Genomic DNA, 72,089 nt, shown 5'->3' with positions numbered 1-72,089 from the left:
GATTTTAAACTTGGAATTTTTCATATTTTAAGTAAGGTAATCCAATGTGTGTACCAAACATTTTATGATGTCCTTAGTAGCGTGTGGGGCAGTGCTTCATAATCAGACTCAGTAATATTTCTGCAGCAAAATGTATAAATATATTCACTCTAAGAATGATAAATGTAGACTATAAATAACCTCATAATTGTTCGTGTCAGATTTTGATGGCAAATGAATTATAAATATCTCTCCATTTCAGTGCCCTTTGTATTTTGAAATTGCATATAAAGGATCATGGACTTGTACTTTATAGCACTCTATTTAGATAATTTCTAAACATTTACTTCATGCTAGGTATCGTGGGAGTTTATCGTGAAGAGATTTGTGCTCTTCATACTGGTAGAGGCATATCTAAGGGATTGGGGTCCTATGCCTTCAAAAGGTTACAAGGAAAGATTACAAGGAAGTGTGATACATAGGATTTGTCTGTATCTACCCTGGTTGTCAGGCCTTTTATACCTTTGGTTTCAGTTTTGCCCATGGATGTTAACTCTCACATTCATCCACTTGGATCTATCATTCCCTGCTGGGATTGCCCTATGTTTGATCCTAACTCTGCTCCCAATTTTCTTTGACTCAAAGGCCAGATTGTGGCAGTCTGCCCATGTTCTCCAGGCAAACAAATCCCAGGCTATCCCTGGTTTGCTTTTGCAAATCTATTTTGGCACTGACATTTCACAGTGACCCTGTCCTGTTCTACGTGGTCAAGTTAAGACAAGCATGACCTGAAAAATGGTATAGAAAAAGTAAAGGTGAAGGTTAAGTGCATATAGCATTCATTCAAATCGAAGAGATTGCTTGAAAGGCAACTGTCAGAAATTAAGCAAGTAATAACAGAACACTGTGTCATTGGTTTGTAACTTGAGGGCTACCTGTCTGTGCCTCTTACTGTGTGCTCTAAGATTTCAAAATTCTACCAGATAATGAGTATTTTGCAGAAGCAAATGTCAGAGTTCTTTCTTTCATGCAAATGAAGACAGGAAATTTGGTGAAATGATATCTAATAAATTAAAAAATATTGAAAGCCTGCAATTACCTGTGATAAACAATGTTATGCTTTCTTCTCTCTGTTCTGAATCTGCCACTGTATTTTTTCTTGTCTAATGCAGTATTTCAAGCCAGTATTGCTTTTCAATTATGTGTCTCAAGCTACAGTTCCTGCTGACAGTGAGAATGAAAGCACATTTTGGTTATTATGTTTTTTCTTCCCTTCCTCATGGACTCCATGTGCCTATATGCTAATATAAGCTCCAATGACAGGAAGTCCAAATGGAAATCTTATTAGAAAGCTGTGGGTATGTAGTTAATGAAATATGTATGATTACAATATTGCAGGACATGTGTAATATTGATGGGAACTCAGCTGATCTCAATTTTTAATAAAGGTTTAATTTAAAATATGGATATTTGGGGGAATGGGTTGTTTTATCCTTTTTGCAAATGTGGCATATGTTAATTTCTTGCTGAAAATTTGTCTGGTGGATTCAATTTCCTTCTGTAATTTCTCATTTTGAATTTCCCTTTTTTGAACTCATACTTCTTTATACTGGTCTGGACTCCGGTATTTCAGAATGCCTGCAGGCTAGAGAAAAACAAATAATATGTTTGGAGGTATTCTGGAGAAGCTAAATGGCCCATTAATAATTCTCCATGGTCTATTTTAAAGATCTTTAAAAATTTATTCATTTGAGAGAGAGAGAAAGAGAGAGAAAGAGAATGAGCAGGGGAGAGAGGCAGCGGGAGAGTGAGCCAGGAGCCCGACGCAGGGCTTGATCCCAGGACCTGGAGATCATGACCCAAACTGAAGGCAGGTGCTTAACCATCGGAACCACCCAGGAACCCCTCACCCCATGGTCTATTTTAATTAAAAATTGAACCCACTGTCTGGCAATATGGTCCGATAGCTTTAGACACTGTTCTTAAAGAACCTGAGCATTTAGTTTAGATATTGGTTAAAATGGTGGATACTAGGAATTGAATTTATGAGGACTGAAATTGTTGTATTTACTAGAGACTGTGCTTACAGATTGGTTGAGTTCTGGCCATTGCTGAATGCCAAGAAAATGACAGTCTATACAGATAATTAATACTGAACAGTGGAGGTTCATAGATAGACACCTGGAAATTGTAATCCATCAAAAATCCTGTCTCTGGGACGCCTGGGTGGCTCAGCGGTTGAGTGCCTGCTTTTGGCCCAGGATGTGATCCAGGAGTCCTGGGATTGAGTCCCACATCAGGCTCCCTGCATGGAGCCTGCTTCTCCCTCTGTCTGTGTCTCTGCCTCTCTCTCTCTCTCTCTCTCTGTCTCTCTCTGTGTCTCTCATGAATAAATAAATACAATCTTTTTAAAAAATCCTGTCACCTTGGATTTATAAGATTATTTTATTTTCACTTTTGATTTCAGCTATTTGTCCTTCTGAGAGTTTATGCAATTTAAAGCAAAATGATATTATTTTGTATCTTCTTTGCCAAATGTTTTCACACATATGCTCATTTTCTCCCCACTAACTCCATTGTAAGGATAGATCTGTGTACTCATTTTAGAGTTGCGAAATTTAAATCAAAGAAAGGTTAAGTAACTTGCCTTAGATTGAACATGGAGCTAGGAAGTGGCAGAGGTGGGATTGTAAATTAGGTCTATCTGTTCAAAAACAGAAAACAAAAAATTGTTGGGTCATCAGGTGTGTGATAAAACATGATACAAAGCAGGGGAAATAGAAGAAACAGTTTTGAAAAAGTGGTTAAGATTTATGTGGAAGGTTTATTTACCCTAATGGCTTATTTCCTTGTGAAACTGAACGTTGGGCCAGAGTAGAGAATATGGATGATTTGGTAAGAGTCATCTCTATGTTGGAGAACCAACTTAAAATGAATGTCCTATTAATAGCTAGTCATGGGGATCGTATCCAGATGTGGAATAGAACAGTTTTGTCTTATGAACCAGACTAAGTACCTTGAACTAGTAGTGCTGGGACAATTATTTTGCTACCAACTCATGTGCTTAGAGTGAAAGAGCATAGGTTTCCAATCAAGCAGCATACTTACCTGCCCATGGAGAGAGTGGGCTGAATAGACAAGTTCATGAACAGGCACATTTTTGTTTAGCCTATTTTCTATGTTGTATGAGAATTGCTCAGAAAGGTAGGCTGTGATGGAGTACCACTCTGGTGGACCCTGGGAAGCTAGAGGTGGGATCCAAGCATTAAGTATGCACAGAAAACATTCAAAATAAGAGCTTTATTTCTGATATCAGACTTCCTAGGTTGGAATACTCTCTCTGCCACTCACTATGTAGACTTTCTGAGTCTTATTTGGCTCAACTGAAAAATAGAGATACTAAGTGCTTGACTAATAGGAATTTTGGGAGGATTGGGTATGTGTTTACAAGTAAATACTTAGAGTTGTATCTGACTCAGAGTAAGCCCAAGTAAGTGTTGGCTATTATTCCTATTATTTCTTTTTTAAAAGATTTTATTTATTTATTTGAGAGAGAGAGAGAGAGAGAGAGAGAGAGAATGAGAATGAGCAGGGGGAAGGATCAGAGGGAGAGGGAGAAGCAGATTCCCTGCCAAGCAGAGAGCCTAATGTGGGACATGATCCCAGGACCCTGAGATCATGACCTAAGCCAAAGGCAGGCGCTTAACTGACTGAGCCACCCCGGCACCCGATTCTTATTATTTCAAGAGCTAGCCCAAAGTGGAATATATATTTCTGTAAAAAAGCATTTTGGGAAGTGTTTGCCTATCTCCATGAATCTAACCAATGAGATGACATTTCCCGTGACATTCCAATTGAGTTGCTATATTTATCCCATTTAAAATATATTTTTTAAAAAGACAAACATCCCAATTCTTTTTTTTAATGTAGTGATTCAACAATTCCATACATCACCTGGTGTTCATCACATGTGCACTCCTTAGTCCCCATCACTTTTTTTTTGAGTCTTTTTTTTTGGTATAATTTTATTGGAGTTCGATTTGCCAACATAGAGCATAACATCCAGTGCTCATCCCATCAAGTGCCCCCTCAGTGCTTGTCACCCAGTCACCCCAAACCCCTGCCCACCTCTCCTTCCACTACCCCTTGTTCGTTTCCCAGAGTTAGGAGTCTCCCATCATCTATTTAATACACTCCCTTACCCCCCTTCCCTCTGGCAACCATCAGTTTATTCTCAATAATTGTTTCTTGATTTGTATCTTTTTCCCCTCTTTGCTTATTTTTTTTCTTAAATTCTACATATGTGTGAAATCATATGGTATTTATCTTTGTCTGACTGGCTTATTTCACTTAGCATTATACTCTCTAGCTCCATCCAGGCCATTGCAAATGGCAAGATTTCATTCTTTTTTATAGCTGAATAATATTCCATTATATATATACCACATCTTTTTTATATATCCCTCTATCAGTGGACACTTGGCTGCTTCCATATCTTGGCTATTGTAAATAATACTGCAATAAACATATGGGTGCATGTATTCCTTTGGATTAGTGTTTTTATATTCTGTGGGTAAATACCCAATAGTGTGATTGCTGGATCATAGGAGAGCTCTATTTCTTTTAACTTTTTGAGGGACCTCCACATTGTTTTTCAGAGTGGCTGCATTCCTGCTAAACAGTGCATGAGGTAACTACATACCTTCTTTTTTTCCATATCCTCACCGACACCTGTTGTTTCTTGTGTTTTTGATTTTAGCCATTCTGGGCAGATGTCAGGTGGTATCTAATTGTAGTTTGGATTTGCATGTCCCTGATGATAAATAATGTTGAGCATCTTTTCATTTGTCTGTTGTCCATCTAGATGTCTTATTTGGAGAAATATCTGTTCATATTTTCTACCCATTTTAATTGGATTGTTTTGGGGGTACTGGGTTAAATAAGTTCTTTCTATATTTTGGATACTAACTCTATTGGATATGTCATTTGCAAATATCTTCTCCTACTGCATAGATTGCTTTTTAGTTTCATTGTTTTCTTTGCTGTGCAGGAACTTTTTACTTTGATGTAGTCCCAATAGTTTATTTTTGCTTTTGTTTCCCTTGCCTCTGGAAACATATCTAGAAAAGAGTTGCTATGGCTGATGTCAAAGAAGTTACTGCCTGTGTTCTCTTCTAGGATTTTTATGGTTTCAGGTCTCATACTTAGGTTTTTCATTCATTTTGAATTTATTTTTGTATGTGGTGTTAGACAGTGGTCCAGTTTCTTTCTTTTGCATGTAGTTGTCCAGTTTTCCCAGCACCATTTGTTGAAGAGACTCTCTCTCTCTCTCTCTCTCTTTTTTTTTTTTTTTTGCATTGTATAGTCTTTCCTGCTTTGTTGAAGATTAATTGACCATATAGCTGTGGGTTTATTTCTGGGTTTTCTATTCTGTTCCATTGATGTATGAGTCTATTTTTGTGCCAGTACCATGCTGTTATGATTACTCCAGCTTTGTAATATAACTTAATGTCTGGAATTGTGATGCCTTCAGCTTTGCTTTTCTTTTTCAAGTTTGCTTTGAAAACTTGCCTTATTCAGGGTCTTTTGTGGCTCTATATCAATTTTTAAATTGTTCTAATTCTGTAAAAAAATGCTGTTGGTATTTTGATAGGGAATGCATTAACTGTATTTATTGCTTTGGGTGGTATAGACATTTTAACAATATTCTTCCAACCCATGAGCACGGAATGTCTTTCCATTTCCTTGTGTCATGTTCAATTCTTTCATCAGTGTTTTGTAGTTTTCAGAGTACAGATCTTTACCTCTTTGGTTAGGTTTATTCCTAGGTATCTTATTATTTTTGGTGCAATTGTAATTGGGATTGTTTTCTTAATTTCTCTTTGTGCTGCTTCATTATAGAAATATGTTGAATACACTGATTTTGTATCATACAACTTTACTGACTTCATTTATCAGTTGTAGCAGTTTTTTGGTGGGGTCTTTCAGGTTTTCTATATATAGTATCATGTCATCTACAAATACTTTTACTTCTTCCTTACCTGTTTAGATATCTTTTATTTCTTTTTTTTTTTGTATGATTGCTGTGGCCATGACTTCTTTTTTTTTCTTACAGATTTTACTTATTTATTCATAAGAGACACACAGAGAGAGATATAGATATATAGGCAGGGGGGTAAGTAGGCTCCACGCAGGTAGCCCGATGTGGGACTTGATCCCCAGATTCCAGGATCACACCCTGAGTGGAAGGTGGGCACTAAACCACTGAGCCACCCAGGCATCCCCAGGACTTCTATTTATCCCATTTTTAATGTTTCTTTCTGTGAGTTTGTATGTGGTACTAAGACTCCTATTTTAAAATGTGTCATTTCTGTCGTGGAACTGATGAACATGTTCACTAAATTTGCCCAAGTATAAGCAGATTTTCTAGAAGTGCAGTAGCACACATTGAGAAGGAAATTGATTAACCAGAGCAGACTTTGACTTGTCCATGTGAGTTTGTCATTTTAATTATTAGGTTTTTAATACCATCAAATCAGTTAATGGCACCAAGAAAACAACTGCTCTTGTCAGAGAGTAAATAATGTATAGTCATTCTAGTGTGAAGGTTGTTTTTGTATCACATTTCATTGTGCTATCCTGTCTGATTTATGGCTGTAACTAACTGACCCTGGCTCGGGCCCCTATCTGCTCACACAGTAATTTTAAGCCTGTCCCTCTCAAAAAGACACTGCCAAAGTATTTATGGGAGTCCCCAGGGGTTACCATACATGAGCTCTGAATTAGCCAGACCACCATCACTGCTGCTGCTACTGTGCCTCATTCTGTCAGTGATACTGCTGCTGCTGCCTTGCCAGTCTGCTATATCCTGTTGATTATTCTGGTTATTGATGCTCTCAATCCTCATAGAACAATGGACCTTGACAATCAACTGCAAAGTCAGAAGGGGCAAAGATTTCTCCTTCCTGCATTATGTTCCCTTAGGGGAATCTCATAACACAGTTATTCGGGTCCTGTGATATTACAAAGTTTAGTCAGCTCATTTGCTTTTTGCTCATAGTCCTAATACCCCAGAGCACATATTTGCCCAGTCAGAGAAGTTGGGTTGAGATGGATTTAGGCAACAACAGCTATCCTATAACTGTAAACTCTGCCTGCCCCTCATTCTCAGCCCCTCTTGCTAAATCGGATTCGCCAGACTTCTTTTTGCTCATTGGTGGATTCTTTCCCAGGGGCCCTAAAATCTGTTCAGAAACATGTCTTCAGCTGGAGAACTCCCAGGGGCCCTAAAATCTGTTCAGAAACATATCTTCAGCTGGGTTCTCCATACATTCAACAGAAATCCAAGAAGAGATATGGCTGATGTCCTTTGTCAGAAGATTTTGTACTAGTACAAGTCAATCAATGTAATTGGCTTGTGGGTGGAGAGTGGTAAAGAAAGTGGTAACTTAACTCCATCTGCCAGATGTAATTGAATCCTAGATACGGCCCAATTGGGACCATGCTGTTAAAGTATGTTTACATCTCTCAGCTATATGCCTGTGAAATTGTCATGGCCTGGAATGTCTTGTCCCTCCTCTCCAAATCCGTATCTGCCCATTTTCAAAACCTTTATAAAAGTTTACCTTTTTAAAGAAGACTTCCTCAGTTAACCACATCTGATAAAAAAATAATTTCTGTGCTGCACATTCCATGCTTCAATTTTATGTTGATGTAATATATACTTTAAATATATTTTAAATGTTCCTTGTTCCCTCACTGAATAGATATTTATGAACACTTACTACATGCTGGGGATATTGCAGTAAACAAAACAGACATGATTCCCTGCCTTCATGAACCTGACATCCTAGTGGGAGAGATGACAAAGAGGTAAACAATCAAGCAAGTTAATTTCAGATAGTGATAAAGGATATGAAGAAAAGCAAGACAAGAGGATAGAGAGTGAAGGGGAGGCAGGCTAACTACATAGGGTGGCCTGAGAAGGCTTCTCTGAGTAGGTGACATTTAATTCAGCCCTAAAAGGTAAGGAAGCACTCATGCAAACAGTGTTCCAGGAAGAGATAACAGCAAGTACAGAGTTCCCGTACAGAAATGATTTTAGTGTGCTGGAAGAACTGAAAGATGTTCTCAGGTTTGTTGGAGCACCATGAGTATGAGGTTCACTTATCATCTTCTCGGATTCTGGGTTATAGTCTCAATTAGACTGTGCAATATTGAGGACTAGGATGCAGAGGCCAGGTTTTTCTTTCTCTATCATCTGTTCTGTCTTTTAATTGGTATGTTTAGATGATTTATATTTAATGTAATTGTTGGTATATTTGGATTTACATCTGCCATGTTTGTTTTGTTTCTTCTGTGTTTTATTCCTTTATTTCTCTCATCCAGCCTTATTTTGGAGTAAACATTTTTAGTATTCTATTTTAACCTACTGTTGTGAACAATATTTTTAGTGATTTTTCTATGTGTTACAAAATCCATCTTTAAATTTTAACATTTCTGGTAATTAGTTAACTTTTTAAAGAACAGTTTCACATTCACAGGAAAATCAAACAAACAGTACAGAGTGTTCTCTGTTACCAAGCTCTACTCCCATACAGTTATCCCTATTATTAACATCTTTTCTTGTGCCACATTTGTTATAATTAACAAACCAATATTGATACATTATTATTAACTAAAGTCTACTTTACATTAAGGTTTATTCTTTGTGTTGCATAGTTCTGTGGGTTTTGACAAATGCATAATGTCACTATTATGCATACTGTATTTACCATTACAGTATCACACAGAATAGTTTCACCACCCTAAAAAGTTCTTATGATCCATCCAGTCATCCCTCTATATCCCCAAACCTCCGACCACCACTGACCTTTTTACTATCTCTATAGTTTTGCCTTTTCCATAATATCATATAGTTGGAATCTTATATGGCCTTTCAGACTAGATTCTTTCACTTACCAATATGTATTTAAAGTTCTTCCATGTCTTTTTGTGGCTTGATAGCTCATTTATTTTCATTGCTTGAGTAACATTCCATTGTATGGCTGTACCAAAGTTGTTTGTTTATCCATTTACCTATTGAAGGACATCTTGGTTCCTTCCACCTTTTGGTGATCAAGAGTAAAGCTGCTATAGACATTTGTGTACTGTTTTTTTTTCAGACATAGCTTATAGCTAACGTGGGTAAATACCAATGAGCACAGTTGCCAGATCATATGGTAAAAGTATGTTTAACTGTGTAAGAAGCTGTTAAACTGTTCCCCAAAGTGGATGTGCCATTTTCCATTGCCATTAGCAATGAATGAGAGTTCCTCTTGTCCTGCACACTTGCCAGCATATAATATTATTGGGTTTTTGGATTTTAGATATTCTAAGAAGCATGTAGTGGTGTTTCATTGTTGTAATTTGTAATTCCCTTATGATATATGTTGAGCATCTTTTCATATGCTTATTTGCCACCTGTATATCTTTTTTGGTGAGGTATCTCTTTAAATCTTTTGCCCATTTAAAAAATTGGTTTGTTTTCTTATTGTTGAGTTTTAAAAGTTTAAAAAAAATTTTTTTGGATATGAATATCTTTACCAGATATGTATTTTGTGAATATTTTATCCCACTCTGTGGATTGTCTTTTCATTATCTTAGCAGTGCCTTTTGCAAAGAACACATTTTTAATTTTAATAAAGCTCAATTTATCAATTTTTTCATATATGGTTGCTTTTTGTGCTGTATCTAAAAAATCATAATCAAACTCAAGGTCACCTAGATCTTTCTCTATAATAGCTGTATGAAGTCTTTATCAGATAATCCCAACATCTGTGTCATTTCTTGATTATCTTTTTCTGTATCAACCAAGATTTTTGTGGTTGTTCATATGTCTAGCAATTTTGGATTGTATCATGGACATTTTTAATATTACATTTTTTTTATTTTAGAGAGAGAGAGGGCGTGTGCACATGCAAGTGGGGAGAGGAATAGAAGGGGAGGGAGAGAGAGAGAATCTCAAGCAGTTTCCTCACTGAATGTGAAGTCCAATGCAGGGCTCAGTCTTGTGACCCTGAGATCAAGAACTGAGGTGAAAACAAGAGTTGGATGCTTAACCTACTAAGCCACCCAGGTGCCCCTGAATATTATACTTTGAGACCCTAGGGTTTGTTTAAATTCTGTTGAGCATGTTGATATTTTTATTTTTAATCAGGTTATCAGGCTATTCATCTGGTTTAGTTCAGACCACAAGTTCCAACACTTCTTCTGTGGCCTGAACTTCCTATGTCAGTTTAGTTTCTAAAACTTTTGCAGTACTATATGAATCTGTCCTGCCTATGTGCCATCCAGTGGCCAGACTGGAATCTGAGTAATGGCCTGTTTTTTGATTCAGTTCTTGAAACTGAATTTGGTATGCTGATTCAGACCAGATCCACACATACATGCCTGGGGAGTGAGAGTAGGAGTTCATAAGCAGCTTTATAGGGTTACATTTATGAGCTCCTCCCTCTCTTCAATATCCTCAATATTTTATGGTTCCCTGGGGGCTTTCTTTTTTGATATTTTGATGAGAAACCACCTACTTTCATGATTGTCCTATTGCCAGGGCCAGGCATCAAGAGGACAAAGAGAGAATAAAAAAGTAATGAGCTTAGCCATCTTGGAACTATACCTCAACCAGAGGGAAAGAAAAGTCCTCTCCAGAGTTTTGGCTTCTGAAGTTTTCCAGTGTCTGCTGCTTCCATTGCTATAGCTGTAGAATCACCTAGAGATTGAGATACTGTGAAAATGAGAAAGAAGGAAAAGAAATTAGGGTTTTCTTTTACTTTATGATCATAAATAATTCCTTTTCCTGTTCCTCCATTCACAACTAGAGAGCTTTTTGGGGAGCTTTCTCTATCTGTACCATAGTGTACACTTTTGGGTTTCTGACACTTTGATTACTGGCCAGGTGATTTAGGAGGGAAGAATATGGTAAACTCACTGCTGGGTTTGTGATGCCTCAAATTCTGGTGTTCTTTCTATCCCTGATATTTACCTTTCAAATAGATGCTCCATGTATATTCTGTCTGGGTTTTGTGATTAATTTCAATGAGAGAAAACTTACCTGGGGTCAAATCTCAAATCCATTTCTTTAGGATAATTTGGGTTTGTTGCAGGAAATGTTTCATTTTCTTTTGCAATCAAAGCAAAGTGAAAAAAAAAACCCCAAACAATTAAGACTTAATTAACTGGAACGCTTTTAAAATTTTTTTTAAATTTTATTTTTAACTAATCTCTACACCCAGTATGGAGCTCAAACTTAAAACCCTGAGATCAAGAGTTGCATGCTTCACTGACTGACAGCCAGGCACCCCTTGATTTACTGGAACTCTTGAGTACAAGACATATTTCTTGTTGGTTACAGCAATTTTAAGATTTCTTTGGGGTGATATCTTAAGTGCAACAAACATTCTGCTCATTTTGATGACCTCCTCTTCCGTTATGCCCCACATTGGCACATACAAGATGGTGATCATGTGTAAAAAGCTACCATACTATGTGGCAAAGTGAGATTTCAACTCAAGCATGTTTAATAGCATAGCCTAAGCTCTTCACCCCTAAACTGTGCTGCCTTTTAAATTTAAACAAATACTGCCCCACATCTAGAATTTTTACTGACTGTGTTACGTTTATTGTTCACTTCCTTCTCAAACCCTGTAGGAGGAGTATACTTCTCTATCATTTTAATATTGATGTTGGCCATGTAATTTGCTTTGGCCTAGTGGTGGTTGGACTATGGTCCCCCACTCCTTGACTTTGGGCTTAGCCATCTGACTGAGGAGACATGGCAGGAGCAGAGCCGTGGAATGTGTTTTATGATTAGGCTTATCTTTTGCCTTTCTGCCACTACCATGAAAAGAACATGTCCCAATGATCCTGCTATTCCAGGGAAAATGAGAGACATATGGAGCATACCTGTACACATCCCAAGCTTGGTGCCAAGCCCACATAGGCCTAACCTAGGTGAGTGACATGTGAGTAAAAATAAATGATTATTGTTTCATGATTCTGAGTTTAGGGATGGTTTGCTACATAGAATCTTCGTGGCAAATGACAGATTAATTATGGCCATATAAATATTTGGTTGAGGACATCTTATGTTTCCACATGAAATTTAAATGAACATATGATTTTTATTTAAATTTTAAAGACTAGGGATATTGTAATCTTTAGTTTCTTCACTGCTTACTATTTCCAGGCCTGTTTTCCTCCTAGAAGAGTTCTTACTAAGGAATGAGATTTCTTCTTTTTATCACCAGCTCTGCTAGTTCTGCCAAATTCTGCTAGTTTTATTTGGGGTTTCAGAGCATTGTGGAGACATATAGTGTGAGTCATCAAAGTACCTACTTCCTTAAACTGGATTTGTTATTCTTGGTCCCCATTGTAATTGCAGCATCATCATCCCTATAGGTCTCTCTGCATGGTTTCTGCTGACAAAAAGCCACAGATAATAGAGTTGTATACTGGTGCATTCTTCATGACTCTGTTTCTTCCCATGTGGTGACCTCTAGAATGGGATCTAAACAGACTTAGGCTTGAATAATACTTCTATCCTTTAATGTCTGCAGGACTGTAGATAAACTACATATTGTCTCTGAGCTTCAGATTCTGCATACGTGAAGTGGGATTATAATATCTGTCCAGCCTCCCTCACGGCATTGTTCTGAGCTGCAGGAACTCAGTAAAGGTTAGAGATCTTATGGTTCTTGTTATTTACTTGAGTATGTTCAGCAAGCTAGGAGCTAGTAGTAGTCACCACCAGTTCTTTTCTTTATATTTCTTAGGAGAGGGATATTTTGGGAAGCTGGGGCATGGTAACTCCATTTCACTACCTCTGGCTCCTGACACAGCCTGGGCTGAGCAATCTCACTCTGCCCTCTCTACCTTTTTTCCTCCACCTGGGAAGGAGCCTCCTAACCACACTCACCATCTGTCTAGGACTCAGAGAATCCTATTTCCTTGACAACAGAAATGTAGGTATCCAAGTGACTTAGCTTTGAGGCACTGAAACAGTAGCAGTCCGCTCTTGGTATTACATTGCTCTAGGCTTCTTAGAGTTGTCTCCAATAGTTTATCAAATGCAGAGTATGTGTCCTAGAGACTAAAGAAAAGATGTCTAGCCTAGTTGCTTTCTATCAGATGCATGGGCCCTAAAGTTGTTTTGCAAAATAAGGCAGCTTTTCTATCTCATTCTTAGTGGTCTTTTAGAACCATACAACTTGTAGAGCCTGGAAAAGGTTAATACTTATGATTGCATCTGCCCTTTGGTTCGTAAGCTTAATTGGTAGGACTTCACACTGGAAGAGAATCCTATTATTATTTACCATATGTCAAGTGGTTTACATTTTTTATATCATTCATTCAGATTTAGTTATGACATCAGCCCTTTTATTCTCATTTTACAGATCAGGAAACCTAGGCTTAGAGTAAATAAATTAACAGAGTCAGTAGTTATACCCACATCTGTCTGAATCCAAAGCTTATGTATTCCATGACATCACACAGCTACTGTTTTTTTTTAAAAGATTTTATTTATCCATTCATGACAGACACAGAGAGAGAGAGGCAGAGCCACAGACAGAGGGAGAAGCAGGCTCCATGCAGGGAGCCTAATGTGGGACTCTCTCCCAGGACTCCAGGATCACACCCTGGGCCAAAGGCAGATGCTAAAGCGCTGAACCACCCAGGGATCCCCTACACAGCTACTGTTTGCATTTTGCTTGTGCTTTGTCATTCTGAGGGTATGGTAATATGTGTTCTACCATCATTTTGATCAATAATGGCTAGAGCCAGGATATGGAGTCAGACAACCCTGGCTTTGAATTCTATCATTTATCTACTGTGTGATCTTAGAAAATTCATTTAATCTCTCTGAGTCTCAGTTTCCTTATGGGACTAATATAGCGTTTCACTCATAGAGTTTTGGAGAGATTAAATGAGATGATACATGTGAAGGGCCTTGTGTGGTGTCTAGCATAGTCCTAGTATAGATTAAGCATTCAGTAAATATTGACTGAAAAAATAATCTGTCTCAAAGTAGAAGTATCATTGGAGCCCAGATCTGTTTGCTTTAATAGGACATCAGCAAGTTCTTGAGAATTTAGTTATAGGATGTTAAAGCTAGACAAGATCTTAAGCTTGGTTCATACAAACTCTTCATTTTGTATATGGTGAAACTGAGGTTCAAAGAAGGGTAAGGACTTGAATTTGTGTTATACTCTACTGCTTCAATTGCACTTCCTGATAAACTCAGTTACCTTGCTCAAATTCATGTTTCTTTGTCTTACTTTATCTATTTGAAACTGGCAAAAATCTCTACTCTACCCTTCTATTTACTGGGCCTAAGATTTATAAGGAGAAAATGGAGATTTTATTTGTGATGAGAAAAGTGTGTATTTCCTCTAGTATGCCCCTCTTTCTTTCTTTCTTTTTTTTTTAAAGATTTTATTTATCCATTCATGAGACACACACACACACACACACACACACACACACACACACACACAGAGGCAGAGCCACAGGCAGAGGGAGAAGCAGGCTCCATGCAGGGAGCCCAACATGGGACTTGATCCTGGGACTCCAGGATCATGCCCTGGGCCAAAGGCGGCGCTAAACTACTGGGCCACCCGGGCTGCCCTAGTATGCCCCTCTTTCCCATACTCCACATCACTCTCATGGTTTTGAGGTGTTTTGCAATTCAAGGAGTCTCCTCTATCTCTGGATATCTCTTTACCTTCTGCATAATTGTCAAAAATTCCTTGTTTTGTGTCCCATTCCCTTTGGGACCTGTTGTATGTCAAATTTACCTGATAAACTATAGGTTAATATGTTAATGCTCTAATGTATTACCTTTCTCATATATCATCTGCATATTAGCAGGATGCTTCCCTCAAAGAAATGATGTACAGTGGAATTTCATGCATGAAGGCATTAGGTTATGGAGGAGAGAAGTTTGAGTAGGTAGCTTTTTCATACCACCTCAAAGGCCACTAGAAAATATCTATCCTTTGGAGCCTTCTTAGAGAAAGGCAATCTTCTTAGGGTTATATGAGGCATAGCCTTTGCTTGTTAGCCTTTTGCAGCAGTGGGTGGGCAGGAGTAGTAGTTGCCACAGCTCTTGGTGATGGGGCCTGGACTGCTTGGGTTCTGGGGTTGGAAGTTGGCATTTGAGACCTTTTGTAGAGTATTTAATGGATAAGGATTGAGATGGGTTTGAATCTGGATAAAATCAGCAAGAAGAATCCTGTTAGAATCAAGGCCAGGGGCAACTCCTGCCATTTCTTTGAAGGCAGTAGGACTCCAGACATCACAAAATAGCTGATACTCATCTTCATCATCCTTTCCATCCTCATCAGGAGAGTCAGAAGCATACTGTACTGGCTGAACATAAAGGCTGGACCAGCCCTGGTAATTGGCATGAGGACTAATCCTTCCCCATCAGTATTCATAGTGAGGCACTGGAACAGCGACTCTTCTTGCATTACCATAGTGCTATGTCCCCTTTTACTATTAGTCTCTGCATGTAAGAGGAAGGGTTTGTAGGCATTGTCTAGTTTATCTCTGGTGGGAGTAAACTTGCCTAAGACTACAGAGAAAATTCATGGCTTAGTGAGGGCTATAGCTTAGATCTCCTGATGTCCTACTTTGTGCTTTTTCTTGTATACCACAGTGTGCCTGTTGTGTGAGCTCAGACAGCACACATGGGTGGCATGGTTTACAGAAGACTTCTGGTTTTTATGTACATGGTTACATATGTGCACACATGACGTGTATGTGTGTGTGGTGCATAGAAGAGGGCCTGTCAGATACCTCATGCATTTTAACAATCATTATTACATATAATAGCTATTATATCTTAACTATCGTTATCATAATTGATAATATTTTATATATACATAAGTTCATATGAGGGCCTTGAGACTCAGTAGCCCACTCTTCTTAGTTCACTGATCAAAGTTTATAGAATTCTTTCATGTCCCTCAAATCCTTATAACAATCTCATAGGGATCAACATTGTTGTTAATGTTGTTATTATTATTATCCCAACCCATAGATAAAATAATAGGTTTAGAAAAGTTGAACGGGTGGACCAAGACAGAGGTAAATCAGTGATGGAGCTGAGCTGACCAAGTCCAGTGCCCATACTTCTACACCAGAGCCTCCTTCCCAAGACCTGCAGAAAAGATATTAAAGGGGGCATAATTCCTAGGTAAGCATTAGACCTGTAAGATCAGATTCAGGGAAAAAGGGGAGCTTGTGTGCAAGCAGCACATGCTTGGTAGTATGAGCTGAGGACAATGGCATCTAAGACTTTACTTGTTGACCAGTTCTGTTAGGACCAGCCATGCTCACGAGAGTGCCTCTTTTCTTTTTCTTTCTTTTTAAAAAAGATTTTATTTATTCATTCATCAGAGATACAGAGAGAGAGGCAGAGAGAGAAGCAGGCTCCATGCAGGGAGCCCGATGTGGGACTCGATCCCCGGTCTCCAGGATCAGGCCCTGGGATGAAGGCAGTGCTAAACCGCTGAGCCAACCTGGGCTGCCCAAGAGTGCCTCTATTTATCTCAGTTCCTTTCCATGTATGTTCAAGAATTCCATCTAAATAAAATTAACAAAAATAATGAATTCAGATCAACATGAGAGGCCCAGCTTTGCTATGAGGACATAATATAGGAATGTATTTGAGAAACTGAAGGTGGAGGAGAGGAGAGAGGGAACATGAGAAAGGGAGGGAGAGAGACATGAAAGTATTTGACAGGTAAGATCTGAACATATAAAATATAGAGGTAAAAAGCAAGCAGCTGTGTGAGAACAAAGGAATATTCTGCTGTTCCTTATTCTGCTTGCTGCCCAGACTCTTCAATTGCAGCTTCTACTAAATAATAATGTGGGCTCTCTCTTTGCTCCCAGCTCAAAGAGAATGATAAAGCAGCAAAACACTCAAAGGTACAGTACAGCCACAGATAAAAAAAAAAATTGATGACACGGAAATCAGCACCATCCCATAACACACACACTTCGGCAACCCCTCCTGGAGAAGTGAATGATAGTGAATATAATGAACAAAGAAGAAAAGGACCTTTGAGCTAAGATGAGGAGAGGAGCCTTTATTTGGTTCCCTAATGGGGTGTTTTGATGCTTGCTAATGTCTATAGTGCTCAATTTTACAGCAGAAAGTTGGAGTGGAAGTAGAGGCTAGTTACTTCAGTGTTTCAGTTCTCAATAAGACACAGATATCTTAGGTGTGAAAGTCATACATCAGATACAGTCAGACATTAATTTCTAGGTTTTTCTGCAGATAATAAAAGTTGAAGAAGTTGGACCCTGGGTTCTACCCATTTTGGGGAAGACATGAAATGGCCAAATTAAATTCTAGCTTTTAGAAAGGAAGAAATTATGGATTCATTGTATGAAACACAGAATGGCAAACTTGATGTCAGTCTTAGACAATGATTCTAGAAATGCTATTAAAGGATAGTTTAAAATCGCAAGAAGACTTAGGTCTGATCATTAGGAGGCAACACGGGTTTGCTGAGAAGTCATGTAATGCAAATTTCATTCATTTAATTAGTTGAGTGATGGCTCTGGGGAATGTACCATACAATATATATGTGTGGCTGTCATCTAGGGCTTTAGCATGATTTCCCATTATATATTTGTGGAAAGTGTGACGATCTGTTGTCTCACTCATATAGTTATGTCAATTAGCAGTTTGTTGAAGTGATATAACAAAAATGTATCCATACAGATTTGGACACTATTAATATAATGATTTCTAGTAACAAGCTATAGGGTTCTATCCTCAACCTTGTTCTGTTAAACATTTTTATTCATGACTTGGTTGAAGTAATAAAAAACAGGCCCATAAGATTTATAAAGGGATAGTATAATGGAAGCCAGAATTATGATTCTGCAAATTTTACCAGATTTGGTAGATGGGCAGAATCTGCAAGGTCAAATTTTATAAATGTAGCATGAAAGACTGGGAAGATTGCTAGAACTCATACAGCAATTTGGCAATGTGGCAGGATACAAAATCAATGCCCAGAAGTCAGTGGCATTTCTATACACTAACAATGAGACTGAAGAAAGAGAAACTAAGGAGTCAGTCCCATTGACAATTGCACCCAAAAGCATAAGATACCTAGGAATAAACCTAACCAAAGAGGTAAAGGATCTATACCCTAAAAACTACATAACACTTCTTAAAGAAATTGAGGAAGACATAAAGAGATGGAAAAATATTCCATGCTCATGGATTGGAAGAATTAATTAATTAATTAATTATTATTGTGAAAATGTCTATGCTACCCAGGGCATTGTACACATTTAATGCAATACCTATCAAAATACCATGGACTTTCTTCAGAGAGTTGGAGCAAATCATCTTAAGATTTGTGTGGAATCAGAAAAGACCCCGAATAGCGAGAGGAATATTGAAAAAGAAAACCAGAACTGGGAGCATCACAATGCTGGATTTCAAGTTGTATACCACAAAGCTAAGATCATCAAGACAGTGTGGTACTGGCACAAAAACAGACACATAGATCAATGGAACAAATAGGGAACCCAGAAATGGGCCCTAAACTCTATGGTCAACTAATATTTGACAAAGCAGGAAAGACTATCCACTGGAAAAAGGATAGTCTCTTCAATAAATGGTGCTGGGAAAAGTGGACAGCCATGTGCAGAAGAAGGAAACTAGACCATTCTCTTACACCACACACAAACATAAACTCAAAATCGTTGAAAGCTCTAAATGTGAATCTAGAATCCATCAAAATCCTAGAGGAGAACACAGGCAACACCCTTTTTGAACTTGGCCACAGCAACTTCTTGTAAGATTCATCTATGAAGGCAAGGGAAACAAAAGCAAAAATGAACTATTGGGACTTCATTAAGATAAGAAGCTTCTGCACAGCAGAAGAAATAGTCAACAAAACTAAAAGCCAACCTACAGAATGGGAGAAGATATTTGCAAATGACCTATCAGATAAAGGGCTAGTTTCCAAAATCTATAAAGAACTTATTAAACTCAACAGCAAAGAAACAAACAATCCAATCATGAAATGGGCTAAAGATAGGAACAGAAATTTCACAGAGGAAGACATGGACATGGCCAACATGCACATGAGAAAATGCTCTGCATCCCTTGCCATCAGGGAAATACAAATGAAAACCACAATGAGATACCACCTCACACCTTGAGAATGGTGAAAATTAACAAGACAGAAAACAACAAATGTTGGAGAGGATGTGGAGAAGGGGGAACTCTCTTTCACTGTTGGTGGGAATGTGAACTGGTGCAGCCACTCTGGAAAACTGTGTGGAGGTTCCTCAAAGAGTTAAAAATAGAACTGCTCTACGACCCAGCAATTGCACTGCTGGGGATTTACCCCAAAGATACAGATGCAGTGAAATGGCAGGACACCTGCACCCCAATGTTTCTAGCAGCAATGTCCACAATAGCCAAACTGTGGAAGGAGCCTTGGTGTCCATCGAAAGATGAATGGATAAAGAAGATGTATGTCTTCTATATACACACACACACACACACACACACACACACACACAATGGAATATTAGCCATTAGAAAGGATGAATACCCATCATTTGCTTCGATGTGGATGGAACTAGAGGGCATTATGCTGAGTGAAGTAAGTCAATCGGAGAAGGACAGTCATTATATGGTTTCACTCATATGGGGAATATAAGAAATAGTGAAAGGGATTAAAGGGGAAAGGAGAGAAAATGAATGGGAAAAATCAGAGAGGGTGACAGAACACGAGAAACTCCTAACTATGGGAAATGAACAAGGGGTAGTGGAAGGGGAAGTGGGCGGGGGGATGGGGTGACTGGGTGACAGGCACTGAGGGAGTCACTTGACGGGATGAGCACTGGGTGTTACACTATATTTTGGCAAATTGAACTTCAATTATATATATGATTGTGGGGAAAGTCCAAGAAACTGATTGCCCAGATATGGAGTATGGTATAGCAGAGCTCATATAAAGAAGGCTTAGGGGCTTTAATGTTCAATGAGCTCAAAGATAAATTAGCTATGAGACGTGTCTATGTTTTGTTTTAAATATCTTTTTTTTTAAATTAAAGTAGACATGCAATGTTATATTACTTTCAAGTGTACTACATAGTGATTCAACAATTCTACATATAGAATATTATACTAATATTAATATATTAATGCTAGTACATTCTATAACTAATATATATAGAATTAGAATTCTATAAATTACTCATTGTTAACCATAAGTGTAGTTACCCTCTGTCACCATATAAAGTTAATACAATATTTTTTACTCTATTCCTTATGTTGTACTTTTCATCCCTGTAACTTATTTATTTTATAACTAGAAGTGTTTACCTTTTAACCCCTTCACATATTTTTGCCTGTGAGTGTGTATTTTTTGTGACACATTAATATGGTGGTTCACACACTTGGCTTCCCAGGCTGCAACCCAGATCAACTGCATAGGAATCTGTGGGGGTAGGGCCTAGAAATAGGTATATTTAAATCTCCCCAGGTGATTCCAATGGGAAACCAAAGTTGAGAACCATTGCGATAATAGAATGTGAGACAAGTGATAATCCAATTGTAATGTGTATTGTTCTAACTAGAATGTTTCACTTAGTCTTGGACAATACCTTTTACAAACTGGAACCCATTGGGAGCAGTGTTACTCAGACTGTAAGGAGGCCTGCAGTCATACAAACTATGCCATCAGGAACTGCTGAAGGAACTGAGTGTGAGCAATCTCAGGGAAGACATAGAAGTTGTCCTCAAATGAGTGTGCCAGAGAGATCACCCTTATTATATTTGGCTCCAGAGATGAGAACTAGAACCAAGAAGATGAAGTAAAATGGAGGCAAATTTTAATTCAGTGAAAGGAATAATATTCTATGAGGGCTATCTAAAGATGTAATAGGCTCCCTCAGAAAGAAATGATTGCCCTATAATTTGGGAACTCCAAATCCTATGGCTGCTTAACCAGTTGGTGAGAGTATGGAGAAGTCTTGTGTTATTCAAGATTCTTTTTGTGGCACATAACAGAAGCCCAATTCAAAAAACTCAAAAATAGAGTCAGTTGTATCATATAACAGGGAACTGACTTTAGTGAGGGCTGATTTAAGGGATCAGTTGATATCATCAGGCTCTTTTTTGCCATTTATTTTGGGCCCTGTTTGTCTTTGCTTTCCTTTATTCTACATTTAGGCTCCTGCCATATGGTGTCCTGGCAACCCCAGTAGAGAGAAAAAATATTTTCTGATACTTCTTAAAAGAGAAACACTGATTCTAAATGGACCCATGTTGTCAGAAAGAGGGTCTTTGTGTGTGTGTGTGTGTGTGTGTGTGTGTGTGTGTGTGTGTGTAGGACAGGAGAACTGGTGCATGAATCAGAGTCTTGGCACTGGATAGAGTTGAATAAGTGAAGATCCCTCTTAGTTCTGGGTTTTTAATATTTTTGACACCATGGCCAGAATGCAGCAATAAGTATAGACTACTGAGCTCATCAAATATAATCTTTTCTGTAGTCAGGCCCATCTGTTTCTCATGTTCTTCCCCATTCACAGCTTTGCTTGTGTTGCTTAATCTTTCTAAAAAGACCTCCACTTACTACTCTTTAACCCACAGTTCAAGACTCATCTCAAGTTTTGCGTCTTCCTCTGTTGTAGCTGTTCCAGACCACTCTGATCTGCACCCCTTTGAACTATTACAGTACTCTTCACAATTACATATTTCCTGATGTCATGCCTTGAATTTTTTCTGTTTTTCAATGAGTTAGTCATACAAATTGTGTATTATAACTAAATTGAGAAGTAGGGTCAATGCCTTTTCCTTGTTTATTCTTCCTGTGCTTAACGTAGAGTTGAGAATATTATATGGGCTTGTTCATTCAAATTACTGATTGATGGTCATTTTTAAAATATAGCCATCCCTTTACTACTATGTGTGAAATCTCTGTCTTGCAACTAGTAATGGATTAAATGGCAAAGATGGGAGCATTGCCATCAGAGGCCTTCTGGAGAAATAAGTTTACACTACTGAAGAGGGCACTGTTACTCTTTCCTACTGGCACAAGCTCTGCTCCATGCTCATGCTGCCAAGCTGGTTTCCTTGCTTTTGGACTCTAGGAATGGGTAGGTTTCCTGATTAGGACCTTATTTTTTAAGATTTTATTTATTTATTCATGAGAGACACAGAAAGAGAGGTAGAGAGACACAGGCAGAGGGAGAATCAGGCTCCATGCAAGGAGCCCAATGTGGGACTCAATCCCAGTACTCTAGGATCACACTTTGAGCTGAAGGCAGACACGCTTAACCGCTGAGCCAACCAGGCATCCCTGGTTAGGAGCTTCAATCACTCACTCATTACAGAATAATTTATTAGTCACCAATGTTATTCTAAGATCTGTTCTAGTTATGGGGGATATATAGAATCTCAGTTCTAAGGAGCTTGCAGGGAGAAACAGAAAAACAAAATTAGATAATTATAATATAGCATAATGGGGTTCCAATTCTGGATTAGATGAAATAAGCATACTCTACCCTCCAGTTTTGTATATAGCTATAAAGCCTGAACAGAATGAATAGAACATCGAATAGTCTGAAAAGTAAATAGTAGCAGATTGGGAGGAAAAAACAGAAATCACACTATCGCTGAACTGGTGAGCATGCCACTTAAAAATTTTGCTATACTCTGGCCCGAACTCAGCATATCAGAATCCAGTTAAGTGGCCATCAGTGAGCAGACAGAGCTCTAGGAGAAGTGATCTAATTCTGGCTTAAGAATGGAAAAGGGCGGGTGGGGGGCAGCCCGGGTGGTTTAGCATCACCTTCATTCAGCCCAGGGCCTGATCCTGGAGTCTCCGGATTGAGTCCCACATCGGGCTCCCTGCATGGAGGCTGCTTCTCCCTCTGCCTGTGTCTCTGCCTCTTTCTCTTGTCTCTCATGAATAAATAAATAAAATCTTTAAAAAAAGAATGGGAAAGGGAACTACTAACACTTAGTGTGGAAATCTTCCACTTTTTTAAAAACTCTTTTCTGTTTTCTTGTGCTCTGACTCCCAATAAATTCTGTGGAAATAGTGGGCAGCAGTTGATAATTGAAGGCTTCAGGGGCTAAGTCTTTGAGGACAGGGGATTCTCTTTTCTTTTGGTGGATCTGTGGTTCTAAGAGGGTTGGGCCAATTTCCATTGCTTTTTTCCTCTTTCTGTACGCTATTGCTTGGACCTAAACAAGGGCACATTGCAAAAGTGAATAGCAGAGTAGGATAACTAACTAAACCTCAGCTTTCAGGCCAGAGGACTGAACAAAAAGAGCCTCAGGGAACCAGAAAGTTCTGAGGAGATCACAGAAAGGGAGAAGCTTGGGAAAGTGACCTTATAAAGTTGTTTATGAACTCTAGAGCTCAACCCTGAGTGAACGTGTCTGGGTTAGACCCTATTTAGCAGACTAAAGTCTTCAAGAACTAAACAGACCACAGCCTAGATCCCAGACTATTCACTAAAAGGCGGACATGTGAAACATACCTGGATAGTGCTGTAAAGGCTTTGAAAATGGAATGGACTTTGGAACCACAACCCACAGAAGTTGGATCAGAACGTTGACTGCCTGCTAAAACAAAACCATCAGTATCAGCATTCTTCATAGGGTTTAAACAATTTTCAAGATCTGATAAGGCAGCATCTAAATTTTCCAGGATATAATCCAAAATTATTAAGCATATAAAGAATTAGAAATGTCTTAACTCACATGAGAAAAGACAATCAACAGATATCATCCTAGATGACAGATGTTGGAATTATATGAAAAAATTTTAAAGCAACTATTATAAAAATACACCAATAAGCAAGGGCAAAATCCTTGAGAGAAATGGAAAAATAGAAAGCCCCAGCAAAGAAATAAAAATATATAAACAATCACCGAATGAAAGCTAGGAAAACTTAAAGCATGGCAGCTGGCTTCTGTCATGGCAAATGATCCCAATGGGAGACACAGAAAACCAAGATGGAAGCCACAGTCTTTTTTATAACTTAATGGAAGTGATATACCATCACTTCTATCCTATTTGTTAGAAGTGAGTCATTTAAGTCCAGGCCATACTCAAAGGGAAGCGAATTAAACTTCACTTCTTGAAGTGGGAAAGTATCAAAAAATTTGTGGACATGTTTTTAAAACCACCACAAGGGGCGGCCGGAACCGGGGCTGCGGGGCCCTGGGAGCCGCGAGCCCGCTGGGCGGAGACCCGGAGCGCGGAGGGCGGGGCTTCGGGCGCCGGGGGCCGGCCCCTGGGGCGCGGGTCGTCGTGGGGCGGCCCGGGCGCCTGCGCACCTCCGCGGCGGGCCGGCGGGCCGGCGGGCCGGCGGGCCGTCGGGCGGGGGCGGGACCCGAACCCGCGGCTCCCCGAGGACGCAGCTTCGGCTGGAGACCCCCGGGTCCCGAGGCGGCCGCCGCCCGTGCTGCGCTGCACCGGCCGCCCCCGCCGTCTGGGCCGCGGGAGCCCCGGACAGCCCCCCTCCCCCGGGAGCAGCGCCGGGCCAGGAAGCCCGTCCCCTGGCCTTCCGGGGTCAGCGTGCGCACGGAGCCTCGCACCACGGCCGCAGAGGGGCTCGAGCTGGCCTGGCCGCCCCTGCGCGTGCAGGAGCCTCGTGGACGGGGGGGGGGGGGGGGGGGGTGCAGGCGGTGCCGCAGGAGGTGCTGCAGGTGGTGCCGCAGGTGCGCCCAACTGCAGAAGCCCCAGCGAGCTCGGGTATCCAGGTGCTGCAGGCGGTGCTGCAGGTGATGGTGCAGGTGCGCCCGACTGCAGAAGCCCCAGCGAGCCCGGGTATCCAGGTGCTGCAGGTGATGGTGCAGGTGCGCCCGACTGCAGAAGCCCCAGCGAGCCCGGGTATCCAGGTGCTGCAGGTGGTGCTGCAGGTGCGCCCCGACTACAGAAGCCCCCAGCGAGCCCGGGTATCCAGGGGGTGCAGGCCCAGCCGGCAGATCGTGCCTCCTACATCAGTGCCAACCCCGGTGCCGCAGCACCAGCCTGACCGGCTTCCCTCTCCACCCGTGGCTCCAAGGCCAGAGTCAGGCAGCCACAAACCACTTCCGCTGGTTGCTGATGTCCAAGCTCACGTAGACCCTTGAGCTGCTCCAGCTTGTCCCTCCCGGTCACCGGTGACTCCAGCATCCACACCCGTCCAGTGCAGGTCTCGCGGCCCTGCCCCTGGCCCAGGAGCACCCTTGCATCTGGCTGGCAGTCCCCTTTCTGCTCTGCTGCATGGGCAGTTGCAGGTCAGGCCCGGTGTTCAGCACAGTCCACCTGGAGCCGTGCAGGTAGGCTCTGCACAGCCCCACGGAGGCCTCCTAGGTGGGCACAAGGACGTCCTGTTGGTGAAGGAAATTGCAGTGTTCTGGTGTCTGTGCTTGGAGACCGGGGACCCAGAAAGGGTTGTAAGGTGCTAATAGTTGAAGCTGGCTGCTGGGCACCCAGGGCCCATTAGGGGCCCCCTACTCTTAAACGTTTGAGATTGTCCATTAAAAAAAAAAAAAAAGACACTAGAGCCCTTTGTTGCCTGTCCCTCATGTGTCATCCCTTCCGCCTCACAGGACTGTCAGCAAAGTCCTCACTGGGTTAGTCGGCTGCCCTACCAAGACAGCACGGCCCAGGGGCTCCCAGCAGCTGCAGTCTTCCCACCCTGCGGGATGGGGACAGGTCTGATGTCTCTTCCTCTTCGTTAACCTCCGCAAATGCAGTCACGTTGGGGGTCCAGGTTCAGCCTATGAATTTGGGGGGATATTCAGTACACAACCCTCACCCACGTCCAGAAGGGTCTGCTGGGCAAGGGCGCCCCACTATGTCTCCCAGTCCCACTTCTGTGGCCGTGTGGCTGAGCACCAAGTGTGAGTAGATGTGGGGTGTGCTGCTTTAGACAGAAAAAAAAATAAAATAAAACCACCACAAGGGGAAGAAATATTATTCTAGGAGGGGAGAATTAGATATGCGAAAGCAACAAAATGAGGCAAAGAATTAAAAGAAAAGCAAAGAATTAAAAATGAACACTGGGGCTGTTTCTGTCTCTATTTACTTCAGTTGGACTTATTAAGTATTGGTTGGTGTAAAGATTCTCTGAATGTCAGATAATCCCCCAGACTTCTATGTACCTGTCTTGTCTATTTGGGGAAGGCAGCAGGTCCAAGTCAGTGCCTTCACAGTAGGAGATAAATAGAACCTGCAGCCCCCGTAGTATTTTGTTTTAGGATCTTTGAATAAAAGGGAGAATATAAAAAGATACTTTCTTTTAGTTGTAGGTATATGCCTTTACAGTAGCATGGAAAGGTAGCCTGGAATTTTAATTGGAGGCTTATTGTCCTTGATACTACTCCATTCTGCCACTGTTTTCCATCTTCTTAGTACCTAAATCATTGTAAGTCAGTTCTGCTATAATCTCTGTTTTGAAAACTTGAGTTTGTTCCAATGTGATTGATATATTAGGGAACAATTTGAGCATGACATGAATTTTGTGTTTGCTTTAGCATGATTCCGTCAACAAGAAATATTAGGTAAATGCAGAAAACTACACCCAGCTGAACTGAGTGGTTTGGTAATACACAAAATACACCCTTAAACATCTATTAGCCATAGCCATTCACATTTAGTGTTACAACTTTCCATCTGACTTCAGATATGATTCCTTCCGCCACTTCACAATAACTCATAACCTGCTATGCCTACATCTATAAGCAAACTTTAGGTGTTTTCAAGGTGAAGTTCCATATTTATTGTAGTATTTATGTATTTCTTAACCATTAACATGTGTAAAACTGTGCTGCCTTTCCTATCTGGTTTTTAAAATGCTACTGATACTTTTTATTGTTGTTCTTCTAACCCCATTTTTCCCATAAGCCCTGTGGTTTTCATTGTGCAATTTTGCATAGTGCGGTAATTTTAAAAAGGATATGCCATATTATAGTAGAAATGACTGAATATATATTTATTTATTATATATATATTATATATTAAATTACGTAGGACAGTGTATTTGGGTGGACTTAGCAAACAATGAAAATCAAGTCAGTGAAGATTCTGTGCTGCAGAGGCAAAAAGAAAAAGAAGAGAAACACTGAAGTACAGGGGAGATGCTTAACTTTGGTGGTGGACCATTCAGAGCCTCTGTCTAAAGACTCCTCTGATGGATTTCCACACTAACAGTTATTTGGTGTTCTGGCTTCAGGATCTTCTGTTTTTCTGACCTTGAGCTTCCTCTTCCACAGCAAGCAATTCAGTTTCTTTGGAATATGTTGCAGTGAATAGGGTAGTGAGACATTGTCAAAATATTTGGACTTTATGCTCTTGCTTCTCTGACCTTGAGCAAGGCTAGTAGTTCCTGCCAATTTCATATGCCCTCTCAGGACACATCTTTAAGACCTGCTAGGAACTCTTGACTTTGGATCTGTGGCACGTGATGCTGAGGTGGTCATAATCAAGTTCCAAAGTGGTCCAGGGCATTTGTAAGATAAAACCTCCTTCTCTTGGTACTTGGACTACATTCAAATCCATGGGAGGAGGCAGGGGTAAGTTTAATTCTTTACTCCTCTTTCTCTTCCTTTTCCTCATTATTCTTTCTCTTCTTCATCTTTATTGAGGCAGTGCCATGTAGTAGTTGAGGATTTGGGCTCTGGGCCTACCCTGTAATGGTTGTATGACCTTAGGTCACATATTTAACTTTTCTGCACTTCTATTCCTTCATCTTTAAATTGAGATGATAACAAAACCTACCTTATAGGCTTATTGTGATGAATGAATGAGATAATCCATGACAAGCACCGAGAACTGGGTTAGTAGATTTACACACATGTTCTTAATTGATATCTAAAGTCTAAGGAGATTATATCCATTTAGAATCAAGTGGAGATTTAAAAAAGTGGTTCTGAGCTATTAAATTCTGTCAGTGGGGAAGTGTAGTTCCATTTATCCACAATTCTTCAGGAATCAGCTATTGAATAAAAAGGGCACAGATGTGATTACAGTTTCTATTAATGAAGCTTATAAACATTCTTTCATTAACTACTGCTCATACTCTTAGGGCCAAGGCTGCCGATATGAAGATGCTTCTATATAACTTTGGGTAAAGAGTGAATATTGAGGTTACATAACTGTAACAACAGAAACATATTTTAGGCTGGCCCACTAGTATATTATTTTTTTAAATTTTTATTTATTTATGATAGTCACAGAGAGAGAGAGAGAGAGGCAGAGACACAGGCAGAGGGAGAAGCAGGCTCCATGCACCAAGAGCCCGACGTGGGATTCGATCCCGGGTCTCCAGGATCATGCCCTGGGCCAAAGGCAAGCGCTAAACCGCTGCGCCACCCAGGGATCCCTAGTATATTAAATCAAATGTTAAATGAGACTGTAATCTAACCTAGGGCAGAAATTTTGTTTTTTTGTCTTATATCTCATCAACATCTACTATAGTGGTTTTCATACATAGGTGATTTTGTCCCCCCAGGGGACATTTGGCGATGTCTAGAGTCATTTTTGTTTGTCACAACTGGGGAGGAGGCAGCTGCTACTGGAATCTAATGGTTAGAGGGCAGGAATGCTGCTAAACATCTTACAGCGCACTGGACAGTCCCCCATAACATTTATCTTGCCTGAAATGTCAGTAGTTCTGGGGTCAAACCCTGCTCTAATGCAATGCAAGGGACAGTGTAGCCTCCTGATAAATGTGTATTGAATTAATGATTGAAGTTTGGGGAACAAAAATGTGATTTGGTAGCAGACACATGTTTAGCAGACAATCTTATAAAGGAGTGGTGAGAAAAACTGACACTTAGCTAATTGGTGTCAGCATGATACAAAAACTAGTGTTTGCCCTGTTCAGGCATCCAGTAAGATTGGTCTGTGCCTGGTTCATATGGTTGCTAAATATTTTGAATAACATCCATGGAAGGTGGTATATTTTTTAGAAGTTATAGATAATTGCTTCTGGAGATAAGTTGTCTTAGAAACCACAGAAAGAGTGAACAGACTGAGTTTGCCTTTGGGAAGTAAACAGGAGGTGGAACAGAGTAGCTGTGAATAAATCACACTGTTATGGTAAGGATAGAAAAAGTTTACCAGTGCTCGCTTCGGCAGCACATATACTAAAATTGGAACGATACAGAGAAGATTAGCATGGCCCCTGCACAGGGATGACACACAAATTCGTGAAGCGTTCCATATTTTTTTTTTAATTTTTATTTATTTATGATAGTCACACACAGACAGAGAGAGAGGCAGAGACATAGGCAGAGGGAGAAGCAGGCTCCATGCACTGGGACCCCGACGTGGGATTCGATCCCGGGTCTCCAGGATCGCGCCCTGGGCCAAAGGCAGGCGCTAAACCGCTGCGCCACCCAGGGATCCCAATGTTCCATATTTTAAAAAAAGAAAAGAAAAGAAAAAGTTTACCATCCTGGTGAAAGAGAGAAAATCAGAGCAATTTATTCCATAGTCCTCCATCTAAATCAAGGCAACAGTTTCCCAAATAGAGAGTTAGTGGGGGAAAAGTGAAAAGTGGAATAAAACAAAGTGGTTACATGATAAAGGAAAACATGTTATGTTCTGTAATGGGACATTGTCTTAGTCTATCCAGGCTGCTATAAAAGAATACCATAGACTGGATGGCGTATAAACAACAGAGATTTGTTTCTTACAGTTCTGAAGGCTGGGATGTCAAGGTCAAGCACTGGCAGATTCAGTGTCTATGAGGGTGTACTTTCTGGTTCATAAATAGCTATCTTCTCACTGTGTCTTCATGTGGTAGAAGGGGCAAGGGAATTCTCTGGTGTCTTTTTAACAAGAGTATTAATCCCATTCACATGGGCTCCACCCTCATGTCCTAATCACCTTGCAAAGGCTCCACCTGCTTATACCATCACATTGGAGGTTACGGTTTCAACATATGAATTGCGAGGGGGGGGCATAAACATTTGGTCTAGCAGGCATCTCTGAGAAATTTTAAGAGTAGCCCAAGTAAAGAGAACATGGGAGACCCCTCAAAGGTAACTGATTAAATAAACAAAGGTATAGCCTTATTATGGAATACTATGTAACAGTTAAAAAGAGTAAGATAACTGTGTATTTACTAACATGGAAAATCTCTAAGGCATATTGTCAAGAAGAAAAAGCAAGCAAAAATTACACTATAACAGTTTGAGACTATTTCTTTAAAAGAAAAATCTGTCAAAACAGCTTTGTGAACTCAGATATATAAAGGAACCAAGATGAATAGGAAAAGGCTTTGAGGGATATAGACCAAATTGATCATAGTGGTTCTCTCTAGGTGGGGGAATAGAATAGGGAGTCAGTGGTCAAGGGGCCCTTTTATTTTATGTGTTCCAATTGCATTTTTACAAGAATGTATCCATGTAGTACTTGTATAATTAAAAATATACACAGTGAGAAAACAGAAAATCAATAGACATAGTGCAGATATGCAGAAGAATTTTGGGGTCACTTTTGCTTCAAAGAAGGATTTACTACTAGATTGCTGTAAACAGCAACCTTGACTCACAAGCATTTGTTGCCTGCTGCTTTAGGGTAGGGAATGAGGTCTAGCAGCCAGCTAGGCCCAATGCTCAATAAGAATAGAGAGGAGTAATTAGGACGTATGACATGACCCTTAGAGGTTTTTTTTTTAAACCAGGTTTGTTAGTGCTGGTTGCCTGTCCAGCCTTTTATTTTAGCCCCAGAGCCCTCAGACAGTTAGTCCCTGTAGCCTGTATCTTGCAGCATTTACAGACCCTGAAAACCTAGAGTCTTTAGGAAATGTCCTCATTTTGCCTTATCATTCTGCTCCTTAGTTAAGTCCTATGCAAAGGAACTTGAGTGAGAAGGCTGGGACATGTGCAGGAGGGGCCATCCTGTGACCTGGGCCAGAGTGTACTAGGCTCCTGTTGGACTGGCTCAGTGGTTTGTGTTCTTGCTTACCTCATAGAAAACAAAAAAGCCTTGAAATTCAGAAGTTAGCTTAGTAATTAACTAAAAAATATTGAGGATTTTCTTCACCTCAGTGTACATAAATAAAAAGAATCTACTATCCATGTCTTAATAAGTTACTCATATGTTTTAAAATAATCTCCTAAAGAGCTCCCTCAGCAGTTACCTATTAGACCATGTCACATTTATTGTGTTAGCAAAATAAGTCCTTTTCTCACAATGTTGGGTTGAAGTCCTTTAATGTTTCAGCTGGGGACATAAGTACAATTAATTTTATGTGCCTGGGCCTTACCCAGGAAGGATGGGACTGTCTCATTGGGCAGACTGGTTGGTATGGCTTGGGACTGGGAGATACCGTCAGGTGATTGGCCCTGAGCTCTCGGGACTCCTTAATAAACCGCTCAACTTCGGGAAACTTGACACTCATGTGAGAAACTAGGGCTTCATTTCCCTCTCACTTGTCTCTTTTACCTGTACCTGGCCTCACAGTCTTCCTGATCAACTTTCACTTATCTTTGATTTGTCTAGGGAAATAGGATTTAGGAGACAAAGATGGGAGGGAGTGGGCTTAGATCTGTTTATAGAGGGTATGGATTTTCATCTGCTTTGCTCATTGATGTATTTTAAATACCTACAGCAGTTCCTGTTACATAGCAGTTGTCCAACAAATATTTGTTGAATGAACAAGTGAAATTATAAACTATATATACTATAATGTCCAGTGTGTTTTAGTAACAGCAAAGAGGTCAATGTGAATACAGTTTAGTTGAACAGGGAAAAGAATGAAAGAAAGTGAAATCAGGGAAGTATGTAAAGGTCAGTTCATGTAGGATCTTTTAAGCTGTGGTACAGACTTCGGATTTTTATTCTAAGCATGATGGGAATCCTTTGGAGGGTTTTGAGCAGTTACGTGACATAACAATAGCTAAAATTTATGGTTCCAGGTACTAGGCTAAGTGTGTTGGGTGTATCAACTAATGTAATCTTCAAGCATATCTATAATATAGCTACTAATACTATCTTTGTTGTAAGGATGAGAGAAAGTTACATAGAGATTAAATTTCTTAGCTGAGGTCATACAGCTAGAAAGTGATGGATCTAGAATTTTAACTATAGCAGTCTAGCTCCAGACTTGTACTCCTACTCTGCATTATACTGCCTTTTTCTATATCATGTCAATGATCTGATTTATATTTTAAATGGCTCCCTCTGGTTGCTTTGCTTAGAGCAGACCATAGGAAGACAGAAGTAGAGGTAAGGTAGTTAGGAAGCTGTTGGAGTAGACATGGCAACAAATAATGTTGGCTTGGTAGAAGAGATGAAGAGGAGGCAGATTTTGAATTTATTTCAAAGGCAGCGGAGATGAAGAGGAGATAGAATCTGCATTTATTTTGAAGGCAGTTTACTGACAGACTGGATGTGGGGTATAAGAGAAAGAAGAAAGTCAAGGATGATACGAAGATTTGAAGGTAATATATAAATGACTTTTAAAAAGATTTAGTTGTTTTGTTTTTTAAAGATTTTTTGATTTATTTATTCATAAGAGACAAACAGAGAGAGGCAGAGACAGAGGCAGAGGGAAAATCAGGGTCCTCGAGGGGAGCCAGATGCGGGACTCAATCCCCAGACCCAAGATCATGCCCTGAGCCAGAGACAGACACTCAACCACTGAGCCACCCAGGCGTCCTAAGATTTAGTTATTGTTGACATAGAAATCTCCTGGTGTGTTTGGAAGCACTTTATTTTTTAAAGGTTTTATTTATTTGAGAAAGAGAGCACAAGTAAGAATAAGGGTAGAAGGAGAGAGGGAATGGGAGGGATAAACAGACTCCCTGCTGAGCAGGGAGACCCACGCAGGGCTTGATCCTAGGCCCCTGAGATCATGACCTGAACCTAAGGCAGCTGCTTAAACAATTGAGTCACCCAGGCATCCTACTTACTTTCTTTAAAGTGAACACCAGTGGAGACAAGAATTAGCTAGTTCTTAATGACAATGGAAACCCCATGGGTGACTGAGCTTAGTGTTTGTTTCATGCTTAATCGTCCATATGTAAATTGACTATTTTGGAAGTGGTACATTCCTCTCTTTTCCAGTGGTCTTCTGAGCCTTGAATATTTCTCACATTGGATGGTAGTATTTTTTAAAGATTTATTTATATATTTATTCATGAGAGAGGCAGAGACACAAGGCAGAGGGAGAAGCAGGCTCCCTGCAGGGAGCCTGATGAAGGACTTGATTCTGGAACTCTGGGATCACATCCTGAGCTGAAGGCAGACGCTCAACCACTGAGCCACCCAGGCATCCATGGATGGTAGTATTCTTAAGGAATTCTCAATAGCTTCTCCTGTCACTGTCTCCCCTTACCTGGTTCAGAATTTTTGAGAAAGGTTACGTTAGCTTCATTAGCGGTATAGTGTTTGGAGTGCTGTGTCCTGTGAGTCAATGATGGTTCAGGACTACTGTTCCTACTACCCCAACTTTGTCACACTACGGTTAGGCCCACATTTCAAGCCTTCTTTGCTCTCTGGGTTGACTATATTCTTTGTTTCCTCCAGTTTTGGGGTCTCTTCAGTCCAACTTTGGCATCTGGGTTTAACTGCATCCAACAGAATCCACTTTACTCCCAAACTTTAAACTTCTCTTCTCCCTTAACTTGGTCTTAGAACCTTGTCTAATGATGTATACCTTTAATAAACTATTACGGAAGCTACATTCACAATGATGTGCAACCATCACCAACTATCCATTTCCAGAATGGCTTCGTCTTCCCAGATCAAAATTCTGTGCCAATTAAACATTATTCCCCATTCCACTTTCCCACAAGTCTCTGGCAACTACTATTCTACTTTCTGTGTTTATGAATTTGACTATAATAGTTATCTCATAGAATTAAAATCATACAATATTTGTCCTTTTGTGTCTTATTTTATTTAGTATAATGCCTTCAAATTTCATCCATGTTGTAACCTGTGTCAGAATTTCCTTCATTTTAAAGGCTGGGTAATATTCCATTGTATGGATATATTACATTTTATTTATCCATTTATCATTGGCTATTATTAATAACATTGCTATGAATATAGGTGTACAAATATCTGTTTGAGCCTCTGCTTCCAATTCTTGTGGGTATATATCCAGGAGTAGAATTGCTGAATCATATGGTAATTCTATTTTTATTTTTTTTAGGAGTAACCGTATCATTTTAACAGCAGTTATACTATTTATATTTCCACCAGTAATACACAAGTGTTCCAATTTCTCCACATCCTCACCAATACTTGTTATTTTCTACTTTTTTAATTTACAGGCATCCTGATAGGTGGGATGTAGTATCTCACTGTGGTTTTGACTTGCATTTCCCTAATAATTAGTAGTGCTGAGCATCCTTTCATGTGCTTATTGGCCATCTGTATGTCTTCTTTAGAGAAAGGTTCAAGTCCTTTTACCATTTTTTAATTGAGTTTATATTTTTGCTGTTAGATTTTCAAACTTTAAAAAATTTTTGGACTCTGTGTTCAAATGAAATATTTCAGGAAAGCTCAATATATAAAACAGATTAAAACAAAAATGCCCCAGGTATAGTTGGGTAAGAGATGGAACCTACCTCTTCACTCTTCATTTCCATGGCCACCCCTGAGAGGGCTCCTTGTCACCCCTAATGCTATGTCTTAGCTCTTTTGGAAAACTACTGCCCCTTGGCATTTAGAAAGGAATCCACGCTTCAGAATATCTGAGGAAATATAGATATGCACAAAGAAAGAGTCACCTCTATGTTTTACCAACTTCAAATATTGACCATGACAAGAGAAATGCGGTGCTTTTTACTGGAGCATGTTAGTGTTATTTTGTCACTTAGTTCCCAAAGATGCACATAGCTATTGATCTTTCTACATATCAACGGAAGCTCATAAATTATTGGGGAAATGTCAACAAAAATGAAGAAAATGACAGAAACTCTTCCAGACCCAGAGAAAGACATTATTTGCAAATTCATGTCCCCCAGTATCAGGAAAATCCCCAGAGGCAATAGGAATTTGTGAGAGCAAATAAGCCACTGATCATATTGCTATTTATCACAGTTGCTCAATTCTACTTCATCCTTCAGACCTTGTTGAATCAGGAGAATTTTTTAAAATGAGCATTTGTAGAGTCTAAAGGGATCTTTGAGTTCAAAAGTAAAGTTCTGAGAATAGTTCTGTTATTCCCAGCTGGCCCTCAGCCAAGTGATTAAGACTCATTTCCCTTTTCAGGGTCCTACTTCCTGCTTTGGGTGACAACCTTTCAAGATTTTCGTGTTGTATATTCAGGGTCCCCCCACTCATTATCCATAGGAATTCTCTTTCATGTCATCTTGAGAAGCAAATTTCCCTTCATAAACAGACCACATGTGTTTGTGAGCAAGTGGGAGAGCAATCAATAGCATGGTATTTTACTTACCTTGAGTTCTGAACAATTGAGAAATTCAAAGGAATCTAAAGATAATCTAAAATATCACCTTTAATATGGATAAGGTCTGGGGTGAAGGACACCCTATATAGATCAATGAGCAAGTGGGCTTTCTAATACTGTGCCCCTGTGTTAGAGAGACTTATCCCCTCGGTCACAGCCTGTGCCATACCATTGCAGGGCCTTCACAGGGTCAGGCCCCTCTCACTGTTTGGCAGAAATTAGAGCAGAACACAGCTCCTTTGTAGTCTGTCATATTCCAGGAAGGAGATGTATGAACAGAACTGTGCATGCACATTTCCTTGTCCCAAGTTTGACAACCAGTTAAATTATTTCTCAGTCCCCTCCTCCCTATAGGTATATCACAACACATGGAAAGAAACATCTGGAGTGGGAAGAAGAGACTCCCCTAATATTCCCCAGTTTATTCCAGTTTATTTTTCTCTTAAATCACTAAGTTTAACTGTTGAACAATTTCCATAGAGCAGGAGGTCAGCAGTTTATGATAGTCCTGCTCCCGCCTTGATGAAGCTACTTCCCCAATAGCAATCACTGAGAGTGCTGATGGACAATGTAGGTGCTAATGCACCCAGAAGGCTCTGAAATGTGTCTCAAGACTATATTGATTAAATTAACATCAGGATCATGCCATACCTAATGTTGAAAATTCATTCTCTATTTTTTAAAAAGATTTTATTCATTTATTTAAGAGAGAGAGAGAGAATGAACCGGGAGGAGAGGGAGAAGCAGTGATTGCAACCTTGGAAAATACTTTACCTTTGACATAGAAGGTCCAGCTAAGCTGCACCTGATTCCTGACCTACAGAGATTGTGAGATAATTAATGTTTTTTGTTTTAAGCCACCAAATTTTGGGATAATTTGTTATGCAATAACAGGCAGCTAATATAGTGGCCAATACCCAAAGAAGTTGTTCTGGACAAAATTATGTTGTCTATGTCTAGTACTCAGAATTGCTAAAGATTGTGGTGGAAACTCAATATTATCTGAAGAAAAAAATAATAGATAGAAGATATCTTGGTTTTATCCTTGCTAGGGATGCCAGTCTACTCATATATCTGGATTCCATGATCTGTGAACTTCAATCAAATTTGGAGAAATTTCTCACTAGTTAATTTTGGCCTTGTGTATTCAAAATCCAATTGCATAACTATAAGAACTAGGCTCTTGGCCTAATGTAAGCATCTACAGACTGCCAAGTTTAAAGTATCTTATCTATATACTGAAGTCCAAGGCCTATAACCATGTGACCTGGATCCACCCAGACATCCTCCTCATGTTATTTTAGTCTGCTAATTCTAGTCCTAGTCTGTTCCTCCATGTTCTTGGTCCAGTGCATGAGGTGTTTGGATTGAAGGAAGTCCAATGAATAACACTTTGAATTCTGAATAAATAGATATTTAAGAAAAAAGAGAACAGAGGATGGGAAATGAAAATAACTCCTTTCTCAATTAAGCTGTTATTTTAAAACGTAGCTTATATCTATGGATAAGTGAGCTTCTTAATACTGTATCCCAGACTTATTTACCCAAAGGTAGCACTAGACCATCACATAGCCCTTCCCCTCCCCATGGATATTTATGTTCCTATAACACTTTCTACATGGAGGAGCAGAACAGAATACACATTCCGTGTTGACAGCTTTACTCCCAAGACTAAGAGTTGATAAAGGGGCTAGGACAAATGCAACAGGCTTTTTCTGACCACTTAGGCGAGTTCCGTCTTCCTGGGAAGAAGTGAGGGGAGTCATGGAAAGCAATACCAGAAGTGAGTAAATGTTCTCTGCTTTTCATATCAGATAAGGCTGATTAAAACCCTACCAAGGTGATAATGCATGGTTATCATTCAGAGTCCTCCAGGGGCTAATGTAAAGTAAGAAGATGCTTAGAGATGGGGATGGCCAAAAGGTCTGACTCTTGGCAAAATTGTTTAATTGATGATGTAATTTTATGTTCTACTGCAAGTCTTTTCAGCACGTGTTCCACTTCCCCTGTCCCTTAACTCCAGAAGCCAGGATCTCTGTCAGATGTACATCAATTAGTAATATTCAAATGCTCTGGCTCTATCAAGATCAGTCCCTTTCCTGATAAACCAATATATACATACTCCTCTTTTGGGGCAATATGTTTTAACCAGCATTTTTGTGTTTTACTCCAAAAGTATGAATTTTAATACTATATGACAAGTTGATGGGGAATTATAAACATAGACAGCCACTCCTAGTGAGGCTGGCTCTGGTTTGTACTTTTTTTTTTTTTTGTACTTTTCTGAATTAATTGTCCTATTGCCTGATATAGTACCTTTGATTTCAAAGGCAGACTTAAGCCAGAATCCATGGAAAATTCCATTTTCTTGGATAAAACCATTTCTTGTTTAGAAGACTTACACTCTCCCATAGTCAAGAGCCTTCAGATTTGGGTTTATTGGAAAGCTAGCAAGGATGACAACCCTCCTGAAAGAGATTATAAATTGAGGAATAGGGTTGAATTCTGTATTGTTAATTTTACTTAGATGAATATATGATACAGCCCTTTTATCTTATACAAAAAAGCTTTGCCAGTATCTAAAATGTGAAAATCCACAGCAGCCAGATACCCTAGGCAGGATATTCTGCTCCTCTGGAAAAGACCAACTTATATCTAAAAGATTTATCACGCCTTGTGCACCATAAGGGTGTTCAGAAATAACTATGGAAAGTCACATATTCTTAGAAAAAGATGGGGTTTGACTGATTTTGTTCTGTGTTCAGCCTTTTTGTGTTTATCAATTCTGAGAAGCATAGAGGTATTTTGCGCATTGCTGATAACACCTGCATTCCCCTTCTATGCATTATTTCTTATCAAATGCATTTGACTACAGTACAGCACAACATTTACCCTTGGCCTCACTGTGACAGAACATTATGATCTTTTATGCAGCTTATGTGGGTCCATATATTTGTTCTGTGTGTGTGTGTGTGTGTGTGTGTGCATGCATGTTCCTGTTGGAGGGTAAAGGAAGGGGATGCAGGGAGGCAGGAAGCTAGGGAGGTTGGAATGACAAAGGCTTATTTGATTTTATTCTACTGTTTGTTTTTTTTTTCAAAATAACATTTTCAAATATCTTGACCTGGAAGTCAATTTCTGGAATACCTGGCAGAACCCATTCTTCCTTGTCTTTCTTTTACATGTGGAGCCAAACACAACCAGTCAGGCCTGGATCTATACCAGATAGAATAAAGGTGTGCCTGCAGAAGGTGGCTATAGCCAAACTAAAACTAGCCCTCAAATGTCTTTCTTTGAGGTACAGCAGTTTTGGTTTGGTTATTTTTCAGGACAAGTATTTTTCAATCATCTTCTTAAAATGCATATGTATTATCTGGTGGAAGTAACACATTAAATTATTATCAGCAGGTTAGGAGGTAATTCAATAGGTTTGGCAAGCAGATAGGGCTTTGAAGAGAACTGGGATAAATGTTTTTATGGGAAGTGTCAAAGGAATGATCTGGAAACCATAATTATAATTAATACTGCCATTGCAATCAATCCTACCCCCATCAGATCATCATCATTTATTGGATGACTAATATGTACCTGGTACTTTACAGACATTACTTCATTTCCAACAACAGTCCTGTGAAGTGGATACCACTAGTATCTTAATTTTGCAGTTGAGGAAACTGAGGCTTAGAAGAAAAGAGTAATTTGCACAGTTTTTCTCAGATAGAAGATGTGAACTCAGGGTTCTAACTCAAGTCAAACAGAAGGCAAGTACTGTCATGGGAAACAATCTAATCAGGGTGTATGGAACATTGCCTTCTGAAACATTTTGCTCAGGTATGCTCAGCTTCTAGTCATAGGTGAAAAAACTTGAATAAGCTAATTAACTCAAATGCTATAAAGTCTCACTAAGATGAGGAGGGGGCACTCAGGATTTGCAGATTCTGGTTTGCATTGAGCACCTACGCTAGGAAACCTTGTTGATTGTGGGAAAACACAAGTATGATCATACAAATTTAGAATTTCACCGTAAAGATCTTAAATCCAAGCTGTGGCAGGTCCCTACCTTGTAATAAATGAATTAAATTGCTTGCTAACTGTTTGGATGGGGGCAAGTTATTTTACCTCTTAACTCTTAGTTTTTTCATCTGTAAAATAGAATTACGAACCTATAGAATTGTTGAAAGTATCAATGTCTGTGAGTGTATTGCAAACTGTGTAGGGTGGTACATAGATACACAGATTATAACAGATGGGTCATAATAGAAATCTCATTTGTTGATCAGAAATATATTTTCTTTCTTGAATTTAGTGACTGATCATGGGGGGAAAAGGAGACTAGTGGTTCTCACAGCTCTCCTTCTTCTGTTTGGTTTATGCAAGTCTCTTCATCCTGTCAAAACAAGCATTCATTCATGTAGCCTGCTTGAGTTTAGTTTCCATTGAATGCTTTGCTCCTTTGGAAGGTGAAGGCATTGGTTAATGAAACTGCAACAACATATGGTTTGAATGAAAATCATTTATATAACTCTCTGACACTAGTATATGGAGGATGTCAGTGTCTGGTATACCAGAGATAGGGAGAGACTATGGCTGATACTTACAAGCCAAGGTCTAAGAGAAATATTTCTAATAGTCTAACATCTCCATACAGCATGTTCATTTAGTTTCTGTACTGTAGTGAGAACATACTCTTCTCAGTGCTATCTGTGGAAGAATTTGGAAAGTCACTGGATTTTTCTTTGGCAACTCTAGCCTTTTAATAACAACTGCCATTTATAAGTAGTTACTATGTGTCAAGAATTGTGTTATGTGCTTAACAAGGTAAATATAGTCCTATTTAATCCTTGTAACAAGTCTTGGGCTGCTTTATACAGAGTGCTTCCTATGTGTCCTGTACTATGCTATGTACTTTCCGTACGTTATCTTAATATTCACATTAAATTGATGAAGTAGGTGCTATTATTATTACTGTCTTATAGAGAAGGAAGCTAAGACCTAGTAGAATGAAATTATTTGCTTAAGGTCACACATGTAGAAAACAGAATTGAAAATTGGAATATTTAAGAAGGATTTTGAGTCTTATTCACACCAAGATGTAGTGCTGGTTTAAGGAGGATGGAGAGAAGAGAGAAATTTCTGGTTCAGGTGGGATATTTTTTATCTGATCATTCATTCAACTCCTTTCTTCAAGTTATTCAGATTAAAATGTTCAGAGTCAAGGGGAAAGGAGAAAAAATGAGTGAGAAATATCAGAAAGGGAGACAGAACATGAGAGACTCCTAACTCTGGGAAATGAACAAGGGGTAGTGGAAGAGAAGGTGGGCAGGTGGTGGGGGTGACTGGGTGATGGGCACTGAGAGGGGCACTTGATGGGATGAGCACTGGGCGTTATGCTATATGTTGGCAACTTGAACTCCAATAAAAAGTAAATATTTTTTAAAAATTAAAAAAATAAAATCCAAAAAATAAAAATAAAAATAAAAATAAAATGTTCGGAGTCATCCTTGGCTTTCACACCCACATTCAGTCTATCAGCACATCCTTTAAAATATAGTATATACATAAGCTAAGCACTCCTCCCCACTTCCACTGCCACCACCTTACCCCAGGACACAATAATCTTTCATTTGGTTGACTGCAACATCTCCCTTCTTTTGCCCTTGTCTTCTATGGTACGTATAGCTAGCTGTCCATCAAAATCCATTTAACTCTATATATCCACAGGAATATAACTGGATGCACAACTATCCTGCTGCTACACATCCCAACATTGCTTGCAGTTAGGAGTAGCCATGTGACTAAGTTCTCATCAACAGAATGTTAGAAGAAGTGACATGTGCCATTTCTGAGTCAAGGGTTTCTGACATTTGGGCTTCCTCTATGACCTCATCTTCTTTTTTCTGTCTGCTGGAACTTAGATATCTCGATAACCCGGCTTTGATCTTGCAGATCATGACAAGGCCCTAGGTAATGGCAGAGCAACAATTTGGAAAGGTCCATGAATTACCATGAGTATTAGACTGGCTCTATAGACCTGAACTGTTCACATTAGGGCTAAGTAAGAGAAAAACAAATTCCTTTGTTCCTTAATCTACCATAAGGTTGAATCTCTTTGTTACAGCAGCTTAGCTTTTCCCTAACTAATTCACCTCATATAGTCTGTTCTCTACACAGCAATTAATTTTATAAAAATATAAATCATATCATTTTGCTTCTCTGCTTAAAACTCTCCAATGGCTCCCTATTTCTCAGGGTGTAAAAGCCAATATCTTTAAAATGGCCTACAAAGACCAACAGGACTTGTCCATATTCCCACATCTATATTACCTCTCTGAATCTTCTTTAATAAATTTCTTACTGTCCTCTTCTAGTTTTAAACATGTCAGGCACACTCCTACCACAGGGTCTTAACCCATATTGTTCCTTATACCTAGAAAACTCTTTCCCATATATCTGCATGACTCATTTATTCACTTCATTACGGTCTTTGCTCAAGTATTGTCTTTACAAAGAGACGTTTCTGGACCACCCTATGTGAAATAGCATCCCCATCACTAACTAGCCTAGCTTTGGTTTTCTTCATTGCACTTATCACTAGTTGACATATGTGCTTGTTTATTATCCACCTCCTCCATTTAGAGTGTGCACTCAGGGAGAACAAGGAATTTCTTTTTTTTAAAAAAGATTTCTTTATTTGAGAGAGAGAACAAGTGAGGGGAGGGGCGGAGGGAAAGGGAAAGGGAGAGAAGCAGACTCCCACTAAGTGGGGAACCTGACCCAGGGCTTGGTCTCATGACTCTAAGACCATGACCCAAGCTAAAATCATCAGATGCTCAACTGACTGAGCCATCCAGGCACCCCAAGAACGGGGGGTTTCACTCACCACTATATCTCTAGTGCCTAAAACAGTGCCTCGCACATAGTAGGGACTCAATAAATTGTAAAATGAATGAATTTATTCATTAGTCCTCCACAATCTACTAAGTCAATTGTTCTCAGACTTCAGTGTACACAAGAATCACCTGAAGTGCCTGTTAAATGCTGACTCCTGGGGCCATGTCCATTCAGATTATGATTCAGCTGATCTGGAGTGGGTGCCAGGAATTAGCTTATTTTAAACACATAGCCACCCCTATAATTATGATATGGATAGTAATATGATACCTCTTTGAGAAACACTGCACTAGACTCTAAGCTCCATGAGGGCTTTCTGAATATTGTATCTACAATGCCTTGCATAGTGCCTTACACATAGTAGAGCTCAACAAATACTTTTTTGATGGATCAGTGAACAATTATTTACTGCAGTTTCTTAGGCTCCAGGCACTCTGCTAGATGCTGAGACTACCCCAGTGGAAGTACCTCAGTCCTTAAATCCATTTGTCCAACAGTCCAAATCCCTTAGGCCTGAGAGTCCACTCAGTGCTATTACAAGAAGAGCTAAGATGTTCTTTAACACAGTGCTTCTCAAACTTTAATGCTCATGAATCACCTGGGTATCTCGTTAAAATACAAATTCTAATTTAGTGGGTTTGTGATGGGTCAGGGATTCTGCACTTCTTATAAACTCCCAGGTGATACTGGTACTCCTAGTTCATTGACCACATTTTGAGTAGCAAGACTTTGAGATAAAAAAGGGTAGTGGGTATAGCTAGCCAGGTGATTGCTGTTTACTTGGGGCTACTTGTTCCTTTGCTGTAGAGAAATTTCCTTGCCTGAGGCCCCAATGGTAGCTGCTTAATTTTCAAGCTCTACCAACAACCATACATGTTTTAATTAAAAAGACCCCAAATCAATTAAGATAGACATCTCTGCAGCTATAAAATTCGTGGATGTAAATTGTGTTTTTGTTTTTCTGAGGGGGATGGAATAATGTTCCTGTCTTTGTTTAATTAAAATGAAACAAGAGAGATTTTTTTTAAGATTTTATTTATTTATTCATGAGAGACACAGAGAGAGAGGCAGAGACATGGAGGGAGAAGCAGGCTCCTCGTAGGGAGCCCGAAGTGGGACTTGATCCCAGGACCCCGGCCCTGAGCCAAAGGCAGATGCTCAACCCCTGAGCCACCCAGGCATCCTAAAACAAGGGAGATTTTGGAGGTGACAGACAGATGCTTGAAAGTACTACAAAGAACTTAGATGAAAGCATTTTCCTTTGGTAAATGTATTAGTCGCCTAGTCTACCACAGACTGGGGGGCTTAATCAACAGACATTTATTTCTCACAGTTCTAGATTCTGGAAGTCTAAGATCAAGGTGTCAGCAAGGTAGGTTTCATTCTGAGGCCTCTTGGCTTGTAGTTGGCAGCCTTGCTTTGTGCTCACATGACTTCTTTCTTCCTTGTGTGTTTGGGAGGGGGTAGGAAGAGAGAGTGCCCAAAGCCTCTGGTATTTATTCTTATAAGGACACTTAACCTGTCTGACCATGGCCCCATCTTTAAGACCTCATTTAGCCTTAATTACTTCCTTAAAGTTCCCATATCCAAATATAATCATACTGGGGATAAAGGGCTTTAATATGTGAATTTGGAGGGAACACAAACATTCATAACAGTGTACAAGACCTAGGCATAGTACATCTCTGAATTTAGGCCACCTGTGTGGAGTAATCTGGTCAGGAGAATAATGGTTTCCTGACCTTTTAAGAATCCTAAAATTCTCATTGTCATTTAATTCTTTTGCCTTGATGCATTTAGATTCTAGAAATTCCCCATGACAAGTGAAATGCTCCAGAATTAGGAAAAACAGTATTTAATGATCCTGAGCATCTTAGGGCAAGGCTTTTATCTCTAGAGCTTCTTATTTAGTCTTCCAAGGATCTCTAAACTCCCTCAAGTTTAATCAAATATATATATATATATATATATATATATATATATATTTGTGATTTTTTTCCTAGAGAGAGAGTCCATAACTTATATAGAATTCTCAGATGAATCCCACAATTCCCCAAAAGGTAAGAATCTCCTTAGATATGAGGATGACAATGCTTAGGACAGTGGATTTTGAATGCTAAGGGAGAAATGTGTAACAATTTATTGCAGCTTGTTTTATTTTGTTTTATGTGTCTCTTTCCTTTCATTAGACTGTGTCTTCCTTGAGAGAAAGCCATACCCATTCATGCATCCCTGATGCCCAGCATGGCATTTAGCACAGAAAAAGTATCCAATACATGGTTTTGAAATAAGGAATGAAACTAGGCCACTAGGTTGCCAGGGAAACAGGGTAAGGTGGGAACACAAGAAGGGGACATTAAAGCACAGAGCTCTGAATATTTAGGTCCCCACTTAGGTGGGCATGGATAGAGAAGTCAGCTGTGCAAGGGTATCCGGAGGAAACTTCAGTTAATTTTTACGGGGCTCAAATCCATATATACATTCTTTTTGGGGGGTCATTCTCAATGGGAGGTAAAATTCAAGTCTAACATATCAGCTCTTTTCTTCTTGTTTCCTAGTTAAGATGTGCTGTTCAATCAATAAAAATGAATAATTTAAATTCAATATCCCTCTGTCACTATCAATAATACTTTTGTGAGTGATGTAGTACTATGGTAATTCAATTTGTTAGTCGCTGCCACACTTTCACATGACAGTCTGCTGAAGTTGTAAACTTAATTTACTCTAGGCATTTGACACAAGTAACATTGATGGGTTTTATCTTTAAAAGTATTGATTTTTTCCCAAAAATATCTCCTCTGTATTTGTGTTTATTGAATAAATAGGTACCTGTCCGATTAAAGAAAACTTTTTTAAGCTAAGGAAGCTTCCCACTTGGTGGGAAGACTTTTGTCGAACAGCTTAGACTCAGAACCTTAGGGTTGGGAGAAACCTGGGACATTGTGTTGTCCTGTCTGTTTGCCCACTTCTGGGGACAGCTTTATATTATCTAGGGCCCAGAGTAAACTGCTAGATAGCACTTACAGTTAGAAAGTTCTCTATAGTGGAGACAAAACTACTATTCTGCAACTTTAACCCATTTTAGCTTTCTTGAGTGACATATTGTAAATCTATCTACCAACTGCTTGCTGGTCCTTTCATATATTTGAATGCTGTTTAAATACACACCCAAGATTTTTCTTGTCCAGGTTAACTTTTCCAGTTCCTTCAATTCCTTTTCATTTGACAGGATTTCTAGATCACCTTACAATTGTGGTCATTCTTCTCTAGCAAGTAGCACAGTTGTTGATATCTTTCTTAAAATGTGACATCCAAGACCAAACAGCTCTCTAGATGAGATCTGAAGAGATTGAACTTGACTTAGAACTCTTTTTAGAATGATGCTTTCAAACTATTGTTCAATTCCCTAAAAGTAAAATTAATGAGCTATTTTACTTATTTCTCTTTGCTGTTTGTCTCCCTTTACTGAGAAAGTTGATTCATTTTTTTTTTATAATGAATAAATTGATGTAAGTAAAATTACCAACTGAAATGGAACAAATGAAAAATATGGATCCACTAACAATCGTATTATGAATAACTAAGTGAAAATCCCCCTTGACATAAGCACTCATTAAACTCCCTTTTTCAAAAAAAACACTTATTACAACTGTAATTAATTATATCTTTAAGTATCTGTGCATTTTTAGGTTTATAGATTAATTGGAAAGATTGGGCAATTTTAATAAGCTTTGTTTTTCTTGTACTATTAAAAAATGTCTTTCATTATGAAAAACCTCAAACATTTACCAAAATAGAAAACATAATGAACTCCTGTAAACTCATCAACCAAGTTCAACAAATATCAATTCATGGTTAATCATGTTTCATCTGTATAATATATTACTCTCCTACCTAGGATTATTTTGAAGCAAGTCCAAGACATCATCTGATTCCATCTTAAATATTTCAGGTATATTTCTAAAAGATAAAACCTTTTTATAAAAAATCATATTCTCAGTACCATAATCATATCTAAAAATTTAACAGTTATCATCAAATAATATAACCAGTCTATCAATTTTTTGATTTTCTTATAAATTTTCTTTCAAGAGTTTATTTGAATAATGATCCAAATAAGACCCATACATTGCACTTATTTGATATGTTTCTTAAATCTCACTTAATCTTTAGGTCTCTCTCTCTCTCCCTTTGTCTCTCATTTATAATTCCTTTACTTAAGAAACCAGATCACTTGTTCAGTAGAATTTCCCAGTCTGGATTTTGCTCATTGCATCCTAGTAGTGTCTCTTAAAATATTTCTCTGTCCTCTATTTCCTATAAATTGATAGAGTTAAGTATTTGACCAAATTCAGGTTTGATCTTTTCATAAGAACAGCCTATAGATGGGGTTACATACTTCCATAAGGAAGCGTATAATATCTGTTTGTCTTTTTGTGATGTCGGTAGCCACTGACACTCATCACTTACATCTGTAGGGGTTATGAAATGGTGATATCTTATTACTATTAAAATTTCTTATTCATTTACTAGTTTTAATACCTTCATAAAGACAAATTTACCCACTAACTATTCAATTTCAATGAGGTTACATTTATAAGAAGTGCAAGATAAATTCTTCATTCTTTCTTTTTATTTACTAGCTTTCAAAATGTGTTGGTTAATTAGCATTCATCAGCAATGAGTTGTTTTAGTATGAACCCATATTTTTAATAAACTCTGTTTCAATCCATCGCAGCAATCCTTTTTTTTGTAGTTACCATTTTTATCAACGACTAAATTGTTAAAACTCTTCACATTGACTCCTGAGTCTTTACCATGATTTATTTATTTATTTATTTATTTATTTATTTATTTATTTATTTAAGATTTTATTTAGTTACTCACAAGAGACACACACACACACAGAGGCAGAGACACAGGCAGAGGGAGAAGCAGGCTCCATGCAGGGAGCCCAATGTGGGACTTGATCCCCAGTCTCTAGGATCACGCCCTGGGCCGAAGGCAGGCTCTAAACCACTGAGGCACCCAGGGATCCCCGACCTATTTATTTTTGGTAGTTTCCTTGCTATCTTGTATGACAAGATGATCTAGTCTCAATTTGAACATTTCCTGTCCCAGACCTGGAATCTGTAATTTCTCCAAGAAGCCTTGGTTCCTTTTTTCTCTTTCTTCTAGAACATGGTTGGTAATTAATTAATGAATTAATTAAGACATAAGTGACATACATATTATTATCAGATTCAGATGTACAATATAATGACTTGACAACTAAAAACATTATGGAGTACTCACTATAATAAGTATAGTTATCATCTGTCACTCTATAAAGTTATTACAATATTATTAATAATATTCCCTAAACTATACTTTTTATCCCTATGACTTATTTGTTTTATTATTGGGAGTTTGCAAGCCTTCGTTTCTTTTAGTGGAAAATGGTATTTAGACATGACAAGTTGAGTGCTAAGGTTGCTCATTGCTATTGGTTTGGTCACTGTTTTTAGCCTTTATTAGTCAATAGAGCTAATAGTCAAATTATTTTCTAAATAATTTTTAAAAGATTTTATTTTAAAAAAATTACTTTTGAAATGGTTATCCATGGGAGAGAGAGGGAACATAGTGGAGAGAGAATACAGATAGAAGTTAGACTTTTAAAACTATACCTTGTTTTTTAGATTTGTAACTCTGGATCTTTGTAATATCATATGTAATTATAAAATTCAATTAAAATTTAAGAGGTGATCACTACAAAATGAAATAAAATGGAAATAACCCTGCATGTAGAAGTGATGTCATAACAATGCATAAAACATAAAACAGCTATTCCTAGTGATTTTGAAATTGATTCTCCATTCCTAGTCAGATATAGCTTAAGGGCTGATTTAATTTTTAAAAACCTTTAAATGTGTTTAGTAATCTTACTATTGGTGATAGTTTGGTGTCATTAAGAGATAAAGGGAATAAGTGCTTTTATTAGTGTTGGTAAGAAGCAGGATTTTTGGCACAGACAAAAGGAGATATAGACCTAATGTATTCTTGATGATGCCAAGTAAAAACCTTGCAGTCCTGAATCTGATCTAGAAATATTCTGTAAGCTCATGATGTATTTTACATTTAAAAAATTATACACGAGGGGGGCTTCTGGTGTGCTGGTGATACTGTATTTCTTGAACAAGTGGGTGGTGGTATCATGATATATATATATAGAGAAAGAGAAAGCATGAGCAGAGGTGGAGGGGGTGAGGGAGAGGGAGAAGCAGACTCCCTGCTATGCAGGGCTTCTAGAACCATGAAAAGTTTATGCCCTCAAACTGGAAACAATCCAAAAGATCCCTCAACATTACTGTGATAAACTGTGAATACTATACAGTGATGAAGATGAACAAATGGCTGTTTCATGAAACACTATGGCTGAATCTCACAAATATGACCCAAAATAATACATACTATGATTCCACTTACATGGAAGTGAAAAAGCAAGGCAAATTAATCAATAATTCCAGAAGCCAGAATAGTATTTACTTTGGGGAAGAAAGAAGGAGTAGTGGTAGAGAAGAATACATGAGGGGGGACTTCTGGTTATCCATGGGGGAGAGAGGGAACATATGAATTTTATAATTATCTTGCCAATTCCTGCAAAGAAATTAACTGAGATTTGCTAGGGATCATGTTGAATCTGTTGATCAGTTTGGGGAGTATTGTTGTATTAACAATATCCCGTGAAGATGGGATATCGTTCCATTTATTTAGGTCTTTTTAATTTCTTTCAATAATGCTTTATCGTTTTTAGCATATAAGACTTATACTCATTTTGTTAGCGAGATCACTAAGTATTTTTTCATGCCATTGTAAATGAAATTGTTTTCTTAATTTTATTTTGTATTTGTAGTATATAGCAAAAATATTGATTTCTGTATATTGATTTTTATATCAATCTTGTATATTAAAACCTTGATGGAATTGTTTATTAGTTCTAATAGTCTTTCTAGTGGCTTCCTTAGGATTTTCTCTATACAATAGCATGTCATTTTTAAAATAAAGATTAGTTTAGTTCTTACTTCCCAATCTGAATGCCTTTTTTCCCTCTTGCTTGGCATTGTACCTCCAATACAATGTTGAATAGAAGAGGCAAGAGTAGGTATCCTTATCTTCTTCCTGACCTTAGGGATAATGCTTTCAGTCTTTTACCATTAAGTATGATGTTAGTATGTGTTTTCAGAAATGCTGATTATCTTCTTAAGAAAATTTATTTCTATATCTAGTGTGTTTAGTATTTGTGTGTGTGTGAAAAGCTATTAGAATTTATGAAATGTTTTTCCTGCATCTACTGACTGGGTTTTTTTTTGTCCTTCACTCTATTAATATCATGCATTATATTGATTGCTTTTAATATTTTGAATCAATCTCACATTTCTGAGATAAATCACTCTTGGTCATGGTGTATAATCCTTTTTATATGTTTCTGGCTTTGATTTGTTAGTATTTTTTTGAAGATTTTTTTCATCTATATTTATAGGAATATTAGTTTGTAATTTTCTTTTCTTATAATGTCTTTACCTGGGTTTTGATGCTGTTTTACTTTTTTTCCGTCTTCCTACCTTGATAGAAGCGTGAACTCTTCACTGTAGCATTCTAGCTGTTCTCTCTTTATTTTTATTTTTATTTTTTTGCTGTTCTCTCTTTAAATCTCAGGCAGAATTCGTAGGTTTTCAGAATGATTTGAAAGTTATCTAGGTAGTTGGTGGGGACAGGTGACTTGGGGACCCTACTCTTCCACCAGCTCGCCCCGCCCCCCTACTTTTGATATATTCTTGAATAAACTCATAAATATATACTTCGATATCTCCTTGAATGTAGTAAATATATTTAAAATATGTTCTTAAATATATCTTTGAATACATTCTTGACTATGCTCTTGAATATAAAGAATTCTCATGTATGTAACCATGGTAAGATATTCTTGAAAAAATATTCATAAGGCTTCTTTTTTACAGCAGAATATTCTACGAATGCATTCTCCTCATACCCTCAGTCTCACTGTGATTCTCCAGCTGTAGTAGTAGGGAGCTAAGGCAGAAATAAATTTAACATTTCTAAAAATGTGGTTATGCAGACAAAATGAATAGTGTAAGGGATTATAGGGGAAAGGAGAGAAAATGAGTAGGAAATATCAGAGAGGGTGACAGAACATGAGAGACACCTAACTCTGGGAAACAAACAAGGGGTAGTGGAAGGGGAGGTGGGTGGGAGGATGGGGTAACTGGGTGATGGGCACCGAGGGGGCACTTGATGGGATGAGCACTGGGTATTATGCTATATGTTGGCAAATCAAACTCAAATAAAAAAATAGACAGAGAAAGGAAAACTAAATAGGTAAAAAAGCAAGGAATTTAAGTCATTGGCCATTCAGTAAGTTGACCATGAGGCCGACTGGCAAATTTTGGTGATTTGACTTAGACTTATATTAGGGAGGACTGTATATGTGGCTGGGAGGCATGGCATTTTTTCTGGTGCTGGTGTTAGGGAGTTTATCTCCTCCTCCCTGATATCCTCCGTCCCCCAGGTGAATTTCTTGCTGCTGTCAGTCGATAAACCCCAAATAGCCCCACTAAATTATGATTAAAAGTTTGTCTAAAATATAGTATCTGAATATCAGAGAAATTACCCTATGTATACATTAAATCACATCAAGTCATAGATACTTGTGCTTCTTTGAAACTTGTTTTTGTTTTATTTTAGTTAGCTTTCTTTTTTCTTATTCTCTTTTTTTCCCCCGCCTTATTGCAGATAGATGAGATTTCTGGAAAAGTGATCTCTAGTTGAATGAAATATGACAGATTACTGTATTTCTGTGGTCCTCATTTATAGAATAATTTGTTTGGCAGTTTATTTCAAAGTCTAAAGAAATTCCCAAAATTTATTATACTACTGTCAAAATCATTTACACTGCTTGATCTCTAGCTATCCTCTTATCTTCAAAACAGATCAAATTTATTTTTGAATTTGAATTTATTATCCCAGGTAACTCTGAAGCTTTGGTATGGGTAAAGCATAGAGTAGGCTCCAGGAAATTTATTTTAGAAAATGTCTGTATCGTTCTGTTCTGTGTTTTAGAAAGCATCCTGGAGTAGGAGTGGGGATTGAAAGGCCAAACACCTAGGCAATCTGATTTCTCAACTGGAGGTAAAGAGTTCAGGACCTGGATCCCAAAGAGGGTGGTAAAGATTAGGGGGTTGGGTTTTACTAAGCCAGCGGACCTCAAACATTACATTGCACCAGAATCCACTGGGGACTAGTTAAAACATGGACTTCTGCACCCCAGCTTCACAGTTTCAGACTCAGTAGTTCTGGTGTGGGTTCCATATTTTTGCATTTCGAACAAGTTACCAGGTGATTAAGATGCTGTTGGTACTGAAGAGACTACACTTTGAGGACCATTATACTAGATTACTATATCCCTCTCTGGTTCTACCCAAAAATAAGTAGTGAGAGAATTTCTCTTCAGAACCCTTTCTTTAGGAGTTCACTTAAGTGGGGCACTGGGATGGCTCAGTAGGTTTTGTGTCCAACTCTTGGTTTCAGCTTAGGTTGAGATTTTGGGATCGATCGTGGGATTGAGCCCTGAGTAGGGCTCTATGCTCACCATGGAGTCTGCTTGGGACTCTCCCCCTTTACCCTTCCCCGTTTTTTAAAATAATAAATATATCTTTAAACAAAGGGATTCACTTCAAGTACACTGAATCATATCTTATCTACACATAAATATGTGTGCATATATCCACATATTCGTATCACACAAGTTTTACTTTTAGTAGCTTAAGTTCTATGATTGGCTCTTATTTGTTTTTGAATTCTAGGCCCCAAGCTGAGTAAAGATTTGATAGACCAAATTATGCCATTTATTTTTTCTACAAAATGATTCATCTAAAAAATTCTTAGACTTCAGGGCTAAGACAAAGTTACTGTTATTGGATAATGAGTCTTGACTTCCAGGAAGCTCAAAGCAGTTTTTTGTACTGCTATACTTATCATACTTTCTTTTTTTTTATCATACTTTCTTTTTCAAATATCTCTTTCCTCTATTACAAAACTTTGGCTCCATTATTCATGCTTTAGTGGTTCATCTCCCTCCGTCCCTCTCTCTCTCCTATCACATCTCTTATCATCTCAAATCCTTTACCAAATATAGAAATCAGTGGGAGAAAAGTAACCCATTAGTGTCTGTAACAGTGGGAAGTGCAGTGGATCTGAGCATTTTGGGTAAGTGGTCTTCTGTCACCTTGTATGCAGGTACCAATCATAGAACTCCTCTTTTACTTTCATTGAGGATAGAATAAATGTTGTCTTGGCATTTCTTGTCTGCTACAGTAGGTATGATGTGTCTGCTTGTGTAGACCTTTGCCTAGTCAGGAAAAGGGGCATAAAATAGCCCTCCTAATTGTGCATGTTTAAAAATACTTAGATTATCCCTGGGTCTCATTATTCCAAGTAAGTTACTTTTTTTCCTACTTTTGGGCTTTAGGATTAGGAGATAAGGTTGAGAGAGGCTAAGAGGAACAAATCTTCAGGAAATATAATATCCTATTTTTCACTGAATAGCTGTACATATTCAGGGACAATGGGAAAAACTGCATTACTCAGAAAGAGAACTTTCCATAATACCCTGTAAAGCATTGGATGCTCTTTAAAATCGACTTATTGATGTCAAGGGAGGGAGTATAATGAACACAGCACAGACATGATCAAGAAATGTGGCCTATGTGAGAACACCTAATTGCTTCTTGCTGAACCCATCAAATAAGATATGTTGTCCCAGTAGGCAGGCTTATGGAAAGAGCATTCAAAACGTCACTCGTTGCCACTTATAATGGAAGCTGAATGAGACTCTCAGCATCCAACACAAGACATACAGAGTTTCTGTATGTTCACCCAAATCTCCTATACCTTCATCATCATTTTCTGTGTCTGGACACTGAGATTTGGTGTTTAGATAATTGACATTTAGGATTGTCAATAAATGAAGGTTTTTGGGATTAGATATGGCAAAATATCCTGGTTTGTGCCATACTATTTCAACTCAAAAGGACATTTACTGAGCATCCAGTGTTCAAAGTACTATATTAGCCACCTCAAGGAATATGATGTTTAATGAGAGGAATAAGTCCAGTGCAAACATAACTACAGCTGATTTCAGAATATGATAAGGACATTAAAAAGAATATACAGTTTTATGAGATATCAGAGGAAAATAAGATCAGAACTGATTTGGAAATCTGGGAGGGCTTTATGAAGAAAGAATAGGTACAGCTTTAAGAAGGCAGAAAATAGCATTTGAAGGAGTGGGGTGGGGTGGTAGTAGTGGATTTCCTCATAAAATAGTAACAAATTAGGTAGGTTCCAAGTCTCTCCCCCAAAAGAATGTTTTGAAATTTTGATTTTGTAGGTTGCATGCTTTCTTCCTCCTTTATTTCTCAAGAACACATTTTATTTAAGTACATAGTTTTTTTTAAGATAATGCAAATTTTATTAAAATTTTTTAAAATAAATTTATTTTTTTATTGGTGTTCAATTTACCAACATACAGAAGAACACCCAGTGCTCATCCCGTCAAGTGCCCCCCTCAGTGCCCATCATCCATTCAACCCCACCCCCCGCCGTCCTCCCCTTCCATCACCCCTAGTTCGTTTCCCAGAGTTAGGAGTCTTTATGTTCTATCTCCCTTTCTGGTATTTCCCACACACTTCTTCTCCCTTCCCTTATATTCCCTTTCACTATTATTTATATTCCCCAAATGAATGAGAACATACACTGTTTGTCCTTCTCTGATTGACTTACTTTACTCAGCATAATACCCTCCAGTTCCATCCACGTTGAAGCAAATGGTGGGTATTTGTCGTTTCTAATGGCTGAGTAATATTCCATTGTATACATAAACCACATCTTCTTTATCCATTCATCTTTCGATGGACACCGAGGCTCCTTCCATAGTTTGGCTATTGTGGACATTGCTGCTAGAAACATCGGGGTGCAGGTGTCCCGGCGTTTCATTGCATCTGTATCTTTGGGGTAAATCCCCAACAGTGCAATAGCTGGGTCGTAGGGCAGGTCTATTTTTAACTCTTTGAGGAACCTCCACACAGTTTTCCAGAGTGGCTGCACCAGTTCACATTCCCACCAACAGTGTAAGAGGGTTCCCTTTTCTCCGCATCCTCTCCAACATTTGTTGCTTCCTGCCTTGTTAATTTTCCCCATTCTCAAGGTGTGAGGTGGTATCTCATTGTGGTTTTGATTTGTATTTCCCTGATGGCAAGAGATGCAGAACATTTTGTCATGTGCATGTTGGCCATGTCCATGTCTTCCTCTGTGAGATATCTCTTCATGTCTTTTGCCCAATTCATGATTGGATTGTATGTTGCTTTGGTGTTGAGTTTAATAAGTTCTTTATAGATCTTGGAAACTAGCCCTTTATCTGATAGGTCATTTGCAAATATCTTCTCCCATTTTGTAGGTTGTCTTTTAGTTTTGTTGACTGTATCCTTTGCTGTCGAAATGATTCTTATCTTGATGAAGTCCCAATAGTTCATTTTTGCTATTGATTTCTTTCGCCTTCGTGGATGTATCTTGCAAGAACTTACTGTGGCCAAGTTCAAGAAGGGTGTTGCCTGTGTTCTCCTCTAGGATTTTGATGGAATCTTGTCTCACATTTAGATCTTTCATCCATTTTGAGTTTATCTTTATGTATGGTGAAAGAGAGTGGTCTAGTTTCATTCTTCTGCATGTGGATGTCCAATTTTCCCAGGACCATTTATTGAAGAGACTGTCTTACTTCCAGTGGATAGTCTTTCTTCCATTATCGAATATTAGTTGACCATAAAGTTCAGGGTCCACTTCTGGGTTCTCTATTCTGTTCCATTGATCTATGTGTCTGTTTTTGTGCCAGTACCACACTGTCTTGATGACCACAGCTTTGTAGTACAACCTGAAATCTGGCATTCTGATGCCCCCAGCTCTGGTTTTCTTTTTTAAAATTCCCCTGGCTATTTGGGGTCTTTTCTGATTCCACACAAATCTTAAAATAATTTGTTCTAAGTCTCTGAAGAAAGTCCATGGTATTTTTTTTTTTTAAATAATCTTTTTTTTTTTAAATTTTTATTTATTTATAATAGTCACACAGAGAGACAGAGAGAGAGGCAGAGACACAGGCAGAGGGAGAAGCAGGCTCCATGCACCGGGAGCCCGACGTGGGACTCGATCCCGGGTCTCCAGGATCGCGCCCTGGGCCAAAGGCAGGCGCCAAACCGCTGCGCCACCCAGGGATCCCCAGTCCATGGTATTTTGATAGGGATTGCATTAAATTGCCCTGGGTAACATTGACATTTTCACAATATTAATTCTGCCAATCCATGAGCATGGAATATTTTTCCATCTCTGTGTCTTCCTCAATTTCTTTCAGAAGTGTTCTATAGTTTTTAGGGTATAGATCCTTTACCTCTTTGGTTAGGTTTATTTCTAGATATCTTATGCTTTTGGGTGCAATTGTAAATGGGATTGACTCTTAATTTCTCTTTCTTCAGTCTCATTGTTAGTGTATAGAAATGCCATTGATTTCTGAGCATTGATTTTGTATCCTGCCATGCTCCCAAATTGCTGTATGAGTTCTAGCAATCTTGGGGTGGAGGCTTTTGGGTTTTCTATGTAGAGTATCATGTCATCGGCAAAGAGGGCGAGTTTGACTCCTATTTGCCAATTTGAATGCCTTTAATGTCTTTTTGTTGTCTGATTGCTGAGGCTAGGACTTCCATTACTATGGTGAATAGCAGTGGTGAGAGTGGACATTCCTGTCTTGTTCCTGATCTTAGGGGAAAGGCTCCCAGTGCTTCCCCATTGAGAATGATATTTGCTGTGGGCTTTTCGTAGATGGCTTTTAAGATGTTGAGGAATCCTCTATCCCTACACTCCAAAGTGTTTTGATCAAGAATGGATGCTGTATTTTGTCAAATGCTTTCTCTGCATCTAATGAGAAGATCATATGGTTCTTGGTTTTTCTCTTGCTGATATGATGAATCACATTGATGGTTTTACGAGTGTTGAACCAGCCTTGTGTCCCAGGGATAAATCCTACTTGGTCATGGTGAATAATTTTCTTAATGTGTTGTTGGATCATATTGGCTAGTATCTTGTTGAGAATTTTTGCATTCATGTTAATCAGGGATATTGGTCTGTAATTCTCCTTTTTGGTGAGGTCTTTGTCTGGTTTCGGAATTAAGGTGATGCTGGCCTCATAGAACGAATTTGGAAGTACTCCATCTCTTTCTATCTTTCCAAACAGCTTTAGTAGAATAGGTATGATTTCTTCTTTAAACGTTTGATAGAATTCCCCTGGGAAGCCATCTGGCCCTGGACTCTTGTGTCTTGGGAGGTTTTTGATGACTGCTTCAATTTCCTTCCTGGTTATTGGCCTGTTCAGGTTTTCTATTTCTTCCTGCTCCAGTTTTGGTAGTTTGTGGCTTTCCAGGAATGCATCCTTTCTTCTAGATTTCCTAATTTATTGGCGTAGAGCTGTTCATAATATGTTTTTTAAATCGTTTGTATTTCCGTGGTGTTGGTAGTGATCTCTCTTTTCTCATTCATGATTTTATTAATTTGAGTCTTCTCTCTCTTCTTTTTAATAAGGTTGGCTAATGGTTTATCTATCTTATTAATTCTTTCAAAGAACCAACTCCTGGTTCTGTTGATCTGTTCCACAGTTCTTTTGATCTCGATTTCATTGAGTTCTGCTCGAATTTTAATTAACTCTCCTCTTCTGCTGGGTGTGGGATCCATTTGCTGTTTTTTCTCTAGCTCCTTTACGTGTACAGTGAGCTTTTGTATTTGAGTTCTTTCCAGTTTTTGAATGGTTGCTTGTATTGCGATGTATTTCCCCCTCAGGACTGCTTTTGCTGCATCCCAAAGAATTTGAATGGTTTTATCTTCATTCTGATTAGTTTCCATGAATCTTTTTAATTCTTCCTTAATTTCCTGGTTGACCCTTTCATCTTTTAGCAGGATGGTCCTTAACCTCCACGTGTTTGAGGTCCTTCCAAACTTCTTGTTGTGGTTTAGTTCTAATTTCAAGGCATTATGGTCTGAGAATATACAGGGGACTATCCCGATTTTTTGGTATTGGTTCAGAACCGATTTGTGACCCAGTATGTGGTCTATTCTGGAGAAAGTTCCATGTGCACTTGAGAAGAATGTGTATTCAGTTGAGTTTGGATGTAAAGTTCTGTAGATATCTGTGAAATCCATCTGGTCCAGTGTATCATTTAAAGCTCTCGTTTCCTTGGAGATGTTGTGCTTAGAAGACCCATCGAGGGTAGAAAGAGCTAGATTGTAGTCACCAAGTATAAGTGTATTATTATCTAAATATTTCTTCAGTTGGGTTATAAAATATTTCTTCAGTTTGGTTATTAAATATTTCTTCAGTTTGGTTATAAAAAATTTCAACAAGATACTAGCCAATAGGATCCAATAGTAGATTAAGAAAATTATTCACCATGACCAAGTAGGATTTATCCCTGGGACACAAGGCTGGTTCAATACTTGTAAAACAATCAATGTGATTCATCATATCAGCAAGAGAAAAATCAAGAACCATATGATCCTCTCATTAGATGCAGAGAAAGCATTTGACAAAATACAGCATCCATTCCTGATCAAAACTCTTCAGAGTGTAGGTATAGAGGGAACATTCCTCAACATCTTAAAAGCCATCTACGAAAAGCCCACAGCAAATATCATTCTCAATGGGGAAGCACTGGGAGCCTTTCCCCTAAGATCAGGAACAAGACAGGGATGTCCACTCTCACCACTGCTATTCACCATAGTAATGGAAGTCCTAGCCTCAGCAATCAGACAACAAAAAGACATTAAAGGCATTCAAATTGGCAAAGAAGAAGTCAAACTCGCCCTCTTTGCCGATGACATGATACTCTACATAGAAAACCCAAAAGCCTCCACCCCAAGATTGCTAGAACTCATACAGCAATTTGGGAGCATGGCAGGATACAAAATCAGTGCCCAGAAATCAATGGCATTTCTATACACTAACAATGATACTGAAGAAAGAGAAATTAAGGAGTCAATCCCATTTACAATTGCACTCAAAAGCATAAGATACCTAGGAATAAACCTAACCAAAGAGGTAAAGGATCTATACCCTAAAAACTATAGAACACTTCTGAAAGAAATTGAGGAAGACACAAAGAGATGGAAAAATATCCCATGCTCATGGATTGGCAGAATTAATATTGTGAAAATGTCAATGTTGCCCAGGGCAATTTACACGTTTAATGCAATCCCTATCAAAATACCATGGACTTTCTTCAGAGACTTAGAACAAATTATTTTAAGATTTGTGTGGAATCAGAAAAGACCCCAAATAGCCAGGGGAATTTTAAAAAAGAAAACCAGAGCTGGGGGCATCAGAATGCCAGATTTCAGGTCGTACTACAAAGCTGTGGTCATCAAGACAGTGTGGTACTGGCACAAAAACAGACACATAGATCAATGGAACAGAATAGAGAACCCAGAAGTGGACCCTGAACTTTATGGTCAACTAATATTCGATAAAGGAGGAAAGACTATCCATTGGAAGAAAGACAGTCTCTTCAGTAAATCGTGTTGGGAAAATTGGACATCCACATGCAGAAGAATGAAACTAGACCACTCTCTTTCACCATACATAAAGATAAACTCAAAATGGATGGAAGATCTAAATGTGAGAGAAGAGTCCATCAAAATGCTAGAGGAGAACACAGGCAACACCCTTCTTGAACTTGGCCACAGTATCTTCTTGCAACATACATCCACGAAGGAAAGAGAAATAAAGGCAAAAATGAACTATTGGGACTTCATCAAGATAAGAATCTTTTGCACAGCAAAGGATACAGTCAACAAAACTAAAAGGCAACCTACAGAATGGGAGAAGATATTTGCAAATGACATATCAGATAAAGGGCTAGTTTCCAAAATCTATAAAGAACTTATTAAACTCAACACCAAAGAAACAAACAATCCAATCTTGAAATTGGCAAAAGACATGAAGAGAAATCTCACAGAGGAAGACATGGACATGGCCAACATGCAGATGACAAAATGCTCTGCATCACCTGCCATCAGGGAAATACAAATCAAAACCACAATGAGATACCACCTCACACCTTGAGAATGGGGAAAATTAACAAGGCAGGAAGCAACAAATGTTGGAGAGGATGCGGAGAAAAGGGAACCCTCTTACACTGTTGGTGGGAATGTGAACTGGTGCAGCCACTCTCGAAAACTGTGTGGAGGTTCCTCAAAGAGTTAAAAATAGACCTGCCCTACGACCCAGCAATTGCACTGTTGGGGATTTACCCCACAGATTCAGATGCAATGAAACGCCGGGACACCTGCACCCCGATGTTTCTAGCTGCAATGTCCACAATAGCCAAACTGTGGAAGGAGCCTCGGTGTCCATCGAAAGATGAATGGATAAAGAAGATGTGGTTTATGTATACAATGGAATATTACTCAGCCATTAGAAACGACAAATACCTACCATTTGCTTCAACGTGGATTGAACTGGAGGGTATTTTGCTGACTGAAGTTAGTCAATCAGAGAAGGACAAACAGTGTATGTTCTCATTCATTTGGGGAATATAAAGGAAGGGAGAAGAAATGTGTGGGAAATATCAGGAAGGGAGACAGAACATTAAGACTCCTAACTCTGGGAAACGAACTAGGGGTGGTGGAAGGGGAGGAGGGCGGGGGGTGGGGGTTAATGTGTGACGGGCACTGAGGGGACCACTTGACGGGATGAGCACTGGGTGTTATTCTGTATGTTGGTAAATTGAACACCAATAAAAATTGATTTATTAAAAAAAGAAAATATTGAATAAATAATAATAAGGTCTATGCAATTCCTTTTCCTAACCACAAGCATAAGTTTGAGTATCTGAAAATATTGGAGAAACCTATTATGTCTATGACAATGAGAATTAATGCAGCATTAAACTCTAAAGGTACCATTTCTGCCTATTTAAATGATCGTAAGATTTTGTTATAAAGAGCTGTATGGTATGAAAAATACAGTAATGAAGAAAAATACATTTTTAGTCACATTGTCCCTAAACTGCCCTAGTGGCAGACTTATTATTTGGTAGGAACAATGCTACCCAATAATGAACTATTTTCTATTCAAGGCAGCAAGTCAAATATTCATTTCTCATTAATAATTCAAGGTGACAAATTTATTACCTTGAAGGTGCTGCAAGTCGATTAGACGATGGCAAATTGTGTCTTCCTTTCAGTCCATTTAATTGGCTTCCAAGTGTGACATTCATCAAAACCTTGACTTTTAATGTAAACTTTATTATATGAGCTTGGGTTTGGGTTTGACACTGGGCACACTTTACTAACCCTTAGTGTTTGGGGGCTCTAGAGCCTTAGAGAAGCCTGGTCAATGATTGCCGACATTTTGCTGTAGAATACCAGGGCTTGGTTTTACAGTGTCACTGTTGCTGATGCTGGGCGTGGAGAAACAGTTTTAAAGAACTTTTTGAGTTTTATACATTTTTTGGCATTTGCATATTTATCTTTGATGAAAATCTCATGATTTTTAAAATGATGGGGCTGGACTAGTCTCCCACACTAGTTTCCTAAAGTGTGGTATATGTACCACTACTAGTATATTAAATTTTTTTAGTTAGTACACAGATAAACATTTTTATTTCATTATTTATACATTAAAATAAATCCATAAATATTGAAATAAAAATGTCCATCTTTGTACTACCTAAATGATTTCATATATCTAGCACAAAGATCCATAGAATGAGACTAAAGTAGATATTAAATAAAGGTTAATTTAAATTCTGGAATTATGATTCCTCCAGCTTTGTTTTTCTTTTTCAAGATTGCTTTGGCTATTCAGGGTCTTTTACGGTTCTATACAAATTTTAGGACTGCTTGTTCTAGCTCTGTGAAAAATGATGGTGGTATTTTTATAAAGATGGCATTAAATGTGTAGATTGCTTTGGGTATTATACACATTTTAAAACATTTGTTTTTCCAATCCCTGAGTATGGACTGTTTTTTTTTCATTTCTTTTGTGTCAATTTCTTTCATAAATATCCTATATTTTCCAGAGGAAGGATCTTTTTCCTCTTTGGTGAGGTTTATTCCTAGGTATCTTATGGTTTTTGGTGCAATTGTACATGGGATTGATTACTTGATTTCCCCTTCTGCTTCTTCATTATTGGTGTATAGAAACGCAATAGATTTCTGTACATTGATTTTGTATCCAGCTCAATTTGTGTATCATAGTAATGTTTTGGTGGAGTCTTCTGGATTTTCTACATAGAGTATCATGTCATCTGCAAATAGTGAAAGTTTGACTTCTTCCTTGATGATTTGGATGCCTTATACTTTTTTGTTGTCTGACTGCTGAAGCTAGAGGAAAATATTGAGTTCATAAGAGTACTACTGATGCATGATACAAGGCAGATCATAGTAGTGGAAATTCATGAATATGGAAGGAATTGAGAAAGTGGATATATAGATGGCTAAATTTGGGGAATGGTGCAATCTATTAGAAAGATTGACTTTACACATTAAGTAGAATCAATAGGTGATGTAAAAGGCATCAAAAATCCTCTTCAATCTAAAGGGCTTTCCCTCATCAGCACTGCCTGAGGGGATTTCCACGATCAGCATCACACTCTAAGGCTCTTGCCAAGGAAATATGTATTTAAGCTGGGTGAAAACATTATGTCACATAAAAAATACAAATATATAATTTACATCAGTATGGATTAGTTTAATCTGATTATCGTATCCATTATCTCTTATTTACTACAAAAGAGTAGGCTCCTGAGTAATGGACATAGGATCAGTAAGGTGTTGCTATTGAAATGGGAAAGGAAAAGTCATGTACATGGATTTCTACTTCTCTTTTATTTACGGACGCCTTAGAAAGGAGACCCTTTGCTCTCAAGACCCCATGCTATTGCTTTAGTTATTATACTCAGGTTTTCCTTTGAGAAACTATACTGTACGAATATAAGAGAACATATAAATTAGGGAAATATTCTTATGATAAAATTATTGCTACTTAAAAATGATTATTTGGTTTACCAAATGATGCCTTGCTCTTTTTAGTATAGAACTTCCTTAACACATTATTTGTTTTTAGATTGTAAGCACTTGAAAAAAGACTGAAGAGAACGGCAAAACTTTAAAACAAAAGTGTTAAAACCAGATGATCATGAAAGTTCATCTACAATAAAGAAAAAACACCTTGGAGAGGTAAGTGAAGAAGGTACAGTTTGGTTTTCAGGAGTTCTAGTTGTAACATATTAAGGAACTCATTTCATTAAATGAAACTCATGCTATAGGTATTTGATTTTTTTTACACAGTACTTTTTTCCTTTGTTTTCCCAATACTTCCTAGACTAAAAAAATGACCTTTAGAAGCTTCCTTCTAGTCCTTTGTAATTAAGGAGATGCTTTACTTCATTTACTACATTTGTACCTTTGTAGAGTGTGTTTAGTCATGGAGAACCTTATTACTCTCTGTCAAAGTAGATGCTGATTCCATTTTGGGTCTGCTTATGGTATTAACCTTTAGCAAATATTCTTATGAATGGATTCTTCAACCCTAGAGGACTTTCTCAAACCTCTGAAAGAAATGTGGCTACCTTGTTAATACAGAATGCTTTTAAGTAGTAAAAGTTCCATTAGCGTGTTCCAAAGTATGTAGGTGATATTTATATGTGGCTCTCTGTTGATGGAATACCTCACTTTACTGAATAGCTCTTAACATGGTGGAAAAATACAAATTCTTTCCCTTCTAATATGTCAGCTATTGGATATGTGAATGTGAAGAAGTATATAGTATATAGGTTGATAATTGAGAGTGGGAGGTACTCAAGGGACAGAAGCAGAATGGAAATATACATGGTAAGGTAAAGAGGGATATTGGGATATGTGGAAATACTTATTTGAAGCCATGGAGTCCAGTAGAAATTATGTTGTCAATGATGTGTTCTTTTGAAATAGGTAAAGATTATTAGCCACTTGCCTCTGTTTCTACTCGTTCTTCCTAGTTGAACATATGGTAGAAGTACTGCAGTACTGAGTCAATTCTGTTACAGTCAAGGTGTTTATTAATAGTGTCTCTCTGCATCTCCTGAATACCCCTGATTAACTTTGTGAAGCTTGGAATTGGGTCAGTCTTCATATCCAAGGATCTGGTTACACTATCTGATGCTCCTGTCTATATTGTCCTTCCCCCAGGATCAGAATCACAATTTGAATCCTGGCTCAAGAGATGTATCTTTTGAAAGCCTAGGACCATTCTCTTTGGATGCTGTATTAGTCAGAGTTATCCAGGGAAATAGATATTAAATATATATTTTATACATATATAAAAATGTATTATATAATATATATATAAAGCCTCCTATTGGTTCATGTATATTAATATGTGGTATGACCTAATAAAACCTGGTGTGTCTTAACTACTATGAAATAGTTTTGTCCTCGCACAGTAATGAAAGCTGAAAAGTTCCATAATCTGCCATCTGCAAACCGGAGAACAAGGAAAGTAGTGGTGTAATTACATTCTGAGTCTGAAGGCCTGAGAACCAGCAGAGCTGAAGGCATAAATCCAATTCTTTTAAGGGCAAAAGAAGACTAATGTCTCAGCTCAAGCAGGCAGGCAGAAAGCAGAGGGGTGCATTCCTCTTTCCTGCACTTTTTTGTTCTATTCAGGTCCTCAACTGATTGGCCTGTGTCCTCCCACATTGTGGCAATCTACTGAGTCCACTGATTCAAATGCTCATCTCATCTGGAAACATCCTCACAGACCTACTCTGAAAAAATTTTTAGTTTGAGCATACCTTATCTCAGTCAAGTTGACACATAAAATCAACCATCACATGCTTATTTATTTATTTATTTGATTTACTTTTCATTTGTTTTTATTTAAATTTGATTTGCCAACATACAATATAACACCCAGTGCTCATCCCATCAAGTGCCCTCCTCAGTGCCTGTCACCCAGTCACCCCATCCCATGTGTATGTCTTCTTTGATGAAATTTCTGTTCATGTCCTTTGCCCATTTCATGATTGGATTGTTTGCTTCTTGGGTGTTGAGTTTAATAAGTTCTTTATAAATCTTGGATACTAGCCCTTTATCTGATATGTTATTTGCAAATATCTTCTCCCCTTCTGTAGGTTGTCTTTTAGTTTTGTTGACTGTTTCTTTTGCTGTGCAGAAGCTTTTTATCCTGATTAAGTCCCAATAATTCATTTTTGCTTTTGCTTTCCTTGTCTTCATAGATGTATCTTGCAAGAAGTTGCTGTGGCCAAGTTCAAAAAGGGTGTTGCCTGTGTTCTCCTCTGGGATTTTGATGGATCCTTGTCTCACATTTAGGTCTTTCATCCATTTTGAGTTTATCTTTGTGCATGGTGTAAGAGAATGGTCTAATTTCATTCTTCTGCATGTGGCTGTCCAATTTTCCCAGCACCATTTATTGAAGTGACTGTCCTTTTTCCAGTGGATATTCTTTCCTGCTTTGTTGAATATTAGTTGACCATAGAGTTGAGTGCCCATTTCTGAGTTCTCCATTCTGTTCCATTGATCTGTGTGTCTGTTTTTATGCCAGTACCATACTGTCTTTATGATGACAGCTGTGTAATACAGCTTGAAATCCAGCGTTGTGATGCCCCCAGCATTGGTTTTCTTTTTCAATAATCCCCTGGTTATTCAGGGTCTTTTCTGCTTCCATACAAATCTTAATATTATTTATTCCAACTCTGTGATTAGAAGGAAGAATTCACCACAAAAGAAAGAACCAGAAACAATATTCTCTTCCACAGAGTTACAGAATTTTGATTTAAATATGATATCAGAAAGTCAATTCAGAAGTACCATTATAAAGCTACTGGGGGATCTGCAAAAAGTGTGAAGGACTCTAGACACTTTGTTACTGCAGAGTTGAGATCTAATTAGCCCAAAATTAAAAATAGATTAAATGAGATGCAATCCAAATTGGATATTCTAACTGCTAGGGTTAATGAGGTGGAAGAGAGAGTGAGTGACACAGAAGACAAGTTGATGGTAAGGAAGGAAGCTGAGGAAAAAAGAGAAAAACAAGTAAGAACCCACGAGGAAAGGCTTAGGGAAATAAATGATAGCTTGAGAAGGAAGAATATACATCTAATTGGGATCCTAGAAATGGCTGAGAGAGAGAGGACCACAAAGTGGTCCTGCCTATATTTGAACAAATCATAGCTGACAACTTACCAAATCTGGGGAAGGAAATGGGCATTCAGATCCAAGAGATGGAGAGGACCCCCCCAAAAATAAATAAAAACTGTTTAACACCTCGACATTTAATAGTAAAACTTGCAAATTTCAAAGATAAAGAGAAAATTCTTAAAGCAGCTTGAGACAAGAGATTCTTAACTTATATGGGGAGAAATATCAGATTAATAGCAGACCTCTCCACAAAGACCTTGCAGGCTAGAGAGGGCTGGCAGGATACATTCAGGGTCCTAAATGAGAAGAACATGCAGCCAAGAATACTTTATCTGGCAAAGCTCTCATTCAGGATAGAAGGAGCTTCCACGATAGGAAGAAACTGAAAGAACATGTGACTACCAAACCAGCTCTGCAAGAAATATTAAGGGGAACCCTGTAAAACAATGAGGGAGCCCAAAGAAACAATCCACAAAAACAGGGACTGAATAGGTAATACGATGACACTGAATTCATATCTTTCAATAGTTACTCTGTCTGTTTTAAATGTGTGCTTTCTGGGATCCCTGGGTGGCTCAGCAGTTTAGCACCTGCCTTTGGCCCAGAGCATGATCCTGGAGTCCCAGGATCAAGTCCCGCGTCAGGCTCCCTGCATGGAGCCTGCTTCTCCCTCTGCCTGTGTCTCTGCCTCTCTCTCTCTCTCTCTCTCTCTGTGTCTCTCATGAATAAATAAGTAAAATCTTTTAAAAAATAAATGTGTGCTTTCTGAATCCAGAATCTTTTTTTAATAATAAATTTATTTTTTATTGGTGTTCAATTTGCCAACATACAGAATAACAACCAGTGCTCATCCCGTCAAGTGCCCCCCTCAGTGCCCATCACCCATTCACCCCCACCCCCTGCCCTCCTCCCCTTCCACCACCCCTAGTTCGTTTCCCAGAGTTAGGAGTCTTTATGTTTGATCTGTCTCCCTTTCTGATATTTCCCACACACTTCTTCTCCCTTCCCTTATATTCCCTTTCACTATTATCTATATTCCCCAAATGAATGAGAACATATAATGTTTGTCCTTCTCTGATTGACTTACTTCACTCAGCATAATACCCTCCAGTTCCATCCACGTTGAAGCAAATGGTGGGTATTTGTCGTTTCTAATGGCTGAGTAATATTCCATTGTATACATAAACCACATCTTCTTTATCCATTCATCTTTCGATGGACACCGAGGCTCCTTCTACAGTTTGGCTATTGTGGACATTGCTGCTAGAAACATCGGGGTGCAGGTGTCCCAGTGAATCCAGAATCTATAGTTAGTCTCTATTCAGAGTCAAAGTCTTTGAGGAGTGTGTCTTCTTGGTCTCAGTTTACTCTGCTTTCCACCAGCCAAAGGACCTGGGTGTAGTTTTTGTTTAGCATTGTTCACATGAGCTATGATAAAGATAAGTATAGTCAAGAAATCCAAAATTGTCCTAAGATTCAGAAAGAGAAATCTTAGTTGTAATAATGTTTATTTTGAATTTGCTTATTTGATTCCATCATCTATCTATCATCTATGTTGAAATTTAGATTTGGTTTTCACAGTTTACTGTATTCAACTGAAGTCCTGAAAACTTGTATTTCAATCTGTGCTTAAACACAGCAGGAAATAGGAGCAGGCAAAAGTGTATAGTAGAAAGCACATTCAATTCAAAGTTGGAGACCTATTTACTAGTGCAGTCTCAATATGCTATCTGCCACAATAGACATAGAAGGGAACTTCCTCAGCTTGATATAAAGGCTGTCTATGAAAAACTCACAGCCAACATTTAACATTATACTCAATGGTGAAAGCCAGGATACTTTACTTCTAGAATCAGGAACAAAACAAGCTTGCCCAAATTCATACTGCTATTCAACATTGTGCTGGTGGTTCTAGCCAGGGCAATTATGCAAGAAGAAGAAATGAAAAGCATCTAGATTTTTAAGGAAGGAATAAAAACATCTCTATTCACAGATGATATAAGTTTTATATAGAAAATACTAAGGAGCCCACAAAATACTATTAGAATAAATAAGTTAAGCAGGGTTGTAAAATACAAGCTCAATATGCAAAAATCAATTGTATTTTGAAACACCAATGATCAATCTGAAAATGAACTTAAAAAGACAATTCATTTACAATATCATGAAAAAGAATAAAACACTTAGGAATAGATTAACAAAGGAAATGAAAAATTTATACACCGAAAACTATAAAATGTCACTGAAAGAAATTAAAGAAGACCAAAATGAATGGAAAGATATCCCATGTTCATGGATGAGAAGACTTAATATTGTTAATATGACAATACTCCCCAAACTGATCAACAGATACCATATGATCCCTAACAAATCCCAGTTGGCTTCTTTTTCAGGAGTTGACAAGGTAATCATAAAATTCATATGGAAATACAAAGAGCCCACAATAGCAAAAACAGTTTTCAAGAACAAAATTGGAGGACTCATATGTCTTGGTATTAAAATTTACTACAAGGCTATGGTAATCCAGATGATATGATACCTCCAAAAGGATAGACATATACAGTAGTGAAATAGAATTGAGGTTCCAGGAATAAACCCATTTTTGAGTTTATGGTCAATTGATTTTTGCCAAAAATGCTAAGAGAACTTTTTATTACTTATTTATTTAGAGAGAGAGACTAAGTGGGGAGGGGCAGAGTGAGAGAGAGAGAGAAAATCTTGAGCAGGCTCTATACTCAGTGCAGTTCCTGACACGGGGCTTGACTTCATGATAATAAGATCATGACCTGAGCCCAAATCAAGAGTGAGATGCTTAACCAACTGAGTCACCCAGGTGCCCCCAAAAATGCCAAGAGAATTTAATGTGGGAAAGAATAGTCTTTTCAAATGGCTCCAGGACAATTGGATATCCACATGTAAAAGAATGAATTTGTTTCTCCACCAAACACCATATATACATATTAACTGAAAATGGATCAATAACCTAAATATAAGACCTAACGCTTTAAACTCTTTTGACAAAATATAGGAGTAAATCTTCATGACTTTGGGGAAGGCTATTGTTTATTAGATATGACAACAAAAGCACAAGCAACCAGAGAAAAAATAGACAAATTGGACTTCATCAAAATTAAAAGAAAAAGTTTGTGCATCAAGAGTGCCATCAAGAAAGTGAAGAGACATCCCAGAGAAGGATGATACTTGCAAATCATATATCTGGCAAGGGACTTGCATATAGAATACATGAAGGACTCCTACAGTTCAATAATAAAAAGGTGAATAATCCAATTAAAATTTTGGCAAAGAATTTCAATAGATATTTTTACAAAGAAGATATATGAATAGGCCATAAGATGCTCAACATCAGTAGCTATTGATAAATGCAATTCAAGACCACAATAAGAAACCACTTCAGGTCCACTAGGATGTCTATAATAAAGACATAGATAATAAAGTATTGGCAAAGATGTGGAGGAATTAGAATCCTCAGTCTTCCCTTGGTGGAATTGCTAGCCACTTTGAAAAACAATTTGGCAGTTCTTCAAAAAAGTTAAACATATAATTACCACTGGCCCAGAAAATACACTCCTAGACATGAGAAATGAAAACTGATGTTCACAAACTGAAAACAATCCAAATTTCCATTAACTAATGAGTGGATAAAAAAATAGGTCATATGTGTGCAGTAGAATATAATTTGGGCATAGAAAAACATGCATGTTGCAACATCAATGAACTTTGAAAAAATTATGTTAAGTGAAAGACACCTCACACAAAAGGCCATGCATTGTATGATTCCATTTATATGAAATGTCCGGATATGCAAATCTATAGAGACAGAAAGTAGATTGGTATTTCCCAGGGGCTGAGAGGAGGTGGGAGGTGAACAGTGACTGTTAATGGGTATGAGGTCTCTTTTTGGGGTGATAAAATGTTCTGGAATTAGATAACAGCAATGCTTGCACAACCTTGTGAATATACTAAAAAACACTGAAGTGCACGCTTTAAAATCATGTTATGGTAGTGAATTATATCTCTGTAAAGTGGTTCTAAAAGTGTATGTGTAGCCTGTCTGTGAGATCTTAGGTACATCACTCAAACTTTCTACATTTTGGATTCCTCCTTTGTCAAATAAAAGAGAAAACAATTCTTGCCCTTTCTATTATAAGGGTCAAATGTGAAAAAAGATATAAAGCATACAAGGCTTTATAAAATCAAAGCTTATTTTTTCTTTTAAGCTTCTAATTCATCTCCTACACTTATGGGAGGCCTGTGTGTAGTTACTATTGGGGATTATGAGGTTAGAAAAACTAACAATTTTAAAAATATATATTTTATTTAAAGTCAATTTACTTAGCATAGTATTATTAACTTCAAGGGTAGAATTTAGTGATTCATCAGTTGCATATAATACCCAGCGCTCATTGTATCAAGTGCCCTCCTTAATGCCCATAGTCCAGTTAATCCATACCCCACCCACCTCCCTTCCAGCAATCCTGTTTGTTTCCTATAGTTAAGAGTCTCTTATGATTTGCCTGTCTGTTTTCATCTTATTTTATTTTTCCTTCCCTTCCCCTATGTTTGTTTATCTGTTTCTTAAATTCCACATATAAGTGAAATTATATGGTATTCTTTGACTTATTTTGCTTGGTATAATACCCTCTAGTTCCATCCATGTCACTGCAAATGGCAAAATTTCATTCTTTTTGATGGCTGAGTAATATTCATTTTATATATATATATATATATATATATATATATATATATATATACACAACATTTTCTTTATCCATTGATTAGTCCATGGACAGTTGGGCTCATTCCATAGTTTGGCTATTATTGATAATGCTGCTATAAACATCGGGATGTATGTATCCCTTTGAATTAGTATTTTTGTATCCTTTGGGTAAATACCTAGTAGTGAAATTGCTGGGTCATTTGGTAGTTCTATTTTTAACTTTTTGAGGAACCTCCATACTGTTTTCCAGAATGAAAAGCCAACCATTTCATTCTTTTTTTCATCTTCCTGTCATCTCATTGCACCCCCCCTATAACATACACATATGCATTTCCAGCTGAGCAACATTTTCTCTGTTCCCATGTAAGGAAAGTCTTGGTATTTTTTTCCTTCCCAAAGAAAAAAATGCAACTTATTACATTAAGTTACGTGGCAAGTTTTAAAGAAACTTGATTTTAGGATGGGAAAACATAAATACAGCCTTAGTTAAAAGCACAACGGGGGGAGGGCAGCAAAGTGGCTATATGACTAGTCTTTTATCTTAGAAGAGCACTTTTTTATACTATTCAAGTTGTTTTAGATCAAATAATAGGCAATAACCCCCCCCCCCCAAATAATCATGTGTTATTAATTCTGCCTTCCTGGTTGAAGGCAGGAAGACTGGGGTGTGGGTGGAACCTGGCAGTTAAAACAGAAGCACAGTCAAATATAGTTGAAGGATGTGTCTATAAATACGTATAGACACATGCAAACTGGTGCACATGTGTCTTCCTTTATTTTATTTGATTGTGCCATTTGTATATAACCCCTCAGGGTATAAATCAGTTTAACATTAATTAAAATGTATGAAGCCTCATAAAATGGTATTAAAATGCCAGGCTTCAGTTGCCACCCCTTTAGAAAAGGTCTATAAAAAAGATAAATCTTGCCCTGCTCATCTTTTCACCCTGTGTCTTATATTCATACATAAATAGACACACAGAGCTCACAAACCCCTTTTCTGCTAGACTTTGCTCGAGTTTTTATAATAGTTCTCTGTTGCCATTGAATAAACTCTGAATATTTCAGTCACACTTCATCTAGCCAAACCCGTATCCTTTTGCTCCCTAACAGAGGGTCCCCACTTTAGGTCCGCATCCTCACTGCTTCCTGCTCATTTTATATTTATTTATTCTACCCTCTCCACTCCTCATGGCCTTTCTATACCTTTCCTACTTATTTTTAAGAAGTCTTTTTTCCTTTGTCTCCTCCATGAAAGCATTTGGGAATGATTTCATTCTGTAGTAATCTCTGTTTTTGCAGAGCTCCTTTGGCACCTATTTTTTCCACTGAGTGTTCTCAACCATGATGTTGTAACACCAATTGTGAATTATATCTTAATTTGGTAATAATAATAATAGATTTATTTTGAGATGGATTATATATATGTATATGTGTATGTGTGTGTATTCGAATGGATTAGTCATATGATAGACATCTGTTTAAGTCATTTGCACTCAGATGAATATAATTTCTTGGATGGGAGAGAAGGGCTTGAATTATCAGAATCCTGAATACTCTTATATGATTATCTTAGCATGTAACAATTCATTCAAATATTCATTCAGTAGATATTTATTGGGTCCCTACTCTATTCCAAGCATGGGAAACATAACATTATATATGTTATATAGAGGAAAGAAGTTGACAACTGCTTGCTTATACTACACAATTCGGTACCTAATTA

At 38.3% G+C, this 72,089-nt stretch overlaps 1 non-coding gene across 1 annotated transcript; it reads left to right on the top strand.

Annotated features, from left to right (window-relative positions):
• The first annotated feature begins 29,134 nt into the window (after window positions 1-29,134).
• LOC121483761 lies at window positions 29,135-29,241 on the top strand. Its single transcript, XR_005985851.1, has one exon. It is a non-coding gene; the product is annotated as a U6 spliceosomal RNA (small nuclear RNA).
• The last annotated feature ends 42,848 nt before the right edge of the window (window positions 29,242-72,089 follow it).

The sequence above is a fragment of the Vulpes lagopus genome, chromosome X (genome assembly GCF_018345385.1).
Source record: "Vulpes lagopus strain Blue_001 chromosome X, ASM1834538v1, whole genome shotgun sequence".
Taxonomy (NCBI): domain Eukaryota; kingdom Metazoa; phylum Chordata; class Mammalia; order Carnivora; family Canidae; genus Vulpes; species Vulpes lagopus.
Note: the sequence above shows the minus strand (reverse complement) of the source record. Positions and strands in the feature narration are given on the sequence as shown.